Source organism: Rattus rattus, chromosome 2 (assembly GCF_011064425.1).
Source record: "Rattus rattus isolate New Zealand chromosome 2, Rrattus_CSIRO_v1, whole genome shotgun sequence".
In the NCBI taxonomy this organism is placed as follows: domain Eukaryota; kingdom Metazoa; phylum Chordata; class Mammalia; order Rodentia; family Muridae; genus Rattus; species Rattus rattus.
This window is the reverse complement of record NC_046155.1, coordinates 54,132,772-54,204,860: the sequence shown is the minus strand read 5'-3', so window position 1 is coordinate 54,204,860 and position 72,089 is coordinate 54,132,772. Positions and strand designations below refer to the sequence as shown.

At 41.4% G+C, this 72,089-nt stretch overlaps 1 pseudogene; it reads left to right on the top strand.

Moving 5' to 3' along the window:
• Window positions 1–23,188: 23,188 nt before the first annotated feature.
• Window positions 23,189–31,028, top strand: LOC116893086 (annotated as a pseudogene).
• The last annotated feature ends 41,061 nt before the right edge of the window (window positions 31,029–72,089 follow it).

Below are 72,089 nucleotides of genomic sequence, written 5' to 3'. Positions count from 1 at the left end.
CTTATAAAGGTATGCAGAGATGTAAAATATAAAAAAAATATTTAGTACAGTGTTTTTATAACTGTTAGAAATACTGAAAACTGAAGGGTTTTATTTCTCACAAATATCTGTGAAGATCAACGTGAGAGGTGCCCGCCTCCTCGCCCTTGTACGCATTGTAAGGAAACACCACTGGTTTGTTTTGATTTACTGCCCTATTCCTCTCAGTTTGGATTAGTTCTGACATTTTGTCCTTTGTAGTTGCAACACTGAGAGATAATTTTGAGAGTTCTTTTACTGCGAAACTTTTTAAAGTGTCATTTTTCTTTCCAGGAAAATGTCCTCTTTTCATCACAAGCCTTTTCTTGCATATGTCCAGAAGTAGGTCTTCACTATGTCCCTCTCTACAGGATGAGGCCGTTACCTAGCAACCAAATGGCCACTCCCATGGTCAGGTCTTGGATTCTGTTAACACAGATTCAAAGTTCACATGTACTATTTTCATTATTTTTTCCCCTTCACTGTGCTTTTATTGTTTACAACTCTCCGTTTTGATTATGCATTTTTATTACGTTCTGTGGGCTTACCGTTGCAAATCAAGGTGGTAAGACTCCAAAGTGGTTTGCTGGTTGTACATAAGTGAAATAACAGCTTCGGAGCAACCCATCACCACAGACTTAGCAAGATGCTACTGAGTCGTTCTTTGGCTAGAAGGTGTATTTTATTTAAACCATAGTTTCTAGACGGAATACCTGGCAGAAAAGTTTGTCCTTTACTCAGTCATTCATAGTGAACTACAAATGGATCCATGATACTAAGGCATTGATGTTACAGTAGCTGAGACCTGTGCAGGTTACAAATTGACCCAGTGAACGATGCTTGGATTGTATTTCTTCTATCGGCTCTAGGCACCTATGGTATTTCTAGGTATCTGTAAAGAAGGTACGGACAGGAGTTCATCAAATGCCCATCCCTGGCCAGCATGCCTGCTGCTAGCTTTAGGAAAGGTTGTACCATTAGCCTTGAGTCTACGCAGTGAGCACAGCCTGGAACCAGCTGTTAACTAATGAGATGCAGTTTGAGGCAGCAATACTGAGAAGCATTAGTGTCATTAGCAAAAGTAATACGGGCAGATGATGATCTGGGTGATGAGCTGAGGTGGTGAAGGGGACAAACGTCAGACTACACGCTGTCCTTCCTTCACGGTGTCTCCTGCTTTTATACATGAAATCTAACTCTTTGTCACTATTTGGCCCTTACTTTCAATACAGGTCAATCTGATAACAGAAGTCTGGAGACTGCAGGCCATCTCTGTTCCCTCCTTATTCTGCAGCCTATCACAGAGTCTCAGTTTGCTCACCTGCATCTTTTTCTTCCTGTGTCTTTAAAGCTCTCCTCCCTGTCAAGACCGTGGTACAAGCTTCTTGATATCCCCAGAGATGAACTGAGTCTTATCTCCGAAGTAGCCTGAATTAGCAAAGGAAGTTGTGGGCTTGTTGGCTTCGAAGCTCATTTAGACACTGACTTTTTTCTTTTAATAAAACCAGAGTATAGCCATCCATTTTTCCTTTGTGTCTACTTAATTACATGCTTCCTTTTCTGTGACAAAAGGAACCATCCTTTTATAAGATAGCACAGATTCGGGAGTCAGACAGAGCTGAGTTGGAGGCGAGCCTTGGCCCCTGATGATGCTTGGGAACTTTCAGCTAACATTTCCATTTTTCTTGGCAAAAATGGGTACATGAGCTGGGTTAAAATAGCAATGCAATGTATGTCTAGGATCTATCCATGCCTGGGCAAGATCTCTAATATCTGGGCATTGCTAGCCAATAACATGATCAGTGAATTAAAAATGACTGTAATGGTTTTACATACATCAACCTATTGTCTCTACATACCAGTTCAGTTCACACAACCAAGTACAAGACGAGCTCGAGATGTTCTTTCCCTGATGCTCTTTCTAATTTAGATTCCAGTGTGCACCTAGCTGGGTCTCAGTGGTTAATTCATTCTCAGTATCCCGCATAGCTAATTCTCGTCCCAGTTTGCTTACCTTTATGTGAGTATGTGATGCTACTGTTACTGACTTATTTTTGCACATGCTTCATTACCGTAAGTCTACTCAGATCATTTGTAGATAAAGATGGGACTACCAAACAATGAGAGGAACGAGTAAGTAATGTTCCCCCTTGGGTCTCTGTGATGTCTACAGCATCCTGCCCTCCTGCCTGCACTCCCTCTGAACTGATCACTCAATGCTCACTTAGTACAATTTCATTTAGCTTTGTCTGGGAAATAGTTCGTTTTTTTTCTGCATTCATGTTGTGGATATCAGAGAAGTGGCACCATATCGATAATGTTTGAACATCAAATTCTCCACCTCCCCACAGGCAAATAGGACCATGTATGGATGGAATTTAAGGTTGTAGAAAGGATGCTTTATTTTTATCAAGATTTGTTTTTTGTGTTTGTTGTTAATTCTTCCTGGGTGCATTTTGTTTGATTCAGGCTGTGGTCCTAGTTGGGTTTTGACCAATTGTATGAGAGGAGAAATGACCGTGATCTATTCGCAGGCTTGGTCATGAATCCTCCTTTCCAAGACATTGACACCACCGAGTCTCCTCAATGTACCAGTGTGTGCATGGGCTTCATGGCTATCCCCTGAAGCATGGGGGCCTCTCTGGTGCTGTATCCAGAAACCGAGCCTCTTTCCTCAGCAGTCATCCATTGCGCATTAGCTCCTGGGCTACTAGGAAGAAAACCATATTTTTTAAATGAAAAAATTAAAATAAGAGACAGAATTATGACATGGAAGAGAACTGAGCTACCAAGTTACCAACCGGAAGAAAAATCATCACACAGGATAATCTAACTCAGATTAGGAGAATGAGAAAGCAAAGCACGTGAACATCCGAGTGTACAGGGCATGTTTGTTACTGTCGTGTGACTGACCTGGTGCCAAATGAAGCATGAGACTTTCCTGGGGAGAAAGGTGACACTCTGCTTGTGTTAATATTTTCTAAATTGTGCATCAAAGCAATGTGCGAATGTAACGCATTATTTGCAGAATGCTTATAGGTCTAACAATCATGAGACCAGATTCTGGCGGGAGTCGCAGGCTGGCATCTGTATTATCTGCAGCACCGTCATTTGCAAAATCACACTCTAACCCTTGTCATGACTGCCTCTTGAGGTTACAGAAAGTCGCAAATGAAATCATGGATGTGTAAGAACTTAGAAACTGTAAAGTTATGCCAAGGAGAAGAGGCTGTAATTACGAGGAGGCTCTGATCTCCCTTGGGAATACCCTTTGCACATAACAGGGGATGCCATGCTGCTGTCCCCATGTGTTAACTCGTCCCTGGAATGTAAGCCCAGACTTTTGCTCAGCAAAGCGTGAGCTCAAACTTCCTGGATGCTGTGCTGAATGCTTGGCCGGCATTTTCTGCCTGGAGCAGCTGCTGGTAGCCAAAAATAAAAGTGCCTGTGAGTCTCAGCACAGAAAGACTGGAGGGGAGAAGGAAAGCTTTTCACAAGGATGAGTGACTAGGAAGAGGTGAAAGGTCAGAGTTCACTCTGGGAAGACCAGCTCCCTCATAGAATCTGAGGAGCCAGGGTACAGCTGTTAGCAACATACCCAGCTCTTATGGTAAGTGTCAACGGGAACTGGCAGGCCCAGGGTTCCAAGCTGCACCATATGGGGACTCTGGAACTCCCTGGGTAAAGCCATCTTAGCTGTTGCCTTTGTTTCTCATCAAACATCAACTCACAGATAATCTCATGGCACAGGCCATGCAAATTAATGCTGTGTTCCGATCTCTCTCTCTCTCTCTCTCTCTCTCTCTCTCTCTCTCTCTCTCTCAGTGTATGTGTATGTGTGTACATACACATATATATGCATGTGGCTGTGTGTAAATGAAGAAGCTGTCATGCAGTTTCGATAGCACAGTGGAAACATAGCAAGCAATTCACAGAAAAGAACAGAGGACAAGTTCCCCAAGCCAGCTTCCTGTGTGGAAGGTCTTCTCCTTGGAGGCCAGAAGTTATGAACCACATGTACATATTCCGTGTTCTTACTACACAACAGGCACTCTGCTAAGCACATTTGAGTATTAGCTTATTAGTTGTAAAACCTTGTGACAAATGTGTGATCATCATCCCTCTTTTACAGGGAGGAAACTGAGGCACACACACACACACACACACACGCACACACACACACACACACACACACACACACACACACACACACAGCTCTAGGAAACAACGATAAGTGGTAAAGCCAGGATTCAAACCTAGGCATCAGCTTTCGCTATGCAGTTATAAACACTGAAGTCTGCTACATTGCAGGAAAAGGCATGGAATTTAATGCATATGGTGACCTTTGCAGGTCCTCGGGGCCACTTACATCCTGGACTTTGGCGTCATCAGAAGAGAGTTGGCTAATTAAAGATACACACACACACACACACACACACACACACACACACACACACACACACCACTTCTTGAACATTGTATTGTGTAGAGATATATATGACCATGTTGTGATTGTGACTTACAGAAGTACAACGTAAATCGCACTAGCTAACTCTGCTCCTGGAAAGCGCCTCCTTTAATGGGTCTCAACAGCCATTGAAGTAGGTACATCAGAGAGACCCCAGGGCTCATAACATGGGAAACCAGCCCCAAGTGAACTCATTATCCATCACCTGATTGTAAAATAATAAACAAAAAGGAAACCCTTAGGATGTGTGGTTTTCGTTTGGGGTGCTAAGGCTTATTAGCATATTTTCATAAATATTCATATTTTCAGCATACATTCATTGCTTATCACAATGCTTATATGCACCTCATTAATTATCAGTTGCCTTTAGGCATTTACTTGAAGACCGTCAAGTACTGTGTAATCAAGTGGAGCTGAGAAATTACTTTTCTAAGGAGCCTGGAAAAAAGGAAGTGTGAGATTAGCAATCAGAATGTGTTTCCCACTTTTCCTGCTGACTGGCCCCTCACTTTGTAATGCAGCAAGCGTCAGACTGCAGCGGGGTCTCACCGAGCCCACTCCCTAGGCTTGTTACCTCCACCTTCCAAATGTATAATTTTCTACCATCTCCAATTTTACTAACTCACAAGTGTAGCCTGCAGCCCACTTCTGTCTGGTTTAATTGGGGATGCCTTATTGAAAGCGGGCACTCCAGCTCCAGCACTGGTCACCGAGTTATAATTTATGCAGGAGATGCTCTGATAAATTGGCTGCATGCACCAGCGTCCGCCCATCAACTCAGAGTCTCTTTCATTCTCCAAAAATAGCATGACTCTGTGTGTGTGTGTGTGTTTCTGTTTGTGTATGTGTTATAATATGTGTGTGTGTGTGTGTGCGTGCGTGTGTGTGTTTCTGTGTGTGTATGTGTTATAATATGTATGTGTGTGTGTGTGCATCTTTGGGGGGTAGTATGTTTGCTTGTGCAGGTAGGTATATGTAGAAGCCAGAGGCTGACTTTGAACTGTGTTCCTAAGTGGTTTCTCCACCTTGGATTTTGAACCAGTAAGGCCCCAGGAGCTACATGGCTCTGCACTCTACAGATAGGGTTAAGGGTGTGTGCTCTCATGCCTGGATTTTCTACATGGTTACTGGGGATCCAGACTAACTTTACCCTATCCTATACTATGGTTTTAATAATGGCCAGAGGGATGTGTGCCCTGTGAGTGGGACTCCATTTTAACACATGCCTCTGTTGATTCTTACACATGTTAACATTTGAAAGCAAATGATATTACAAATGTAGATGGGTTGGGTGGAGGAAAACTTGGTGATAATGAATTCGGTAAGGACACAAAGCACTATTAGCTGTTATTTATCAAAATAATCCTCATAAATATCAGAATTCTATAGAGGAAAACTTAGAAAATATTCTTCTACAAATAGTATTATTAGGGCCTTGCAAACCATCACAAAAGAGGAGGGATCCCATGAAGACAGATGGGTTTGCATACAATGCTGTGAGCTATTTTAGGAGTGTCCACAGAGAGGTTACCATTGATGGACCTCCTAGCACCATCTACAGTCCTCAGAGTTGGAAGCAGAAAACAGAGGCTGACAGTGTCAGGACCACAGCATCCCACAGGTATGTTTTTTTCTGGGCAAAGATATGTACATTTTGTGTTACTTGCAGACCTTTAAGAGCTACGGGATTTCATGTTTAAAGCCAAAAGCAATATTTCTGTCTTTTCTTGAAAACTCAGAGGGATTTTGTTTCTAAGAGGCAGCAATTGACAGCGAGGGAGTGGTCACCATTTTTGGAACTACCTGAGTTTCTATGTAATCACCAAGGCAGTCTACTTTACTGTTCTTCAGGTCTGTCTGGCCATGGTCATGATAGAGAAGGGGAGAGGATAGGGAATGGGAAGGGAGTAGAAGAGAGGAGGGGCAAGGAGAAGATGACAGGGGAGGAGAGGGGAGAAGAGGAGGGTGATGAAGAGGAGGGGAGGAGTTGAGAGGAGAGGCAAGGGAGAGAGAAGAGTGAAGGGAAAGTGAATGGAGGACAGGGAAGATGGGTAGAGGAAGAGAAGGGAAGAAGAGATAGGAGAATTGAGAAAGGAGGAGAGGAAAAAGAAGGAGGGACAGAGGAGGGGAGGAAAGAACAGGGTTAGCATGAGGAGAAGAGGAGAAGTGAGAAAAACTCCCAAAAGGGAATGTAAGAATTAAGAAAAAGGAAATAAAAGGCAAGTCTGGGCCTACTGTGGGAAATAACTGTAGAGCCCCTGAGATGAGGCCCTGTAGTTCCCAAGCTGTCCTGATGATTTTGTGTCAGAGGGTGTGAGGAACAATGGTACCCCTCTAGTTGGCGAAGCTGCCTCAACAGAGGATCTGAAGGCAGACCACAGAAGAGTTCTGGGGTGCTTGAGGACTCACTTGCCATGGTTTTGGTTGGAAGTCTTCTCCCAGTTAGCCTTCAGATGCTGCCCTGGGAATTCTGCTCAAGTGGGCTGGGGTAGAGTAAGTGTCTTCATATTGAAATTCCTTAAGACATTTGGAAGCAGGTAGACCAAATGGACTACTTGCTCAAAACTTTCTTCTGTGCTTCCTTTCTATGCAATGGAAATAAAGGCAAGCCCAGGCAATTAAGTCATCTCAGGTCCCAATGAAGGGAAGTCAAGGTTATAGACATCAAAACTCCTTGAGAATATTCAGTAGGCACTGTTTTTGGAAAACATGCTTGTCATTTGAAAAGACTTTTGTCCATGACCTTCTCCCTGTTTTTCCAAGATAGTGACTTCTGCAAACAGCTGGTCACCCTATGATGAGCTGCCTTGTCTCTGACATTAAGAGTAGGAGTCTGTCTGAATCGTGGGTAATCTTCCATCACTGCCCAGTTGATACCATTTGGAAGTTCAAAAAAGCTGTCTCTTGCCACACAATAAAATCATGCAAATAGAAACTGATCAGTATAAAGGACACAGGCTTTTTCTGACTTTGATTTAATTTGTTATAAGCAGTTTAAAGTACTGGTGGGCATCTTATTTTTCCAGTCCAAATATTGGTGAGGAACAGAGCTAGGAAGTAAAAAAATTCAGAGATCAATGGGATAACAGGCTCATCTGAACTCTCATCCAGATGTAAAGTTAATCATCTTTCACTTTCTCTTCTGTGAGGTACTGATGTCCTAGTGGTCAGCTTGGAGTCATCTCAAGTTGTGGGCCTGCGTACTGGAGACTTTCCAGGGAGAGCTCTGGTCTGGCTATGTGTGTGAGTTCAGGTGAAGGAGAGAGAACTCAGGCAGGGACGGGGAACTGCTTCCTCTGCCTCTGGTGATGCTACCCCACCACTGTTTCTGTTTCAGCTCCTGCTACAGTACATCAAGGTGAGTTGAGCCAGCATGGGACTGACTAGCCAGTGAGGGGTTCAGGGGAGTCTCTGGTGGCAATTTTGGGAGAAAAGATCTCTTCCCCAAGTGGAGGTATTACAGTTCTTATGACAGAAGGTCTCAGACAATGGAGTAATTCCTGCACACCTTTTATTCTTCTGAATAGGATTCTTAAATACAGTTTTGGGATGGGTCGGGGTATGTCAGCGGGTACTTCATATTGGTTTGGCCTGAGAGCTTGGGAAGACCTCATCTACATATTTGGAGCTGTAGTCCTGATCTGTCTTGAGCCTATCATATCCTTACCTATGGAGGAGGGGCTTGGGGGCATTGTCCTATGTGACTGATCTGTCTCAAAACTCTCTACAGGGGGCTGGGGGATGCTGTAGCTCTATGAGAGGGGCCTGATCTCCTAGAAGACTGGGACACTCCTGCTGTCACTTAGGGTCCCTGGGGCTTTGACCTATCTCTACCAGGAATTAGGATAACTTTCACAGCCCACTGCCCCACATCAAGTCACAGGCTGCTCCATCCACATTCACAGGATATGTCATGAGAGGACTCTTGGTGTCCCTTGAAAGTGTGTAGAAGGTCTTAGAACTAAAAGTTCAGCTTGCGTTCTGCTTCTAAGAAGGCCTCCCTGATCATGCGGGGAATACAGTCTTCCAAGTTGTTTTCTCTTAGAATTTTCATGTGCTAATAGCAACAGTGATAGTGTTATCTTCCCTTCAGCAGTGGTTCTCAGACTTCCTAGGCCCTCAGGTTGTGGTGACTCCAGTCATAAGGTTATTTCATTGCTTCTTTACAAATGAAATTTTACTACTGTTATGAATTGTAAATATCTGATATGAAACTGCGAAGGGGTCATGGCCTACGGGCTGAGAAGCACTGCTGTAAGGCAAGCCACTGGGTAGCAAGCCTGCTGGGAGACATTTTATTTACCTTACATTAATTCTTCTTGTCCGGAATCACCTCTCCCCTCAGACGGTTCCAGTCTCATAGCCTTTTCTGATGTGCATCGTTTCAACCCCCAGGCTCTGCATTTTATCCTCTCTGATTGAAATGTTTTCTCTGGTTTGCCTACATCTTCCTCCTTGTTTTATTTAGCTCTGTGCCTCTTACATTATCTTATAAAACCTCAGTGTCTGGGCTACTCTCTGAGAAGATGTTCTGTTATGCAGCCTCAGTAGTCCTAATCTACTATTGGGGTACTGGTGGGTGAGCACAGCAGTTTGTAGACTTGTCTCTCAGCAGCACCACAGTCACCACAGTTTAGAACTATCGCCATTGGATCATCGCTCTCACTCTCTCACAGCTAAAATGAAACTCTTATTTTCACAGCCCAAATATTGGTGAGGAGCAGAGCAAGTAATGAAATTCTTACTTGAGTAAGTTAATGAAATTCTCTTTCTCCATTATCTTCTTTTTCAGCCCTAGAATTAAATTAATGGCTTTGGAATATGCCAAGTAAGTGATGCATCTGAGCTTTCCCCCAGCACCATTCCCCCATCTTTAAGTCAAGAGCACCATTTCCCCATCTAACAGGGATGCTCTATGATTGGCAGCAATATACATAAGTAAGTAACATACACAAGTTATTTTACTGAGGTCAAGGATTTTAATATTTTATTCACAAATTTATCTCCTTAAACTTTTCCTTAACACCTATAGCTGCATAAAATTTTTGATAAAGTCATTGATTCTAACTCAAAAGTCATTAAATCAATGACTACAGGATATATACTTTTATGAAAGATATATAAATAAATCTTCTCTCTCCCTTATGTAAGTGTTTGCAGGAATATCAAGTTGGGATAGCATTTGTCTGTAGGTAGGGTAAGAGTTTGTATTATTTCTACCTAAAATGGAAAAAAATGAAGCTATTTTGTTCAATTTCTTAATTTTTTCTTTCTGTAGAAGATTGATATGGAATTAATCCCTCACACGTAACAGCTAAAACCAGACCAAACAACAAGAAGACAGACAAGATATATGAATCGCTGTCTTTGCAGGTATCAGATAAAGGCAATGAACAAGGCACATATCAGAAGCATGGTTCCTCCAGTGCCTAACATGCTGTCTGGGGAGCTTTTACACTGCAGAGTTGAAAAGGCCTCCTGGTACAATCTAGCATTCTAGAATGAGTGTACAGGGCTAGGTCCTTGCAGGGGCCAAAGTAGAATGTTTTGAGGCAGAACCCAAGAGATGAGAGAGCTCTTGTGGAAAGAGAACTCTAGACTTGAAGGAAGATTCCTTGAGCACTCATCTAGATTTCTTATGAACATGACTTTAGGCTGGAGAATGAGCCATCTCAGAAGCATCAGACGGACCTGCTGTCCAATCTCAGGCAATAGGGACAGAATTCTGCCTCCCAGCCGTCTGAGAAGAAGCTTCCCAGTGTACAGAGTCATAGATAGGGGACTCAGAAATGTTGTGTCTTGGTAAGGAGGTACAACAGGCCCCGGAGTAAATAAATGCTGCTCTAATTCCCATTAACGAATCTTAAGAGCAGGACTTAAGAGAATTCAACTGTTTCTAAAGATTAACTATGAAGACAAGGACATAGACACTTTATGAGTAAACTCAAAACAGATCATGGACCTTAATATAAGACTTGAAGCCCTGAAACTTCTAGAACAACATGTAGGAACAATCTGTTATGACCCTAGTTTGGGCAAAGATGTCCCAGATATATCACCAATAGAGTGATCAATAAAAACAAAGCATAATTAATTTGGACTTTATTAGAATAAGGAACTTCTATTCTCTGAAAGTCACTGTTGGCATGGAGAAAAATGTTGTAAAAATTTGATGTTTTAAAGAACTTATGTCCACAATGGGTAACGCATCCTCAAATCTTAATGTTAAGGAAAAAATATTGTTAAAATAGACACAAAGTTTCAACAGCTACCTCACCCTAGGAGAGAAGATGAAAACTAGGCACATAGAAAGACTCTCAGTGCAGTTGGACATAAAGAAAATGCTACATGTGTCTGAAATTGTCCTAAATTGAAAATACAATACCAAATGTTGGTTGGCGTGGTTGTAGAAAACTAGAATGCTCACACCCGAAGCAGTAATTTGCTAATCCGCTCTGAGCTCCCCTCCTATAGCTATGCTTCTTACTTCCACTGGTCAAAAGGCTCTGGATTCACAAATGAAAGACAGACAGACAGACAGACAGACAGACAGGCACACACACACACACACACACACACACACACACACACACACACAGCTTTACTCTCATTATCCAAGACTTGATCAGAGAAGTGTTCCCTGAGGCTGTCTCCCTGATGCTTACATGGATGGATGCTTTCCCTCCTGCTCCCTCAAGTCTGATCTTCCTGCTTCCTGTCATGGTGATTCTCAAAACTCCTTCTCTCCTTCTTCCTTGCTGGGGAAATATAAAGTCCTGCCTCTGTCTCCCTGCCCAGGATTGGGCGGCCGGCCACTCTCTTTTACCAATCAAAGCAGGAACCCTCAGCATCTTACAAGCAGACATGACAGTTCCAATGTAACTGTGGGAGCCGATTTAACACAAATAGCATTGGAGCCAATCTGCAACACACACCCAGATTGAAACTGAAGTTGCTTAGCTATTTTGGCAATGGTTTCCTAACTTTCTGAGCTCAGATTCAGTCTCACTGCTTATACCTCTTGACTTTGGTTCCTCTGTGTCAAACAATCCCCGGCCGATTTACCTTTTCTCATGGTGACCAAGACAGTGGCAGAATTAACTATTCATAACTTTTTAGGCATAATCTTAGTAGACAGAAAGTGAATATTAAATTAAGAAAAATATTTTAAATCTCATTGATTTTGTTGGTCACAAGTGATATCTCCAATTAACTAGGCCAGGGGAAATAATGCCAGATTTTCCTGACTTAACATTACCTTGTCTCTAAACCTAGTGGTAGAAAAATGCCACTTAAAGCACAAAATGTAGAGATGAGATTTACAAGGAAAATTGGGTTATGGTTCCACACGTCTCAGAGAGCTACAGACCATAAACCCAAAACCAAACATAATAAAACACACAAATACATTTTCTGACAAAATACCACTAAAATCATAATCTCTAGTTGCACTCTAACTTCCCTTTGAGTACAAAAGGGTATGGAAATGGATGAGCCTGGTGTCAGTGTTGAAGCTCTCCTAGCGATAGCTTAGATAATGCATGTATTTTTAAATGCTATGGTATAGTATGTATTAGACATAAATGCACTTGCTTTATTGAAGAATTCAAACATTTTCATAGGCAAAATAGCCATATTTAATTTTGTAATTCCAAACTACTTTTGATGTTCATGTTTGATAAAATTATTGAATGCAAGAAAGGCAGAATGTATAGAGGTGAGAGAGTGAACACAGGAAAGAAATCAAAACAACTGCTTTGTGATTTTTTTTTTATTGATCGCATTCCATGCTCTGAGCACCCATGTTCTTTGTTGCTGGTAGCCAGTGTAGAAGACATCTTCCATTTGACCATGAACTGTTAGAAAGAAAAATATTCCAGTACTCCTGAATGCATATATGTACATCGGGGACACATGTATGCATACACACAGATGCCCAACACGTAGACACATAGACACACTCACAGCTGAGGATCAGCACAGGAACATCTGAGTCTTCTGCGATGTCATGGTCTCCCTAGATAGAATACAGGTGAAATCGGGCAAGGTAATCCTTAGAATGTTTTCTTTTAAACTCCTCCTTTCCATCCGTTACAACCAGAAATAAGTGAGCTGCTTCTTACTTATTCACTCTCTACCATGTTTGTCTTTCTTAAAGCTCAGCAGCAGGGGGAGCACAGAATGACAAAACCCACTCTTTCCTCCAGCAGGAAGGTCTCAGGGTCACAGGGTCACAGGGTCACAGGGTCACAGGGTCACAGGGTCACAGGGTCACAGGTATGAAAGCCTTTTCTCCCCCACTTAAGACCTTGGTGGAGTTTCTGTTCTCCACTCTTTATTATGCAAGGGGGAAGTTTTAGTACAGTTTCTCAAGAGGAAGGTCCCGTTGGAGAGCTAGAGATGAGGAGGGAATTGGGGCTGTATGAATACAGAAATTTATCTGCACTCTGGGTGCAAGATGTAATAGAAAGTTTATTGGACCCTTTATGCATGATCAATGTCCCCTTTGATAGGAACCTTCATTTCAGTCACAAAGGATAGGGGGATAGAATTGTGATTGTCCAGCCAGTTCTTTGTAATTCAGTAAGCAAGAGTATGCTGGCTGCCAAGAATAAACTAGACCGGTCACGGGAGACTGATGTTACAGGCTCACTGTACTATAGTGGAAGTTAGACCATCAGAAGGGCTCAGAACCTTTTTCCAGACAGAATTTAAACTTGTATGCACTGGCTAGAGTATTTAACATCATTTTTACTTTTCCTTATTAAAAGGGCCATTTGCCTGCTACCCTTACAGAGAAATTAATTCATGAAGCTCCTAGAAAGGTCACCTCCCCCAGTATGGATCCTTGCACACCTGGCTCCAGACAATGGCACTGAGCCATTGAATCGTCTATCAGGAATCTGAATTAAGTCTCAGGGACTATATAGTCAGAAGGCAATATGGACTGAAGTCAGATGGTCATGATATATCAAAGCTGTATAAAGCTCATAAGGTTCCTGGCAGATGCTGAATGTGGACTCTATTTCTAACTTGCCAGTTTTGCCCTCCCAAAGGCACAATTGCCCTTTGTGGGCCTTTTGTGGTATGTGTGTTTTAGGCTACCCAGGCTGCCATAACAAAATACCACAGGCTGCCAGCAATCATCTATTTCATCCCTGTCTGGGGGCTGAATGTTTTGAGCAGTGGTGTGTCTTCCTGGCGTATAGGTAGCTGTGTGTTCACTTCACACCTACAGGGCAGGGACCGGTGGAAATAAGCCTTCTGATGTTCCCTTCTCTTATTAGAAAGGTAATGATTCAATCATGAAGCATCACCCCCAAGACTCAATCTAATCCTCTTCATCACTCAAAGGCTCCATTTCCAGATAGTATTACACTGGGGATGGGACTTCAAGTAGTCTCCAGCACTATATGCTTGCCTGCTGTTCCTACATTAAGCTGCTTGCTGAGTTAATGTGAGTAGGTTTCTGTGCTGTGATTGACAGGCCACCATCCCAGGTCTCCATTGGGTTTTAGAGTATGTAAAGTACTTCAATAAGCACTCATTTTGCTTCTCACAGTTAGTTTATGAGATAGAAGCGTAATTGTTACTACTAGTATTTTTTATTAGAGTATCTAACATGATAGCTATGCTCCAATATTGATAACTAATGGTGTATTGCTGCAAGCAGGTTTCTAGAATGCATTCGTGGTATTGTAAAAATTCTACCTGTTGAACAGGGGTCTGGAGAAAGTAAGTTTGAAGGAAGAGAAGCAAATTGTCATAGATCAGTTGTCACATAAGAAGTCAGTGGTGGGCTTGGGATTCAACCTAGGGTTTATGAGAGCACGTCGTCATATCTATAGCTAACGTTTTCCCCTCCCTCATATTTGGTCACATAGGTTTAGCTAAATCCTAAGAAGGGTGAGAATACAGCTTAGATAGCGTGCTTTTGGTACACGGCTTCTGACAAGGTGTCCCACTGCTAGCTAGTAGCCTCTCTGACTCATCGTCTGCTATCGTAAAGGGTTTCTGCCCTCGTGGCATGATTCAAGATCCTCAATCTCTGTGCCATGTTCTAAGGAACAAGAGGAGAAAATGGGAGGTGGGAAAAGGCCAAAGATACCTTTAAAGATGAGTGCTTCAAGCCACACACATAACTTCCTACTACAACATATTTACCCCAATACATTTACCTGAATTTCAGTTCCTACCACCAATGAAGCCTGCGGTCAGATTCCCCATGGATCATTTAATGAATCGATGCCATTGGCTGTGGTCAGTTGTGCGAGCTCAACAGCACATTTTCTCTATTCTGAATTGCTAGTTTTGTTCTCACGTGTTGAGATTCTATTTATATCAATTTACTGTTTTCAGGAAATAACAGATTTGAGACAACTCTGACTATATACATCAAAATGTTTGACCTTTGTCATTTTGGAAATGCATATTAGTATAAGAATTATTTCAGCTAAATCAGTCTCTATCTTCACTAGCAGAAATAAGATTTCCAGTCCCTCTGTGAATTCCCCAGGCTGATGAATTCCAACGTAGAGTGGCCGATTTCTGTAATATCAGGCTTTCCCATTGCTTGGCTTTCTTCCCTCACAAGTGAAACCTAAAACCTCTAGATTTCTGGACTTCTTGGGTGTTTTTGAAGATGTGTCAGAACTGTAGGTTTCTATCTTAACATCAAGGATGATGAAAACAGTTCTGTCTCTGATGTCACTTCCTTTTGGACAAGCTTAACATCATGTGCTCTAAACGTTCCACTCAGAGTCTCATTATGGAGTTGAAGACACAGAATGGTGTCACTCGTCATCTTAGGGATGGCCACTCTAAGAAATGACCTAGGTGATACCATCAGGAAGGCCTAGAAGTAAAACCATGGAAGGGAACCTTGTAGTTGTCTCTGGAAGAGCTGAGACTGTAATTCAAGACTCATATGTGCTTTGCCACCTGGCTTCTGTCCTTCCAGTAACCTCTCATAACAAATGCTCTCTGGGCTGATAAGGTTTCTCAGTGGTTAGAGCACTTACTTCTCTTTTAGAGGACATAGGTTTGATTCTCAGAATCCATGTGATGGCTTACAAACACCCTAACTCCAATTCCAGAAGGTCCATTTCCCTCTTTTGACTTCCACTGGCTGTAAGCATACATGGTAAAAACTACATACGTGTAGACAAAACATTCTTCATACACATATATTAAATAAGTGAATTAAATAATAATTCAGTGAAATAGAGCTGACCTCACAAGAACCAGTGGGCATCTAAACATCCCAGGACCCTCTAGTGAAACCCAGCGTACTTTGGCCTGCTCACCTAGCCGTAATTTGTGCCTGTGAAGAACCAGGACTATATGCGCATCCTGTGCCATCAAGTTTGGCCCAGGAGATTTCAATCTCCTTGGACAAGGCAGTAATAAAATGATGTGACACGTGGCTAGGCTGGAACTGTATCTCATCTCTTCTCCCTAAGGCCATCACAAAGTTATCAGTCTGCTTTCTTGCTGCTTTCTGAGCTAACAAAGCTCCTGCATATCCAAAGCCCAGGGGTGGATTTGGTCTAATTGATCATCTTGGGGAAGCCCCTCTATTGATTTTTACAACCTTCATAAATAAATAGGGTAAGAATTCTGTGATTGATGTGAATGCAAATGCCAAGGAAAGTCACAGAGGTTTGACACTTATTAAAAAGTGTCGCCAGAAAGTATGAGTGATTATTTTAATATTGGCTCTGCATGGCACATATCTGCCTGCTTCTCCTTAATTTCCCCACAGATGGGCCACTGTGCATGCTATGCCTTTGTGTGGCAAATGAGAAACTGTGTTTGGAATTAAGCTTTAAGGAAAGAATTGCAATCTTTTTAATTATAAGTCACCCAGTATTCCTCTCAAGTTGGAGAGCCTTGCATGCACCATAGAATTAGGGTGACAGTCTTGGCATGGGACTGAGAGGCAAAGCAAGAAACTTGGACATTTGTTCCAATGTTCAGTTTCCAGGGGAAGTACACTTTGCTATTAATTATTTTTAGATGCTAAGCATCCTTAAGACTTTTAGCTACACACAACTTGAGAAATATAGTAGACTCCTCTGATCCAGGCTCCAGACTTTCACTCCAGAGGATGCTCTTAGTGGTCCATGTGGAGGGAGACCCTGAAGTCTGTTGGGCAAATAGTCTACACGTGTAATCCTGCTCGGTTAGGATTAGACTACCAACAGACTTCTCTAATATATGTGCCAAATCCACTGGACACTGGGATTCTGCAATAACTGTTGATGGAGACCGGGCTGTACAGCATGGCCTTGGTGATCTCTGACTGTTCTCCTTGTATCTCACTAGACACCGATCACATCCTCTTCTTTCCTGCCTCACACACTTGCTTCCACAGACCATGCTGCAAAGGTGACCTTTGACCTGTCTTCTACACAGACCTGGAGAGATTGGAAGGTATTTTTAGAGACTAAAGGATAAAACAAAAAGGGATTTGTTTTTCTAGATTTACCAAGTAAGCAGTTGGCCTCCCAATAAAATTTAATATTGAGATGGACCACAAAATATTTTCTAATGTAAGTATTGCTATGCTGCATGAAGTGTTTAGAATGTAGAATTTAAGATTGTGTTGTTTATCTGGAGTTCAATTTAAGTGTGCCCTATATTGTCCTGGCAAACGTGGAGGTGTGTTATTAAGTCCTGGTTGGGCTACCCCCTTGCTGTAGCTTGGCTAATTACATTTGCTTGGTGAAAAAGCTTCCATAGTTTCAGTATCCACACAGCTCTAGAAACTACTTTGTCCCCTTCAAGGACCTCACTTGTCCAAGTTACAGAGAGTCTCATTTTTACTCCAGTCTTCCCAAGCCTAAGCTCAAAAAACTGTTTAATCCAATAGATTCCTTTGGCTGTCTGCTTCCTGGTACAGGGAGCACAGCTGGATATGGGGACCACAGCTGGGTAGTCCCTCACCAGGTGTCTTAGGTCAGAGCAGCCCAACTTGGACCTCCCACTTTGGCACTCTCTGTGACACCTTCTCCACTTGAGGACAGGTCCAGTGGGCAGCCTTGCAGTGTACTAACAAGTGTTACAGGAGGTGAGGATGGAGTATTACCGAGGAAAATGATCTAGGCTGAATTGCTACACGAGTTCCAGAAACTTAAGACATGTGTTTGTGCATATATGAATGTATATATATATGCATGCATATGTGTACATATGTGTACATTATATGTATTCTAATTTTATTCTGGACATTCCCTTCTTAGAAATACATAAAGTGAATTTTAAGAATAAGTTTTTTTTTTTTTTTTAGCAAAACTAACCTCATTTTCTTGTGAGATCATGTGTCATACTGCTGTGAAGGTGTGATCCCTATGGGAGGAGAGGCCACACGTATATTACATGGTTATTGTGATCCAGGGCCAATTTCCAGGTCCTCTGAAGTGTCAAGGACATCAGTGGCAGTGCTCTTCTTCAACCCATGATGCATGAAAGCAGCAGGTTTATGCCTATAGTTAAGTATTTGTATGCACTTCACGCCTTCATAAATCACTTTATGTGACTTTTATATATTTAAATGTGCACAGATATAACTCGCATGATTTATAATTTCATCTTGTATTTGTGAGTTGCTGATCTCTGCATTTTTAATATGTTAAAAAGTAGTTGATTTCTCTAATTTGTCTTTTTTCTGTTTAATCATGAGTTTTCACATGAATCAAAGATCATTTCCATAACTTCTTGAAGCATTTCACTTGCAAAATCTGTCTCTTTGAAGCTTGCTTTAACCTAGGCATGCATTATCTCTCATGAGGCCCATTGATATTCTGATAATAATGCATTATTATATAAAACCTATCCCTGGCCAAGCTGATAGAGGAAATAATGATCATGTGAGATGTCAGTGCTCTAACTTCATGGCCCCTTTTGAGGCATAGGCATGGCCTGAGGCACAGACTTCTGTACTCCTCTCTCCAAGACTGGCAAGAATGCTTCGGGGAATGGGAACCCCTTTCCTGCCATCCTCGGTGCCGCTGCTCAGGAGTCTGGACCCCTGATTCAGGTTTCCCTATGTGTTGACTTCAGACAAATTTAGCCATGCTAATCAATTCTCCTGAGGGAAATAAACAGCACCACCCAGCTACCCCATGGAACAGGAATCTTGAAGGTTCTTAAAAGGTCAAGGAGCTTTCCTGAGACCACTGTTAGACTACAGGGACTGGGCACCTCGATGGAATAGAATAGAATAGGCAAATAAACAGCGCTCCTGTATGCTCTTCCATAGATCAGGTTATGAATTGATCTCATCACCATTTAAGCCTGAAAGGGAGCTTACTTTTTTTTCTTTTATGAATTGTGAATTAAGGACTTGGCATGTGTCAGGCACAGTGGAAGGAGGGTTGGATGAGAGGTTAGAACTTGGGGAGCTACAGGGAGTCCACAGCCTAGTTTGGAGGCTGACGAAAAAGCATTTGATTTGTCTGCAAAATGTGCGGAGAGCATGGTTGGAAGGTTGATGAGTTCATTCTGCCCACAGAGCATAACATTTTGCATCATTTATTCATTTAACAAATCTTTTCTGAGCCTTGGTTCAGTTTCAAGCACTCTGCTTAGTCCTGGGAATACTACAATGAACAAGTCAGATGGTTTCTGGTTTCAGAGGCTAGGATTAGCCAGACAGACACATATCAGCTACACATTTAAACCCTCAAAAGCTGTAAGACATCCAGAGCGCTTTGGCAGTCACTGGGGATTCAAAAGAACTGATGTAAATGGAGCTTCAGAGAAGGCTCTCCCAAGGAAATTACACATTGGCTGAGGTTTAAGATACACAGGGGGGTGAGGAAGTTGGAGAATAGAGAAAAGATGAACACATACATGACATGATATGGCGTGGGGGTGCATTCTGACACAGTCTAGAATTCTACAGTTTTCCAAGTGTTCATTTTATTTTCTGCTCCTTTCCCGACCTCTCTTCTTCCATTGCTAATTGTCACCAGTACTGAGACATCTTCATCCTTCCAGCTTGGCCTCTGTTTATTTGATGAATACTGGGTTATTTCCTATAAAAGAATAAATGGGTAGGTAGCTTGAGAAGAACAAACACTGCGTCTCTCAGGAGCAGAAGTTTAAGGATCTCTCCCCAAGAGACCATCATGAATGTGACTCAGTATCATCACTGCTGCGATTCTGCCTTATAATCTCAAGAAGTTGACTTCCAGAGACCAGGGGTCTGCCCTAGCTCTGTCACCCATGTCAAGAAGTACCAGCATGTGTTAGAAGTGGAAACCATGACCAGAAATTTCTGAGTGCTTTGGAAATGTATATTGTCTGTGCCTTAGAATATTTTGGAGTGGGTACAATTATTATATTTCCCATTTTATACAGTGAGCCTGAGACAGAGCAAGTAGGCCACTTGCCCAGATCAGAGCTGGTAAGAGAGAGGTAGGTTTCAAACTCGTAAAGTCTGAATAGAAAACCTAGACTCTTAAACACTAAGTTCCCTGAGGACACCCCAATAGTTATGATCATAACTTTCAAATTGTTGAAGCAATTTTCAGAAAAGAGGTTCTCAGAGCCAAGCAGCACCCACCCCCAGCCCAACCCTCACTCCCGCTCCCTGACTTCATATACTACTAGGAATCCAAGTTTGGGTTTAGAGCCTTTGTTTGCTGGGCCTGGTGATACAGTCCTGTGATCCCAGCTGCCCTTAAGGTTGAAGCAAAAGAATTGTAAATTAAATGTCTGATTGAGCTATAGGTCTAGTTCTAGACCAGCCTGGGCCACCTCAAAGTTTAGAAAATAAATGAAAGACAGCTGAAGGAAGGAACCACAAACTCAGAATTAGAGAAAATGAAGGCAAAGTTCTGGTTCTGAACAAGAACGGGCCCTTTCACAGTCTGCCATGTATGAAGGATGGACTCAGGGAGTGCTGACCCTTATTGATGAAATATTTGGTATAGTGAGCTTCTAGTGGTTTCTTTTAAAATATGCAAAAACATGATAAAAATATGTTTCATTTTAATCCTAGGTGTTGGGATGTGGGACTGCTTCAGATTGTCCCTCTCTCTCTGTCTCTGCCTCTGCCTCTGTCTCTGTCTCTCTGTCTCTGCCTCTGCCTCTGTCTGTCTCTCTGTCTCTCTCTGTGTCTCTGTCTCTGTCTCTCTGTCTCTCTCTCTTCTTCTCCTACTTTTTCTATTATCTAGTGATAATACATAGTGCTCCCATTCTCTGTCTCTGTCCCTCTCTGTGTCTCTGTCTCTGTCTCTCTCCCTCTCCCTCTCCCTCTCCCTCTCTTCTCCTCTTTCTTTTTCTACTATCTAGTGATAGGGGTGAAATTGGGGAATAAAGGGTGGAAAAGAGATGAACTCACAATGTAACAAAGACCAGCTACAAGAAAAATAATTTTCTACTGACCAACTTACAGAGAGGAGGAGCCATCGCCTTCAGTAATGAACCATTATTGACCCAACAGTCTCCCTAGGGTAGTTCCAATCTATTGCTCACACAGTTGGCTCTGGCTGGCAAAATGGATCATGAAATAAAACCCAAAGCCATGAATCTGGTCAAAAGACTGCTAGGAAGGGAAGGTATTGATAGGGATGAGAGAGGGATGCAAGGGGCCGGGAGCAGGGAGTAATCAGAATGCATCACAGACATGTATGAAATTATCCAATAATAAACTTAATAGAGATTAATGTTAAAATGAATTTAAAATATTATATATGTAGATACATGCTTGAAGGACAGAATGATCATGAACACATATAAGGATCTGGGTTCTATCTCCAGCACTACAAGCAATAAATAAATGCTCTCCTTCCTGCTTACCCAGTGTTTGTTGGTTCAGTAGCCGGGTATAAAGTGTACAGCTGGAGCTCACTGAGTCGTGTTCTACTGAATGCAGAAACAGAAGTGCAGAAGAAGTACGGCACTTTCACTCTCCCAAGTGATGTAGGCCACTCTCTATTGATAGATTTATAAAGTGTAACTGTGAGAGGGCTTAAGCTTCCATTGCTCCTCAATTCAGTTTCACAATGCCCCCTAGAATTTTGTGTTTATCACATGCTGCTGCAGAACGCAGTCACGCCATTACACTTTCTCCTCACATCAGCTTGCAGAGAACTCTTATCACTCTGTGTTTTCACTGTGGTACAGAGGCTTTATCACCTCATTAGCTAGGCGGCTTGAGCAGTCCTTCAGGGATAGCATCGTTTCTAATTATTTTCCTGTCAGGGAATGACAAGGAAGCAAGCACACTGACTGTAGGAAGAGAAGCTTCCAGGAGTTGGCTGGAGCCTCCTGAGTCACCAGAGTGATTTTCTCTTACGTGGGGAGAGGCGTTGACAAATGGATCCCACTCCCTGCCTCAGAGAGCAAACAGCAACAACAGTGGTCCAACTCTCATTCTCTCTCTCTCTCTCTCTCTCTCTCTCTCTCTCTCTCTCTCTCTCTCTCTCTGAGACTTTTAGGTCTAGTGTAGTAAGAAGTGGACAGTGGCCTCAGAAATTGAGCTGGTCCACCCAATAATCATGTTTCAGCATCCAGCAAGTAGAGATGACCTTGGGCAAGAGGAGAAAGTAATGGTCTTCACAGGGAAGCAGTTCACTGCCATACAATCATCTAGAAGTGATTGAAACGACTTTTATGGGCCAGGAGTTCACATGACTTTGAATAGGAGGAAGCCACAGAGACATATTTGTAACTATTCTGCCCCATTTTATGGGCTACAGAAGTAACCTATAAAGAGAAGAAATGTTTTATATGGACATCATACTAGAAATCCTTGCCAATGCAATACGTAAAGAAGAAAAGTGATTGGATAGGAAGAAATAAGACTTCTGTCAACCAGCCATGCTATGTGTATCCACACGGAAGATATTAAAACAAAACAAGAAGAACTTTAGAATCGGCACTTACATGTGAGACTCTTATGGAAGAGAGGAAAAGGATTGAAGAGGCTGAAGGGGATGACAGCTCCACAGGAAGAACAACAGTGTCAACTAACCTGAACACTGGGAACTCCCAGAGACGGAGCCAACACCCAAAGAGTATACAGGGCTGGTCTGGGGCCCCTGGAACACATGTAGCAAAGGGCTCCCCTGTCTGTCTTCAGTGGGAGAGGATGAGACTATGGGCCTAATCCCAAAGAGACTTGATGCGCCCCCAGGGTTGGGGGGATACCCAGGGGACACCCTGTCAGAGGTGAAGGGGAGGGGATATGGGAGGAAGAACTCTTTGAGGACCAAATGGTAGGGGACAATATTTGAGACATAAATAAATCAATTAATTATAGTTCAGACTTAAAGACAAGAGAAAAATCACATCGAAAAGAAAGAATAAAGTTAGGAAAAAAATTTCACCAATGTTTTTCTAAAAAGACTTGCTATAAAGCTATACTAAGCAAATGTAGGGATAAAAGCTCAATTAGTAAAACAGAATGAAGAGTCCAAAGATAAACCAATAAAATGTACTCCATTTTCTAAGTTTTATTTTATTTTTGATTGACAAATATAAATTTTATATATGTATATGAAAAATATGGCATTTGGGTGATACATACATGGGAAATGGAATTTTGCCAACGTTGAAAGTCAACTTACTAGAAAAAGCAGATTCTTTCTAAAAGTTGCTATCCATGAGAACTAAAGTAATCCCTTCTTAGAATTCACCTCTTCCACAAAACTTACCTCAATATGAATCACAGTCCTGATGGTAAAAACGATGAACAGAAGGGTAAGTTTTTATGAGAAAGGGGTAGGCAGACAGCTCTTTCCCATGCTACTAAGTATAAGATGAATAAATGAAAAGTACAAATTGGACTTCATTATACAATGAAAGCTTGTCTCTGTAACAGTTCAAACAGCACTACAGAGTGGGAGATCATGTCTGTGAGTTGCTTATTTGCACATAACTTATACTAAGAGTATTTTGTTAAAAAAGACCCCTTTTTATTGTTATACCCACTTTATCTAAGAGGAACCACACAAGCATACTTCTCATAGGTCATATAGATATTTGATAGAAAGATTTGTCCCAGAGTTCTAAATATAAGTCCTTGACTCTTTTTTTAAAAAAATTTTAGCCCAGTACAGGGGAATATGGGGGGGACAGTAAGGGGGATGTATAGGGGGAATACCCATATGGGGGGGGGGGGGAGGGAATGGGGGCTTATGGACAGGAAACCAGGAAGGGGAATAACATTTGAAATGTAAGTAAAGAAATATAGCTAATAAAAAAAGACCCTTTTACCTACAGAATTTCACGTTAAAATGGGAAAAATATTCAAACAACATACAACCAAAGATGATGTACAGGAAGCAATCAGACACACAAGGAGATGCTTAACAGCAAGACTTCCATGTTAGAGGAATGAAGATTTAAAACCACATTAATGAGTACCTATCAGAATAGATAAAATAGGAATACTGATACTACTGCACTGAAACTCTCTTGAACATGATGCACTGTAGCCTGAGATGCAAAACAGGACAGTTGTTCCAGAAAAGTTTTGAATCTGCTTACAGTATTAAAGGTACAAGCAGATGAGGAAATAGTTCAGTAGCTATGAGCACCCACCAGGCAAGCGAGGGCCCAACGTGAGTTTGTATTTGAATCCCCAGGATCCACATGGAGCTAGGCATGGCCACGCCTTGGGCAGAGGTGGTAGCAGAACCTGGGCTTGCTGCCTAGCCAGTCTAGATAATCGTGTTCCCTAACAATGTGCTTTACAGAATCACTCCACCTGGGCTGGGTCTAGGATTCGGAATGTAGCTCAGTGAGAGTTTTTTTAGTGTTTCTAAGGCTTGACACCTTCCCAACAGTCTTCAAAATACAAAACCAAACATACTCCACGTGTCACCAGGCCATGACCTCTCTATGCTGTTGACAGGACCTCTCTAGTCTTCCTAGCACTCCAAGTCCTCTAGCAGAGGTGACTCTCTCTTCAGTGCTTATTACACAGTTGGAGTAATTCACGTGTGCTTCCAATGGCTTTTCATTTGTTTACAGAAAGAGTAACCTTGACTATTTTACTTTGAACTCAGACCTCCAAGGGGAGCAGAGTCATCCAATTTCAATGGCACACTAGTGTGCCAATATTAAATATATGCCGTCTTCAATGCACAGATCCCGTATATCACTTCTGTCCTCCATTTTTATGTCCAGCTCCCTTAAAGGCTATAGGTAAAACTTTTTTTTTTTTTTTTAGCAAAGAGTTTAGGGGACTGAAATTTGTTTTCTGCTTCCCTCAGTCTAGGCTTCTAGCATCTTCCTGAACACATAGAGATGTTTGACATAGCTAGAAGCAGACCTCCAGTACCTAAATTCCACCCTGGGCTACATATTTAACTTCAGATGTCCTTTTGGATGAATTTCTACAGTGTTACAATTTCATGGGCTTGCCTAATCCTGCCAAGAGAAAGAGGGGATCCAAAGGACAGGATAACTGCAGCAAACCCACTGTGCATTTTCTTCCTAGCTCTTCCTTACTTCCTGCCTCCCTTCTCTCGCTCTTTGCCTTTATTTTGCTTTATAAATGCAGAGATGAGTATCACTGTGATGAAGAGCAGTTTCTGAAAAGCAATCGGTAAGATTTTAAAGCGTCTGGTCCAGTCTCATATCTGGTCCAGTCTCAAGGTTCTTCTCTCTGGGAAGGAGACGCTGTCACAGCTAATACTGCGACAGCACTTGCTCTTTGGTGCCTTGGAGGAAGATTTAGAAAACACAAATGGCAGACAGCCCTGCTGTTCTAAAGGCTGGTAAACATTTCCACAGCAGATTTTACCTAGGACATCTGTATTCCAAATCGAGGATTAACACCAGTTCGTAAGATGCCAAACATGAAGGATATCTTGGGTTTTCAAAGGCCCAGGTGGCTGGGCAGAACAGCTCCATGTTCATGACTTTGGAAAGACAGAATGTCTGCTTACTCAATTTAATAGCCATGGCTGTGCTCTGGACATGAATTGGTTCCATTCCCGGAGAAGGGTTTGGCAGCAATGCCCTGCAATAGGGGGAAATAGGTTTAGTCTGATGGACGACCTTCTTGGCTTCTTACCATAGGAGTGAGACCCGTTTTTTTTCTTTCTTTATCTGATGCTTCAAGTCTCAGTTGGGTACCAAAACACCAAAACCACTGTTTGAAATTTTGAGTTTTTATCGACTATTCATAACCAGAAGGGAAACAGCATAGAGCCAAACAGAACACCGAAGTATTTTCAAGTGTACTCCTCCACATTCTTACCATTGAACAGATATTTCTTACAAATATCATCATCACTATGCCCTATGAAATCCATTCTGCCTTCATTTTGTTGTCCAAATGAAACCCGGACTAACTGTAAAAATGTTCACAGTCATTGTAAAAGTATATCTAATACAAAATAGCAGAGAATAAAGTAAAATCACATAGCTTTCAGGAAATAATTTGCAATGGAGTGCATTGCATTTACAAAGCTATCCGGTGTTAGCTATGGTTGGCAAAGGATGTGTGGAGGGTGTGGTGGGGCCAGAACACTACTGAGCTGTTCTTCTTCAGAAGAAGCACGCGTACATGTTTAGAGAGGAGTGGAAGGGAACAGATTTTGCTACAATGGAGGTTTGAAGATTGGGGTTATGTAAGAGGGCACTAGGAATAGAGCAGACACACAAATCTCGTCAAAAATTTGTTTGCTGCACAAGTAACACCAGTCAAGACAAAAGAACTGATACTATACTGTCTGTGATGTCTACTCTGAGCTTTGTACAAAGTTTTGAGAGCTTCCCTCCCTGAGCTTTCTGATTTTCTTTTCCTAAGTATATTTATTAAAACCACTAGATAAAGCCAATGAAATATTGTCAAGTGTGTTTTTCCATATTTGTGCATGTGCATGTGTGTTGTGACTGAATCAATCACCAGATATAGAAGTTTCTGCTTTGATCTTCAATAGGGAAATGCAAAGTGCTTACAGATTTTTCCAGACTTCTTACCCATAAGACCTGTCACTGGGTTTAAAAACTTCACAAAAGAGAATATAATATATGGGATATTCACAAAAAAGGAACTTACCATGACTATTCTCCAAAAGACCCAACAAGTAGCTGAAAGAGTCAGATGCAGATATTTACACCCAACCAATGAACAGAAGCTGCTGGCCCCTATGATCGAATTAGAGAAAAGCTGGAGGAAGCTGAGGATGGGGACCCTGTAGGAGGACCAGCAGTCTCAATTAACCTGGATCACTGAGATCTCTTAGACACTGGAGCTCCAACCAGGCAGCATACACCAACTGAGATGAGGCCCCCAACACAAATACAGCAGAGAACTCCCAGGTCTGAGTTCAGTCAGAGAAGATGCACCTAACCCTCAAGAGACTGGAGACCCAAGAAGTTTAGATGATTGGTTGGGTGTGTGGAATGGGGACATTCTTGTGCAGATATGGGGAGAGGGGAGTGCAGAGTGGGGAGGGAGGAGGTGTGGGATGTGGAAACTCTTGGGGGATGGACTGGGAGGGAAATAAAATCTGGAGTGTAAAAATAAATAAAATAAAATAAATTTTGAGTTGTTTTGTGTGTTTGTTCATTTGTTTTGCCCAAACTGGGTAGAGAAATTCTCTATCTGTCTTGTTTTTATCCACAGCAATATTACAATATACAGAAAAGATCAGACAAAAGCCAGGAATTATGTATGTGTTGGTTAGAGGTGGTGGGTTGGGGTGGGGACAAATGTTCACTGAAGCTACAATGGAAGTCTTTCTCTTAGTCACGTGGATCAGGGCCCTGTTTACAACTAAGATAGTTCACCCCTAGGATGGCATTCATTTAGGAAGCTAAAGTGTTGAAAGACAGTGTTTGAAAATGGATTCTAACTTCTTGGACCCTTCTGAAATAGAATTCAGAGACCCTTTGCTCCTTGTCAAGCCTCATGCATATTGATTTGCAGTTATTCCCAAATCCAGAGGAACCCACAACGTCCTAGGCTGCTCTCCTGGGGGGAAAATCGTTGATCCATGATAGTTTATTGCAATCCATGGAAGACAGAAGCAAAAATGAGCACAGTTACTTAGAAGATTAGGGAAGTGTTTGTTTTTGTTGATCAGCTTTCTTCTTTCCTTCTCTTTAGGAGACCCTGGCTGCTAACTCACAAGAACCCTAATAAACACATCCATACTGTAGACTGAATCATTTCAAGAGTGTTTAGTCTGTTTGCTGACTGGTTTGATTGCATTGAATTTCCTTCAAAGGTTGGGAGGGGGAACAGTGGCTGATTGCCCAGAATGGATCCTCACTTCTTGCATGAATATTGGATGCTTTGTTTAGGACAAATCTAGTAAAGATTAGTTTTGGAACTCTCTTGAAAGGCTTTTTGCCTGCTACTTGCCCCTTGGATAATAGTGTTTGTCACACCAAATCACCATAATAAGGAACATTGCCAATGCTTCTCCTGAGTGAACAGTTGCTTTGGGGCAAAGCTTGCTAGGGTAAATGGCTAAAGTCCTCCTTGCTTCATGTTATTAATAAGTTACCATGTGAGTACTTATGATAGAGATGGTTTCCATTTTGACCCTCCGTTTTGTGCATTTTGCTACTGACACTTGCCAAACAAAACAACATATTTGCTTGCCAAGCAAGCTGGTTTGTTTCTTTGGGATCCCTTCCACCTCAGTGTTCTTTCTTGGTTACCCTGATATCAGAGCTTTTAAACTCAGGAGCAATAATGCCTTACTGGATTGTCCTAAGTCTAGGGCGTACTGTTTTCTAGAGCCCACTGGTCAGCTGACTGTGTTCCATGCAATGTCTCCTCTACAGAAATAACTAGGTTAGGAAAGAATAAGGAACACAGAATGCCTAGAGACAGGAGGCTTCTGAATAGGAGTCCTGAAGAGTGACTGATCTCAAGATATCAACAAGGAAAGGCAGGCCAAGAATAGGTAAACCATGGGTACACACACAGTCATCCTAAGAGAGGACAGCACAAAGGCCTATACACCACACTATACAGGACACTGTTATCTGCAGTTCCTTCTTTTATATGACTTCTCTTGAATGGAGGCAAATATCTCCTTGAGTGACTTGTTAAAATGTAAGAGATTCTTGAGAGAAAGCAAACTTGAATTCCTTTTCCTTCTACTTTAGTGATTAATAAAGAGTTCTTCTACCTGGGAAATTAATTACCAATGAGAGACCAGCCAGAGCCACAGTCTGGTACATCCCTAACTTCTGCTGAAAATGGATACATTCCAGAACTCCGAGATCGATGCCAAGAGACTGAAGTAAACCCAGAAAGCTGCGTACCCAAGTCTTTCTTTGCTTCTGCTGTTAGATTTGAGCGTGAATTTTGGTTGTGTTAGCTTGTAGTGCTTGCTTAAGCTAACTGATTTCCTGTTTCTGGTTCTGCATTCTTCCATATGTAGCTCCTATAGTGAGATTGATTTGTTCTTGATGAGGAAAATTGAGAAGCAAACTAGGAGTTCAGCACCTGTTCAGCCCGAGCAGCTTTGTGCCTGATTCAAGGACTCTCATGATGACCAAGTACCAAACCAGTAGATTAAGAACACGGCTATGCCTGTGTCTATCTTTCTAAAGGTAAAATACTGGCATGGGAGTTTACCTCTCTCAAGGTTTCTTTCTGCAGAGGATTCTGAGTCTCAGAATTGACAGGCATATTTCCTTGGCTCTCTCTGTCCACAGCTTGAAAAACAACTGGCAGAGGTGAACAGAGTCAAAAGAGTCAAAGGAGACAGGCAGTTGAGCAGACAGGAAGCCTCATGCTGGGATGAAGATGGAGATTTTAAGACCAGATGCCCTTGGATTTCCAGATCCAAGAAACCCGGAGTTTATGCAGTGAACAGTTAGGCAAATGCATCTTTGAAATATCCTCTGATAAAAATGAACCCAGAGGTAGTTATTAACCAGAGAGCTATGAGGATCATTCTAATTATCCTTTTCCACTGAGAAACCATTAGTTTCCCATTTAGGAAGGGTTGATCAGAAGCAAGGAAATACCCTAAGCATGGCAGACTACTACAGTGCTAACGGTGATCAGATGATAGAGATGCTTTTGCAAGACCCGAATACAGCAGGTTGAAGGGCCTGGACTACTTAGACCAGTGCACCAAGAACTCAGCTTCAAACACCTTCTCCTGGGAGGCAAGGTGGCTGAAGAAAGACAACTGCCAAGAAGGCATCTCAGTGGGGCTAGGTCATTGGCAGATTGGCTCATGTTCAAGCCCACGGACACCTGAAGGAGCAGATACCCAGGACTCTGCTGAAGAATATCTTACCAACTGCCCCAGAATCTTCCACCAACATGCCTGACTTGGGGATGAAGCTAGTACAAACACCAGAAGTGGTCAGGTCCTTCAGACAGGAAAGCAGTTGGGGTACTGCAACTTCCTGAGCTAGGCCCCCCTCAACCCTATATACTGGACTCTGGGAAAAGGAAGCAAAGGTTCAAATTGTCAGTATTCCAGCAAGAAGTGAACAAGGGATTGCCAAGAGCCTTCTCCCAAGAGCCGCCTGGGAATGCTGATGTTTCTCCCTTGACCAACTCCTTCAACCTCAGTTTTCCCTACCTCTTTAGCCACAGTCAGCAAGAAGATCTAGTGTAGCTCATAGTCATCCCTTAGGCTGACCTGTGGATGTACTTGCTCTCTTGCAGGATATGGAAGATAACTCCTTGAACTTGGTTCTTCCAGGGGACAACTGTAGAATCCCTGTTGCTACTCTGTCAACAAATGTACAAGATGCCCTGCCCTTCTCACAGCCCTTGGTTGGCTGCTCACTTAGTGCATACCACTCTGTGCCCAACCAACTGTTATAGCACTGAGGTTGAAGGTGCTGAGAGAGCTGTGGGCCACCAGACACAATGCACTGGGACTGGGCTGCAGAACACCAGGAGCAGAATTGCTTTGTTACTGCTGCTTTACACTTCTTTGAGCTACAGCCTCAGCCTCCAGGACTAAGAGAAGCAGTGGAATCCTAGGAGGATGTGGGAAGTAAAGAAGGCTCTTCAGGAGATGAGGACACTTTTGGTAGAATAGCAAGTCCAGAATTTGCCTCCAGCACCCATAACTTGCTCTAGACAAAGCAGCCATGTTAGTTACTTGAGCTGCCCTTACCACTGGAGTTGCAGTCTTAGCTTTAGAACTCCTAGAGTCTGTTCCATCCAGGCCCCAATACTAGGCACCACTAGACCTCTACAAGGCTGGGCTGAGCCACTTTACAAAGCTCTTTAGCTTCTCGACTATGATGCCTATGGAGAAGGCTCTCAAAATGAAGAAGTGGTTGGGTCTAGTATGTTAGTATGTTAGTAGGTTCCATTTCAGAAACCTACTCTGTTGATTATTCCAACAATCTTGGTAGCCTAGACAAGTATTTGTAGCCCCTTCTCAATGACTTGGAGGTATTTGCTGCACATACTGGCCAAAAGACTAGAGGTCTTAGAGCTGTTGATGTGAGAGCAGGGACTAGTCACTGATGAAGGCTTGCTGCATGTATTTGTGGAGCAGTACCTGCTCTTGGAGTACCAGCATCTACTCATCCCTGGTGTATTTAGTGCAATTCTGTCTTCCCTGCCCAGTAGTGGTCAGATTTTAATTGCTCTCTTCCTATCTTTGATACCTTGGATCCAGATCATCATCAAGATCCCCTTCTCATGTCCTAGCACCAAAAAAGTCTCACAAACAGGGAAGGAGGAAGGGAAAAAAACAAGAAAAATGATGTCTGAAAACAGTGCCAATCAGTTTGTTACAGCTTAGCTGTTCTGTAGAAATGCCTTATTGACGCTGTTGTTTGTAGATAAATATGTGTCCAAATGCCAGAAGTCAACATCAACTGTTGACGAACAATCATCTCTATCACCCTCCCTCCTATTTTGAGACAGGATCTCAAGTTTTGCAGTTCCCTGGGTCAGCAAGTTTGGTCAACTAGCTCCAGGGATCCTCCAGTGTCTGTCTCCTTAGTGCCTAAGTATAGGTGCATATGACAATGCCCGTCTTTTTATATGGGTACTGGGGATCCAACCTCAAGTCCTCACACTTAAGCAGTGAACACCTTACTCACTGAGACATTTCCCCTAATATTTATTGTTTCTGTCTTGAATACTCCTTGTTCCTATATGAGGCTAATGGAATCACACTGATAGGAAATGCCATCTGTTTGGGAAAGCTATTGTTATTGCTTACTTAATTTTAAGAACCACAGTTCTCACATTTGCAGACTCATAAGGTTTACACACTTCAGCTGTCCATCTCAACTTGGAAGGGGCTGCAGGATACCTTCAATCAAAGCAATGACCAAGCAAGGATCAGTTACTTCCTAGTGGCTTCCTATCAGAGTGGCTTTCTGTCCTTGGGAAAGGGACAGAACAATTCAAAAAGAGCTCAGAATTTGCCTCAGAGGAGGAGCCTCTCAAAAATGGTGTCTGGTGATATGTCCCAGAACATCTTCTATCAGATATAGACTAATTAAAGTATCAGTCTTATTTTTCATCAAATAAAACAAAACACTTTCCACAATAATCTTACACAGTAAATCATTTTAAGATTTAAGAGTCTAAACCCATGATGCAGCAACTTGGCCCATGTGCAGATGGGCATTTCCTTAGATCCCAGTCAGGCTTCGCCTATGATTGCGTTTAAAGATGAGATGCTAGCTAGTCTTGTAGGGAGGCTGTGTTAATCCACTCCCTTTGTGACTCTCACCCGCCTCCAGCAACTTGACTCAGGGTTGCTTTCATGGAGCATGTAGAGAAGCAAGGGAGTAAAATCAAACAAACAATCGACTAACAAGCACAATTCAGAAAATATTTCATAAACTTCCATTTGCATTAACTTTGTTACTTTTTTAATAGTTGAAATAAGTGATGTGGCCAAACTTAAGAGTCAGTATGCAAGAGCTTTCTCAAAGCCAGGATGCAGTGTGGATCACCAATGCAGCCACTCTTAAGTCACCCTAAATGATTTTGGCTAATGTATGCTGTCTCTACCACCTTGCCAGTTTTGGGATGTTGATGGCCCTCAGCTGTACCTGAGAGTGATCATGCGTCCTCTTGTGTTGAACATGGAGAAGCTGGATCCCTGAAAGAGGCTCAAGTCCTTGCCCTCTGTTCCTACTCTGAAACACCAATCTGATTCTAATTGCTGCCAAGTCCTAAAGTTGCCGGTGACCAATTGGACAGAGACACTGTGTGGCCAAAGTTCAAATCGAGAGCCAGCTCTTTTCTGGTTCTACCTCAGCTCCCTTCTACAATTGTGCTCACCTGAGAAGATGAATATCCACAGAAGCTCAGAGATCAAGGAGAAAGAGTAAGAGTATCTTTTAAGTTCTGGACACTTGTGGTGTTCAACTTTCAGTTTCTAGAGAGGGCTCTGCAAGCTCTGCCACCCATTAGCAATGTTCTTCATGTTAACACGCTATGACACGTCAGATGGCGAATGCACGCCTCTTTGAGTGGGGTGCGTTTATTCTAACCCAAATAAAATATAAAAGCAAAGGTAGACTAAAGCTTTTAGTAGCTTGTAGGCCCACAAGATTAACATACCAAGTTGGTAATCTGGAGCCCAAGTTCAAGTCTCCTGACTTCAACTCTGAGCAGGAAGTGCATGGGATTACTTATTGCAAGAATGGACAGTGTCATTTTTCATCCAACAATGACACGAGGAGATAGCAAAGTCTTCCGAATTATGGAAATGTTTAAAAAAATGACAAGCAATTGTCTCAGAGAAGGACTGAACCAAATTGCATTAGGTCGCATCTGATTCTGAGATTCAGAAATACTGAATCCAATCCTTCATTTAAAGCTAGTGACCAGGAGATGTTAAAAAAATTACCCATACCATGTTGGTCTCAGGGTTTAGGCACAGAACTCGGTCTTCCATTCTCTGTGCCCTTCCTCTGCGTATTTTGTCATAAGGGTTTCTCACTCAGTGGATAATGTTCTGTCTTGAATGCTTTGTAAGTAGACTGATCACAGGACTTGAATCTAAGTGCTACCAGGCAGGAAAAATGTTCCCAGGTTTCGTCTCTGCATTTGCTACTCTTATCTCATTAATGTTGGTCTAGGGGTCAGGAAAACACTTTTAACGTTTGCTAGGAAGTTGTCAAGAATCATTAAACCTTGAATTTTGGACTACTTCAAGTAATTGATTGTTTTCCTTTAGTACTTTCTCCATGTGTTTGGAAAAGACACAAAGAGAACAGTGATGTAGACTGGAAAAAACCTGCCTCATTCCTTCCTCAGATGATGGATTTCCTCTCTCCAGTGATGCCTTTAGAGTCCTCAGATCACTACTACCAAGTGTTCCCATCAAACAATTCAATACGGAAAGAGAATAAATTCATACACATGGAATGCTGGGAAACCACCCAGCAATTCTCCAATTCTTGTGAACTTTTAAAGTCTCTGTTCTAAGGAGAAATGGGGAGCTCACAATCTATGTATGCTAATTGTGGTTTAAAGATATCATACTTCAGACTATAATACATTAGCTATAATTGATGCTACAAGAAGACTTGCAGTGCCTATCTCACGGGAGAGTCTGCCTTAGCAATTCTGCCATCCATTCACTTAGCGTTCAAATACATATTCATGATTAAAGAACCACAAAGCTGGATATCAAAAAGGGCCAGTGCTGATTTTTCAAGTCTATTCCTGGAAACCATGAAAACACTATAGGATGTATCCAATATCTCCTGATGTTTAATATCCCGAAAGACACTGAAATTGCATTCTATGCCTTTACAGAATAGTGTTCTTCAATATGCACATTCTATATAATATCTTTAGGCTATTAAGAGCTCACATTTATTGTGTTTCATGCACAATCTCAAGTCATCCTTGCAAAGTTATAAAAATTGTCATCAACTCCATTTTCAAAGGACAGCTTAGAACTACAGAAAAGATAAGTCAGCTAGCTGCCCAGAGTCATAGAGCAAATAGGGGGCTGTGTGGGGGCTGGGGTAGGAGCTGCCCAAGGTCATACAGCAAATGTAAGGTGGTGCAGGGGCTGGAATAGGTCCTGTGTGGCAGAGCAGGAGTACTGGCTCCTCTCTGTGAGTTCCTTCCTAATCTGAGCAAATATTTGCTGCTTGAGTTACTATGCCCTCCTCCCTAGGAGCTACTGTGCTGGGAGCAAAAGCTGTGACTTGTGCATCACAAGACAGTGTGCTGCTGCTCCATTGCTTCTCAGGCAGGGAAAGGACACAAGAACACTTAGGCTATTTTTGATTATCTCCTTTCTTAAAGAGCAGGGCTCCATCTGTATTAAAACACCACCACCACCAACAACAACAACAACAAAAATCAAAGTAAGAAAACACAGGGACAGAGAGAAGCTAGGGGAACTAAGTCTTAGGATTCTGGAATGAACACAGACAAGATCAGAGGGAAGAGTAGAAGGTCACATCCATCATCTACAGGGGAAGAGCATCCCTGTGGGAAAGCCTTCTGCAGAGAGATTCCCCAGATGCTGTGCCCAGTGCTTCTTGCTTTTGCCTCATGCTTCGTCCATCTGTCTACATTTCTGCCTGCATTCCCTTACATCCGCTCTTCCTAATTCACCCTCAGATGCTCAGTCATCTCTCCTGGCTATGTCAGTAAGGATGAAGGATAGTCTGCTCTCTGGGAACAAGGGCAGAGCTACCTCCCAGCGAAGATGACAGTCTTCTCTAACTCCGTCCAATTAAAACCGGGATGTCTGGGACTCTACCACAGCACACCAAGCTGCTCACTCAGCACTACTCACAGGGCTTCCTGTCCTGCTCTCTTGTGTTACTTTCATTCATCAGTATCAATTACATCTCTATCATGTGCTGATTCCTGGGCCACAAACTGGGGATGATATAGCAGTTAGAATAATATACTGTCAACTCCATGGGGGAGGGAGATAGAGTTAATAACTAATGAAAACTTACGTCACTAAAGTATGTACATCTTCTGAAAAAGTGTGTTGAGGCTGTGAGGGCACTTTGAACCTTATTCTGTAAACTGCAAAGAATTGGATTGAAGGTTTGGTGAGAAGGGATGAATGTTTCACACAAAGGGAAGAACACTGGATGAAATGGGTACCAAGATGCAGGGGTCACAAATAGGTAAAATATGAAGCTACGAACTGGTACACAATCATGGAGGATCTCCTAGAGGATCCATATGATTTTGCTCTGTGAGCACAGGCAGTGGTTAAGTAGAGGGAGAGAGGCTACAGATCACATGTCATCAGATTATAATCTAAAACACAATATTTTAATCCAACGCGTGAAGAGCATATTAAGATAATGAACAAGAGAAACCATAAAAAATAATGCAATAGCTGTCAGACTTGTTTAGGCAAAAGGGAGAGCCCTATATTATTGATAGCAGAGATAGAGGCAAAGAAATTAACGAGGCAGATATTAGGAAATAAGTTCAGTAGTGATTGATGTCACAGTAATAAGAGGGATGAGGACCAGTCTCTGTTTCTGTTTGCAGAGTCGATTCAGTTCCAAACCATCTGATGGGACAAGGAATGGCAGGTTTGGTCATGAAAGTCATTTTCAAACCTTAAGCACTTTTGAGTTTGAAAGGAGGATGTCTCATATGTATTTATGCATGTATGCATGTATGTAGTATATTTTGAAGAGAAAACTGTATCAGAAACATAATCTTGAGAGTCTTTGGACAGAGATAATAACTAAGGCCACAAAGAAGATTTTTAGGGAGAGAATGGGAAGTGAGGGAAGAGACTCCAGGATCTAATCTTAACAATTTGACTCTAAAGGACAGAGTTTAATTACATAACAATTCCAAACGCGGAACCATTAACAAAGGAGACAAAAAGGAAATAAGAAAGCCTTAAGCAACTCAGGAGACCATACAATGCTACAGAAAACCAGAAGAAAAGCTGATGAGAAGAAGGAAGCTGTGAAGGATCCTGTTAATGATCAAATAAATGTGTACTAAAGAAAATGTCTCATCACAGGAGCTGCTTGTGGAGTAGTGGAGATATGTGCTAGGCCAGAGTGGCATGGATCTGGGAGAGCACAGAATAAATTCAGCAAGTATAATACATATTTTTGAGAACTATGCTACAAGGAGCAGTTGGAGACAAGTAGACATGGGGTGGGAGCTGGAGGCCATACAGAGCAGGCTCCACACTTGGTTTGGTGTCACACTCTGACTCTCAGCTGGGTTCCCACAATTCTCAGCCTACATTCTTCTCAGTTGTGTGTGTATGTGTATGTGCATGTTTGTGAGCATATGAATGCATTAATGTCAGGATATGTGTATAAGTAGGCATGAATGTGCCCATGTACATGTATGATATGTATGTTTATATAAAATCATGTGGATATGTGTGTCAGTCTGTGTGTATATGTGTAACTGTGGGTGTCTGCATGTAGAGCTGTGTCTATATGAATGAGTACATCCACATGAATATAAGTATTGTGTATGGGTGTGCATTTGTGTGTGAAAATTTGTTCATGTGGAGATGTACATGTGTGCTTGAACAAGTATGATTTCATAAATTTTATGCTATATGAGTTTTTGTGCAAGAGTGTGTATGTGTGTACGTCTCTGAATTATAGCATTTGTATCTGAACAAGTATTTAATGTGTGCAATGTATGTGTGAGTGTGCATATGTAAACTAAAAGAGAATGTGCATATGTGTACAGTTGTTTGTGAGTATATATGCATAATGAATATGTGTGAATTTGTGTATATGTATAAATATGTCATTATGTGTGCATATGTTGTATGTGACTGTGCTTCTGTAAGGTCAAGTGTATTCACACATGTTTATTTGTATTTGTATAACTGTTTACATAATTTTGTGTATGTTTGATGTGTGTTAGTGTATTTGCACATTTTGTGTAGTTATGGGAAAATTGTACATAATTTTGAGTATGTTTGCATGTGTGTTAGTGTATTTGCACATTTTGTGTAGTTATGGGAAAAATCATGCATTTGTGTTTGTAAATGTTCTTGAATGTGTAAATGTATATGTGTGGATGTGTATTTGCAAGCATAGTTAAGTAGGTATTATGTATGTATGTTTATGTGTGCAAGTGTGTATATATTTGCGTGAGGGTTTATACATTTTTGTGTGTTTAGAATGTGCATTTCTCTTTTTGTAGTGTATACATGTTTATGTGCATATGTGTTTTTGGGTAGTTATTGTCGGCGCCAGCACCGACCTGGTACCGAGAATCGGGCGAAAGCCTACGGGATGAAAGAACACACATACACACACACAGGTTATCGTGTCAGGGAGGAAGAAAGAGAGAGAGAGAGAGAGAGAGAGAGAGAGAGATGAGAGAGAGGAGATGGAGAGCGAAGGAAGAGTGAGTGTGAGGAAGAGTGAGAGTGAGGAGGAATAGTGAGAGAGAGAGACTCCTGTAGCTTTATTCACTTATATACCCAAGTCTCCAGGTAGAAAATAACTGGGAAGCACAGAGGGAAACCCTGGCTCGTGATTACCTGGCTCGTGACTTGGTAACAAAAGACCAACTATGAGACCTGAATTAATTAGGGAGAAATCCCAGAAGACCAGCCTAAATCTCCAGGATAAAGGCTGAGGAAGTAAAAGGCAGAAGTAAATTGACCACCACCAGGTGTGGTCCAGGTGTGTCAGTTCCACATGCATCAGTCGGACTCAGCAGAGGTCATGCAGTGGAGACACCGGGTGTTTACTACTTGGTCTTTTCTTCCTGTGCCGTAAATACATGGGAGAGGCCTCTGTCCAACAATCCCATGACTTTTACTATGGCCATACAGTTACAAAGCGGCCAGGCCCAAATCCAATATGGCACTACATCTCCCCCGTTATTCTTTTATAGTATAAAAGATCATTAGGTGGAAGTAGTGGTCTGAGAGAGATCAGACATGCCTCACAGAGTGCCCAGCTCGGCCATGGCGAGCCACTCTTGCAGTTAGGACTGCACCCCAATGGCTATGAATGAACTTATGCTGTAACACACCATTCTGGGCTATACGTGTGCGTTTATTGGGGGAGAAACTGGGCAGAGGAGCATTTGACCGGCCCGTACGTTTAAACGGGGTGTAGCTACCTCTGTCTTAGGATCGACCTCTCAGAACCCAGCCTCTCTGTGATAGGACCACCTTGTCGCCCTCAAGGCTCCATGTGTAGATTGGTCAAGGGTCAGAGGAAGTTGCCCGTCACTGAGAATAGCTACATCAGGTCATCTTCTCATTCCTCTTACTTGAGCCCAGGGGCGAAAGAGCAGGGGCCAGATGGCATTAATTTAAGAGATTGTGGAAGTTGAGCCTCTCCCGATAAGTAGTGGGCACCTCATCTGGTTCTCCTCAGCTGCTACCACCAAGGGCCGTAGTCAAGCCGCTCCTATAATAAAATTTAGAATTCCCAATTGTTAGCAACTACTCCAGAAAGTTCACTCACTGTGCTTGCCTAACAATAGATTGGGGGAGGGTAACTACAGACACTGCAGACACAATGGCTGCAGCAGTAATGGCTGCTACAATAGCAGCGAAAATGCCAAGGTCTTTCCCAGGACAGTTCAGGATCAGTCATTCTCTGGAACAACCAGCAGGCAATGGAACCATTTTTGAGATCTGCAGAGCGAGGGCAGAGTTCCCCAGTCCACAGCAGCTTCACCCAGGCAGCAGTGCACAGAGGGTCGGAGCGCAGGCCGCGATGGGACAGGACACAATGACTGCAGCAACGCCAGAATTTCTGTGATGACAAAAGATGAGGGGGAATCCTCCGTCTTCCTCTAAGGGCACAGGAATGACTCCAGGAACCCGAACTAGGAGAGCTGAATCTTCATGCTCCCAGGATCAGCATGGCTCACCAGACACTCAGGCAGCTGGCACACTCCTGTAGCATCCTGTAGAAAAAACACAAACATTCCCTCTTCCCCATATAAAATACCTGGACAGGATCATGCCAATATGTGGATCTTTCTATTTCACCTAGGCAGAAGTATGCCTAGTTGTAGGGAGCCATAAACCTTGGCATCCAAATTTTAAAATTGAAATAAAAGGAGCATTATTAGCATTCAGGGATAAGTTATGTGTTATAATGTGTTTAGAATGTGCATTTCTCTTTTTGTAGTGTATACATGTTTATGTGCATATGTGTTTTGGGGTAGTTATGTGCACATATATATGCTTTTATAAACATATGTATGTATATTTATGAATATTTATGTATATATATGCACATGTATATGAAGGTGTGTTACTGTTTTATGTGTGCCTTTTGTTTGTGTATGATTGTGTATGCACGTGAGAGTGTTTTTGTGTGCACACATATATGAATGTATGAGTGTAAGTATATGTGAGTGAGTGTGTATATATGTATAATTATGTATGTGTGTAAATTTGTGTATATACATATGCATATTTATTACTGCTTGTGTACGTATGAGTGCTCATGAATATGTTATGTGTTCATATGTGTTGAAGTATATTTGTATATGTGTCTGTGTGTTACTATGCATAAATGTAGTAGGTTGTATATGTGTGTGGATGTTAATGTATGAGAATGTATGTTTAAATGTGTGTGTAAGTGTATATTCATGTTTAAATGTGTTTGTGAGTATATATGCATATTTAAATGTGTGTGTGTGTATGTATACATGTGCATATGGGCAAATAGGTATCTTTGTATGATGCGTGTGTGTGTGTGTGTGTGTGTCTATGTGTGTTTGTGTTTCGGTGGGTGTCTTAGCTATTCTTCTATTCTGTGACTAAACACCATAACCAAAACAACTTACAGAGGAAAGAGTTAATTTGAGGCCTACGATTTCAGAGGGGTAAATTCCAAGGCCACCATGACACGAAGCATGCCAGAATGCAGGCAAGTACTGGAGCAGTAGATGAGATTGTATATTTTGATCAAAAGAACAAGACACAGAGAGGACTAACTGCAAGTGACACGGATTGAAATTTTCTAAGTCTGTTCCACGTGTCATAGTTCCTCTAAAAGACCACACTTCCTAATCCTTCCCTAATAGTTCTACCATCTAGGATGAAGTATTCAGACCCATGAGCCTATGGGGTCCTTTCTCCTTCATACCAACGTAGTAGTGATGATATTCTTACTCTTTCTCTCACTCATCCCACAGCTCCAGGTGACTACCTGCCTGTCCCTTCACTCAGACTCTCTATTTAAACTTTTCTGAGACACATATGTGTAGAAATACCAACAGGCCTGACAGACAATAGTGTTGTCCTTAACCTTTAGTTAGAAAAATGAGTAGAGTTGGTTCTGGGATTGGAAATTTGGTTTTATTAAATCAAAAAATAATCATAAGTATGGCTTAAATGGAGGAATGGTGGAGGAGATAAGTTGATCCCTTGGTTTTCCTTTCATCGTTGAGTTCAAACACCAGTTTGTAACCCAGCTACAACATGCTTTTATATCATTGACATAAACAAACAGACAATAGCAGTCTGGGCCTGGGTTACTTCATTCAGAATGTTTATTCCTAGCCATATATTCACAAGAAACTTTCATAATTTCCTTTCTCTTATAGCAGAATAATATTTCATTGTGTAAATGTTCCATACTTTCACTATTAATACATCAAGTGATGAGCATCTAGGTTATTTATGTTTTCTGACAATTGTGACTAGAGCAGTGATGGCCATTGATGAGTGAATATCTTTGTAGTAAATGAAGAGTCCATTGGGTAAATGCCTAGGAGTGGTATATCTGCATTATATGGCAGAACTAGCTTTAACTTTTTGAGGAACCACCACACTGACTTCCATAGTAGATGCATCAGTTAGCAACCCTATTAATAGTTAAATTAATGTATCCACTTCTCCACATCCAGGCCAGCATTTGTTTTCATATGTTTTGCAAATGTTAGTCATTATGACTAAGGTAAGATGAAATCTCAAAGTAGTTCAATTTTCATTTCTCAGCAGTTAAAGTACTAATATTAAAAATTGTTAGTATTTCTTCTTTTGAGAACTCTAATTACATGATCTATTTTTTGAATTCTTGTTTTCTGAATATTTAGGATATGCTGCTGCAGTGTTTGTATATTTCAGACACCAGCCTTTGTTAAATGGACAGCCAGCAAAGATTTTTCCCATTCTGTAGGCTGCACCTTTACTTGAATAACCCATGCTTCTTTGCTGTATAGTTGCTTTTTAGTGCTGTCAAGGTCTCATTTTTCAACTGTTGGTCATAATGTCTATATTATCACAGTCCTTTTCTGTGCATGTCAGTTGAAGTATAGTCATTCTGAATGAGTTAATCCAGATCCAGAAAGACAAATTCCCCATAATTTTTCATATATGGATGCTAGATTTGGCTTTTCATATGTGTGTTTATTGAAGGCAGAGTAGAGAAGAAGGTATGGAGAGGGACTAGCCAATACTGAAGAGCTTTGAAAATGCATATGGAAACCTAGTGTTATAGAAGCTTCCTTAAGTATATACCTCTACAGGTGAGCTTAAATGGAGCTACCTTCTGACAGGTGAACACCATAGCTAGTCAGTCAAGAAGTCTACTGCCGGCTATGGGTTAACTCTTTTTGAGGGGTTCAGTAGGCACCTCAAACTACAGACTACTACCACTACTTTTGATTAATGTCTATAATTTGATGGTGAACCCATTGCCAAAGACACCACATACCCAAATTACGTGGTGAAGCCATCTAGTACCAATCTGGAAGCTTCTTCCTTACTGGCTAGCTTTCATGGTTCTGAACGGTGCTGTGTACGATACTAGGAAAGAAAATAACAAATATTCTTGTCCATTTCTGAGCCCTGTTAGCTATAATAGTGACTGTTATGGCAATATAAATCTCATCCACTGCTGTAATGGTGGAAATAATATCATGGAGGTAACCAATTGCTTTCTGCTTAAATTTAAACGCAACGAGGACCCTGCATTCTGCTGCCTACAGGAAACACACCTCAGAGGCAAAGACAGACACTACCTAAGAGTGAAAGGCTGGGAAACAACTTTCCAAGCAAATGGTCGGAAGAAGCAAGCTGGAGTAGCCATTCTAATATCAAATAAAATCAATTTTCAACTAAAAAGTCATCAAAAAAGATAAGGAAGGACACTTTATATTCATCAAAGGAAAAATCCACCAAGATGAACTCTCAATCCTAAATATCTATGCCCCAAATACAAGGGCACCTACATACGTAAAAGAAACCTTACTAAAGCTCAAAACACACATTGCACCTCACACAATAATAGTAGGAGATTTCAACACCCCACTCCCATCAATGGACAGATCATGGAAACAGAAATTAAACAGAGAAGTAGACAGACTAAGAGAAGTCATGATCCAAATGGACTTAACGGATATTTATAGAACGTTCTACCCTAAAGCAAAAGGATATACCTTCTTCTCAGCTCCTCATGGTACTTTCTCCAAAATTGACCATATAATTGGTCAAAAAACGGGCCTCAACAGGTACAGAAAGATAGAAATAATCCCATGCGTGCTATCGGACCACCACGGCCTAAAGCTGGTCTTCAATAACAATAAGGGAAGAATGCCCACATATACGTGGAAATTGAACAATGCTCTACTCAATGATAACCTGGTCAAGGAAGAAATAAAGAAAGAAATTAAAAACTTTTTAGAATTTAATGAAAATGAAGGTACAACATACCCAAACTTATGGGACACGATGAAAGCTGTGCTAAAGAGGAAAACTCATAGCGCTGAGTGCCTGCAGAAAGAAACAGGAAAGAGCATATGTCAGCAGCTTGACAGCACACCTAAAAGCTCTAGAACAAAAAGAAGCAAATACACCCAGGAGGAGTAGAAGGCAGGAAATAATCAAACTCAGAGCTGAAATCAACCAAGTAGAAACAAAAAGGACCATAGAAAGAATCAACAGAACCAAAAGTTGGTTCTTTGAGAAAATCAACAAGATAGATAAACCCCTAGCCAGACTAACGAGAGGACACAGAGAGTGTGTCCAAATTAACAAAATCAGAAATGAAAAGGGAGACATAACTACAGATTCAGAGGAAATTCAAAAAATCATCAGATCTTACTATAAAAGCCTATATTCAACAAAACTTGAAAATCTGCAGGAAATGGATAATTTCCTAGACAGATACCAGGTACCGAAGTTAAATCAGGAACAGATAAACCAGTTAAACAACCCCATAACTCCTAAGGAAATAGAAGCAGTCATTAAAGGTCTCCCAACCAAAAAGAGCCCAGGTCCAGACGGGTTTAGTGCAGAATTCTATCAGACTTTCATAGAAGACCTCATACCAATATTATCCAAACTATTCCACAAAATTGAAACAGATGGAGCACTACCGAATTCCTTCTGTGAAGCCACAATTACTCTTATACCTAAACCACACAAAGACCCAACAAAGAAAGAGAACTTCAGACCAATTTCCCTTATGAACATCGACGCAAAAATACTCAACAAAATTCTGGCAAACCGAATCCAAGAGCACATCAAAACAATCATCCACCATATCAAGTAGGCTTCATCCCAGGCATGCAGGGATGGTTTAATATACGGAAAACCATCAACGTGATCCATTATATATACAAACTGAAAGAACAAAACCACATGATCATTTCATTAGATGCTGAGAAAGCATTTGACAAAATTCAACACCCCTTCATGATAAAAGTCCTGGAAAGAATAGGAATTCAAGGTCCATACCTAAACATAGTAAAAGCCATATACAGCAAACCAGTGGCTAACATTAAACTAAATGGAGAGAAACTTGAAGCAATCCCACTAAAATCAGGGACTAGACAAGGCTGCCCACTCTCTCCCTACTTATTCAATATAGTTCTTGAAGTTCTAGCCAGAGCAATCAGACAACAAAAAAGGAGGTCAAGGGATACAGATCGGAAAAGAAGAAGTCAAAATATCACTATTTGCAGATGATATGATAGTATATTTAAGTGATCCCAAAAGTTCCACCAGAGAACTACTAAAGCTGATAAACAACTTCAGCAAAGTGGCTGGGTATAAAATTAACTCAAATAAATCAGTAGCCTTCCTCTACACAAAAGAGAAACAAACCGAGAAAGAAATTAGGGAAACGACACCCTTCATAATAGACCCAAATAATATAAAGTACCTCGGTGTGACTTTAACCAAGCAAGTAAAAGATCTGTACAATAAGCACTTCAAGACACTGAAGAAAGAAATTGAAGAAGACCTCAGAAGGTGGAAAGATCTCCCATGCTCATGGATTGGCAGGATTAATATAGTAAAAATGGCCATTTTACCAAAAGCGATCTACAGATTCAATGCAATCCCCATCAAAATACCAATCCAATTCTTCAAAGAGTTAGACAGAACAATTTGCAAATTCATCTGGAATAACAAAAAACCCAGGATAGCTAAAACTATCCTCAACAATAAAAGGACTTCAGGGGGAATCACTATCCCTGAACTCAAGCAGTATTACAGAGCAATAGTGATAAAAACTGCATGGTATTGGTACAGAGACAGACAGACAGACCAATGGAACAGAATTGAAGACCCAGAAATGAACCCACACACCTATGGTCACTTGATTTTTGACAAAGGAGCCAAATCCATCCAATGGAAAAAAAAGATAGCATTTTCAGCAAATGGTGCTGGTTCAACTGGAGGTCAACATGTAGAAGAATGCAGATCGATCCATGCTTATCACCCTGTACAAAGCTTAAGTCCAAGTGGATCAAGGACCTCCACATCAAACCAGACACACTCAAACTAATAGAAGAAAAACTAGGGAAGCATCTGGAACACATGGGCACTGGAAAAATTTCCTGAACAAAACACCAATGGCTTATGCTCTAAGATCAAGAATCCACAAATGGGATCTCATAAAACTGCAAAGCTTCTGTAAGGCAAAGGACACTGTGGTTAGGACAAAACGGCAACCAACAGATTGGGAAAAAGATCTTTACCAATCCTACAACAGATAGAGGCCTTATATCCAAAAATATACAAAGAACTCAAAAGTTAGACCAAGAGGGAGACAAATAACCCTATTAAAAAAAAAAATGGGGTTCAGAGCTGAACAAAGAATTCACAGCTGAGGAATGCCGAATGGCTGAGAAACACCTAAAGAAATGTTCAACATCTTTAGTCATTAGGGAAATGCAAATCAAAACAACCCTGAGATTTCACCTCACACCAGTGAGAATGGCTAAGATCAAAAACTCAGGTGACAGTAAATGCTGGCGAGGATGTGGAGAAAGAGGAACACTCCTCCATTGTTGGTGGGATTGCAGACTGGCAAACCATTCTGGAAATCAGTCTGGAGGTTCCTCAGAAAATTGGACATTGAACTGCCTGAGGATCCAGCTATACCTCTCTTGGGCATATACCCAAAAGATGCCCCAACATATAAAAAAGACACGTGCTCCACTATGTTCATTGCAGCCTTATTTATAATAGCCAGAAGCTGGAAAGAACCCAGATGCCCTTCAACAGAGGAATGGATACAGAAAATGTGGTACATCTACACAATGGAATATTACTCAGCTATAAAAAACAACGACTTTATGAAATTAGAGGCAAATGGTTGGAACTGGAAAATATCATCCTGAGTGAGCTAACCTAATCACAGAAAGACATACATGGTATGCACTCATTGATAAGTGGCTATTAGCCCAAATGCCTGAATTACCCTAGATGCCTAGAACAAATGAAACTCAAGACGGATGATCAAAATGTGAATGCTTCACCCTTCTTTAAAAGGGGAACAAGAATACCCTTGGCAGGAAGAGAGAGGCAAAGATTAAAACAGAGACTGAAGGACACCCATTCAGAGCCTGCCCCACATGTGGCCCATATATATACAGCCACCCAATTAGATAAGATGGATGAAGCAAAGAAGTGCAGAAGTGTAGATCGCTCCTGAGAGACACAGCCAGAATACAGCAAATACAGGAGGCTAATGTCAGCAGCAAACCACTGAACTGAGAATAGGACCCCGTTGAAGGAATCAGAGAAAGAACTGGAAGAGCTTGAAGGGCTCGAGACCCCATATGAAAACAATGCCAACCAACCAGAGCTTCCAGGGACTAAGCCACTACCTAAAGACTATACATGGACTGACCCTGGACTCTGACCTCATAGGTAGCAATGAATATCCTAGTAAGAGCACCAGTGGAAGGGGAAGCCCTGGGTCCTGCTAAGACTGAACCCCCAGTGAACTAGACAGTTGGGGGAGGGCGGCAATAGGGGAGGTGGGGAGGAACACCCATAAGGAAGGGGGGGGGAGGGGATGTTTGCTCGAAACCGGGAAAGGAATAACACTAAAATGTATATAAGAAATATTCAAGTTAATAAAAAAAAAAAAAAAAAAAATTTAAAGCCTATTTCAAAAATAAAATAAAATAAAATAAACCACACATCTGGTACAACTGGAAAAAACTGACTAGTTTGATCCTATATCCCTGAGGAGAATATTATAATCGTATTCTTCTAAATAAGCATAGCAATAAGTTCATGACTTTATCAACATAAATCAGTGCATCTCTCACCCCTCATTAAAGGAGCTTCTTTTTACTGTAGCTGATACACAGACTACAACTGCTTAATGTGCAAAAATCAGAGACCGGATATCCAGAGACAAATAGGACAGTTCTGTCATACCTCCTCTCACCAAGGGTTAGGGATCATAAAAGAAGTAATGACAGAAAGGTTGTAAGAGATGGAGGTATGGGATGTATGTAGAAAAGCATTATTTTCTGGGCATGACAGCACCATTGCACACAGTAGCTATGATTTTCATAAGCCAAGACTGCCTCAAATCCCAGCATTGATTGTACAGGGACCCATGACCTTCCAGCCCGGGCTTAGGAAGAATTGCTTCCTGATGGCCGCTTGGGGACTGGGCATCAGTATTTTACAGGTAATGTGGTCCCTGGAGGTTACCTTTGCTCTAGCCTAGGGTCCTACACACATGCACACACAGGTAGTAGTGAGTGAAATTAGTCAATGTAAGAAGAGCACATAAGGTTTTGAGGCAATAATGATGGGAGAAGCAGACATGTTCTTTCATAGCTAACTGGTAGACACCCTGGACCCATAGAGTCAAGCCCTTGAACTTGTGCTGTCCATACTGCACTTATTAGGGAACATTTGCATAGATCATCTCCTTGAGAACCTTTGCGCTTCCAATGACCCCATTTCCATGTTCAGTCAATTGACCCTATTTCCATGTTCAGTCATATGATCCTATTTCCATGTTCAGTCATATGACCCCATTTTCACATCCAGCCACAAATGAGAAGAAACACATTGAAGATGTGTGACTATTCTTGTGTTCAGCTGGATCGAATGGATGAGGCTAAGGACAAAGGGCAATGAACCCACACAACAGAACTTGATTCCAGCTGAGCACAGCCTCTTACTGGTCATGTAAGCCTGTAAAACCCAGCCTGCCTCCCTGAACTGTGGTGTGAACCTGGTAAGTTGGAAATCACGAGACTTTTGCACATCTTTCATCATCTCTCCAGTCTCTACATCACAAAAGCCGCATGGATGGAGGCATTAGCATCCCTGTTTTGCAGTTGAGAAAATGGTTCTCTTTGAAGTAAATACCTGGTACAAATCTCCAGACAGAACCCTCTACTTGTGTGGGGAGCTAGTACCTTAATCCTCCAGAGCCTTCCAGCCCAGCCTCTTCCTAGGACTCTCTAATAACTAACCCTCCTCCTAGGTCAGCCATCTCCTGTATTTTTGACAACAGATAATTAAAGCTTAGTTGATAGGCAAAGGAGAGAGGGGATTTTGTTAGTACATTTGGAAGTTGGCATGGTGTTAGTGGTTTTATGGCTAATAACAAATATGGTCATTACACAGTCCTGGACAAGCAAGTGACCAGTGTGGGATAATATCTTTGCGTGGAAAATCATGTAAACATTGTCCTAGTGTGGGGCAGCACCATGTGACCACTCTTGGAGAAGCCTGGCTCCTCTTCAGTGTGTTTTCTTCCTAAGACCTTGGATTGGAGAGCAGCTCCTGCTGGGGATGCTGCAGGGTCTCCTGGAACAAGGACGCACTCCAGGAGAGTGGCCGGCATGTGGTGTTGGCTTCCCCTCTGGGCTGCTGCTGACCTCCAACAGTTTCTTTCCTTTCTGCTGAGTCCCCGCGTCCTTCATCAGGTCCTTCAAATCTAACTACAGGAAGAAGCGTAGCTTACCTTTCCTTGTACAAATTCCATCCCACAGCTTATGTCAGCCAAAGCCCTGGGGCTGTTTTAAAAGACTTCTCAGTAAGATTAGACTATGTGTCTCATTTGTGTCTGTATTCTCACATTGACAGCAGTGGCTTGTTTTGAAAAAATAAATTGAATTCAACAGGGCTTCCAAACTAATGACTAAGACATTCAGTGTACCTCAATGCCAAATGAAATATTAACCTCTGAAAAGAATGCAAATTTAACTCTAAATAACTTTAAGAGAAGGGCTTCTAATAGCAAATAGTAGAAAAAGAGTACTCTATACTCTAGAACAGCCTTCTGGACATTTGTGAATTAATAGGAATCGAAATCAAAGACAACAGCAGCATTGCAAAGCAACCATCCCTGCCGGCCCCACCCCAGAACATCCCTGTGTGTTATCATCCATAGACCTTCCAGCCTAGGCTGGTGCTGCAGCTCATCTCTGATGCATTCTGTAGTTTGCTTGAAAGCGAATTTCTTCATTCTGTTCACTGCATAATTTTAGTATACACATAATACTTTGATTTTTGTTTAGTTGCTGTATTCTCTCACCTTCTCAATTCTTCTCTGTCTCTGTCTTTCTCTCCCCTTCTGTCCCTCCCCCTCCCAGTTTCCCTTCATTCCTTCTTCTTATAATGAGAGATTTTATTTTAAATTAGTCTATTCTTCTGCAACGATCTTAAAAACCCAATAGCTGAATCTACTAAAGTTGTCATTGCATATAGTGTGCCTATACATTATGTTGTTTTGTTTCTTATGTTGTTTTTCTGATATTTTCCATCACTATTTCATCTGAAATCAAAGGTTCTCGCAAGTGCGATGTACAAAGCAACCTACATTTTGTATTCTATCATATTCTATTATATCGACACAATTCTTCTTGCTAACTTTTTATCATTTTTCAATTTTTGAGATTATAATATAATTACATAATCTCTTCTTTTCCTTTTCTTACTTTAAACTCTTTTATATACTCCACATCTTGTTCTCTTTCAAATTAAATGGCCTCGTTTTCTTTCATTATTGTTATGCATATATGTATATATGTCTATGCATATTTCTAACTACATGAATGTAACCTGGCCGATCTGTATAATGTTACTAGCATGAATTGACATATCACTGTGAGTGAGGAAAAGCTCATGAGACCTCAACCCTATATGAAGAACTACAGACAACTAAAGATTTCTGAAAATGGAAGAACTAATCTTACCCAGGGAAGAGCACATAGCTGGCTGTCCTTTCATTTTAAAGATGCATTTTTATTATTATGCATGTGTATGTTTATGTGTGTTTATGGCATGTGTGTTGGTGCTTATGGAAGTGAGAAGGGAACATTAGGTCCTGGAGGTAAGAATCACAGTCATTGTGAGCCACCTGATGAGGGTGCTGGGAAATGAACTTGTGTTCTCTGGAATCAGCACAAGGCAATCACTCCTGATCACTGGGCATCTCTACAGCTGCTGATACATATTCTTGTTATCCAGATACAGTTCTTCTTTGTTCTTAGTGAAGAACTATCTGTAGGCTATTCTACATTTCTCAAGTGTAGAATTGATAAGCAATACCCAATCCTCAACTGTAGAACTGTCTAGTGTGGGATATGTCATCCCACACTTCTTAACTAGAACTGATAGACCCTTCCACAATCCTCAATTGTAGAACTATCTGATAAACCATCCGGCATTCATCAACCATAGCGCTATCTGGTAGACCATCCAACATTCATCAACTGTAGAATTATCTGGTAGACCATCCTACATTTCTCTACTGTAGAATTGATAGGCTATCCAACATTCTTCAACTATACTTTTATTTTTCCTGCACAACCTTTTAAAATATTACCCATAAATTTACGGTCACAGTCTTCAACCTAAGAACCAAGGAAAGATGTTGTAGAGAATTAAGAAACAATTGTCTGAAATCCTTTGTGCTGTAGAACTAGGAACTGTTTATTAAATCTAATGTTTTGAATAAAACCTATTAGGAGCCATAGCTCTCAAATCTCAAACCTCATCTTGTTCTCTTTAAAGGGGATTTCCTGTTTCTGTCAGACACACTTGAAGTTTATTCTCCAGCCAAGAGAAACATGACAGATGGAAAATTTCCCAGGTGCCAGCACAAATGTGCCAACTTTGATCAATTCTATAAGGAATTCCTCCTGAAAGTTATGCCTAGTCTTTCCCAGTCCTTTGTCCTAGCTAAGCAAGGGGCCATGTGTTCTCTCTCAGACCAGGAAATTTGAAATCTAGAAGGAAGGCTTTGGCCCTCCTCGACAAGGAACCCCACTATATTCAGAATTGGGATCCTATTTAACACCATGACTCAAAGAGCACAACCTCAAGGAATCCTGTCCCTAATCTTGTCTAGCTCAGCTATAATTAAGACTTCAACCTAAGTCACTTCCAACAGGCTTCCTTGATTTGCCCACCTAAGACTCTGTAGGTGCTTGTTATTATTTTATCTTTTTGCAGTGTCCACTTTTCCCATTTCTAGTACTTCTTTAATATTTTTATCACTGGTAGCTCACCCCTCCTGAAAAAGAACAATGATGTCTCAACATTGGGTTTTTCTGCATCACTTGCTGTTCAATCCTCAGTACTGGGTCAATTAGCTTCTTCTGTGTCACAAACAACCTCTAAATCTTTGAGGCTTGAAACAATACACTTCTTATTTATTTGCCCAGGGTTCTGTGGGTCAGCATGTTTGGAGAGGCTCTGCTGGGACAATTATCTCTGCTCAGTGTGGTATCAACTGAGTTCACTCATGCATTTGTAGTTAGCAAATACTTACTGGCTCTACTTGCACATCCACTTCATCAGGGGTCATGTGGGTAATTGTGTGCTCATGTGTTATAGGTTATGTTTCATTTGGTAGTATCGCTTACACTCAGGAGGCTGCAAGATTCCCATGGACAACAAGGAAGGTTAATAATGCTTTACAAGACCCCAATGGTGTCCATCTTGCTAATATTCTCATCAGCAAACCAGGTTAAGAAAATAAGGTCACATGATCAAGCCCAAATTAAAGCCCAAATACTTTCTCGATTAAACTTTGAAGTCACATCACAAAAGAGATGCAGATCAGGAAGCACATGGAAATAAATCGCATTTTTATACCTAGTGTGCAACCTGGCACCAGTGCACTGTCGTCAGTTTATTAAATGTTTGAATGAATGAATGAATGAAAAGATGCATGGGTAGCATTTCAGGTCCTTTACACTGAGAGTCATGGTTTTTCCAGTTCCTAATTTCTGCCCTATCACAGTAAGAATCCCACAAGGGTTAATTTTGAGGGTTTACCATCTGGGAGTGTGCTTGTGCTGTGACAGCTGTACTATTCTCATGACAGGAATGCACTCCATCCCAACCACTGAATATTCTGCCCATGGTCATGGACAGTCATGTAAGATCACATTTACCACATCAGAGGCATACGTCCACTTAACTGGCAAACAGTTGGCAGTGAAATAAAAAAATATTTACTATTGGACTTGATTGTTCATGTATGAATCATGTTAAAACTGTTTATCCATATATCCATGTCTCATTATCTGTCATCTATCTGTCTGTCACACACCTATCTACCTGTAATAGACGTCCAAAGGAGAAGAATCTCCATGTTGTTATAGCCACTCTATGATGTCAACCATATTTTTCCCATTTGACAGGTAAAGACTCAAGATAGGTCAAGTCTGGTTTGAAAACATGTATTACATGATGCCCTACATGATGGCACTTGGTCAGGTCCAGTTTGAAAACATGTATTATATGGCGCCCTACATGATGGCTCACTTAGATATGCAATGGTAGAAGACTTCTTGGTTCCCACCTCGACTACATCTATAAGTAACTAAAATCCAAACTGCTGGGTATTTCTGTGAGATCTTTTTCTTAATGAAATCATTAGAGGTGGGAAGATCCATCTTTATTCTTTGCTGCATCTTCTGGTAGTGGCCTATCTAAGAGATTTACAAGAAGGAATCTTTTGCTCCTTGCCTACTTGACCTTACTTTCATGGGTAAGTTCATTCTTCACTGGCAATGGAGCCTCCATTTTTGGGATTCCAGTGTATACTAAAGACTAGCTGAGACATCCAGTCTCATGGACGGAAGAACTACTGGATTCTTGGACTTTCCATGATAGACAGCCACTGTTGGACTAGGTCCATCACAGCCTGTGAGACACTATAAAAATTCCCTTTATACATATTCATCCTATCAGTTTTGTTCCTCTAGAAAACCCTGACTAATACACTTGGCATTTCAAAATGTTCTACTCTCCCTATTCAAATATTCTAATCTCATTTAAGTGTGTGTGTGTGTGTGTGTGTGTGTTGTATGTGTGTGTGTCCTTTCTACCCATATTTACCACTTATTTAATTCCACAGCTTAGTTTTCATTCGGAAGGTTAAAGACCATTTTTTCTTGTGTGATTAAGAGACAGCCTAGGATGGGGTCTAAGTTTGCATCCACACAGGCTAACAATACTGGACTTCTAGCATCAGTTTTTGATAGATCACAAGCCACACTTCCCAAGCACAGCCCTCTTTCCCTGTGGCTCTATCCCAAAAGTTATAGACAGAAGGGGACAAATGGTATTCTTTCTCCTAATCCAAAGAAGCTAGAAAGCTAAACCAAGAATTTATTGTTCCTCATCCACAATCTCATCTTCTTTTAGAGTGGGGAATGAGAATAGAGAAGAAAAAAATCACAAATGTTACTCATTCCAACATTTTGAACCCACAGTCTGTTCAGGAAGACTCACTTTGAAAGATCTGTGTGTCTCATCCCCAGCACCCCGAGGACAACCCAGCTGACTGAATATCCATAGCTGACCCAAATCCTCCCGTACTCCAGATCCTGGCTTTGAAGCTTTCCTGAACTGCACAACCCCACTTGCTGTTTTAAAGATTGCTTGGTTCATCTCCTGTCAGCTTCAGTACAGAATGAAGACAAGACCTCCTTCCTTAGCTTCTTGACATTTTTCTTTTCTGGCTTCATCCATTGGGTATGTTGATTGTTCATTGAATTAAGGAAATCCATCTCTCTCTGGTCCTTAAATAAATTGATCAGTCAATCCAGCATTTATTGAGAGGATAATGTGGAACAAGAAATGGGTGCCCACTCTCAGTGTTTCCATGTAATATATTGAGGGCATCAGGTAATCATGCCCACCCCATCTCACTCACTAATTGTCCAGTGTATGAAAGACTGTCATATAAACACAACTAAGGTTTAAATATGTGTGGAGGCATCAAACGAAGATAGGAATTTGATAGCCATTACCCTCATTATAAATAAACACACATGTGCCCAGGCATGCAAGCACAAACACACACAAATGCCCATTCAATTCTTTAACTTTTGGAAATTTCTTAGCAGCTGTTTTTATCTTTGAGCATAAATTCTTATTCTATTTCCCACATCAAGCTTTATTCCACTATAATTAATTTTATACATGAGACTGTTTTCTAGAAAGCCCCCAATATAGTTCTCTGCATCAAAATGATACCCACAACTTTCCACTGTCTATAAGAAGTACCTATAACATTAGCCTTTTGGTTATTATGACTAAATCATTAACTTATTTATTAGTCAAAACAAGAAAAACATTTAAAACACAATTTAAAGTAACTAAAAACTTTTAAATGTGTGGTAAATATACTTTTACTGCGTCAGTTAAACTATGAACCTTTCAATGAATATCACTTGAGAATTTAGCCTCATTTCTACTTCTGCTTACTTCATTTAAATGCTAACAACTGACAGACCATAATCAACATCTGTTAGAAAATATCGCCAAATTCTATGTGAAGAAAATCAAGTCAGTGATTTATCATATAAACTATTCCTAATGATTTGTGTATTGATAGCTGAGATTTGGTTGCCTTTCGTTCCTATTGAAAACACCTTAAAAACTACGTGTCTTGCAAAAGGATTGATTTCCAAGTCAGTAATCATCCACTAGCTTGAGATCAATAGTGAGAATGCAAACATGTACATTTGTTTAGAACCCTGTAGCATTCTCGACACTAGAACAATGCTTCTAGGTAAGAATTAGGTAGGCAACATGTGCTTTTCTTTTGTGAGGTAGGAGAAACAGCCATCCCACCAGTATCTCAGAGACGTAAGATTGATTCCAATTCATGTGCTTGCTTATTCAACCCACTCCTAAAACAACTTGAGTCTTTATTCTGGTCCACAGCCTAAATATTCCCATGATGCCATTCAGGCCTCACCAAACAACAGAATTTGAAGATCATTCTCCATTGACCCTCCTGAACCTATTAAACAGAGTCTAGACTACAACAATGCTTTGCACTTTGGGAAGGCTTCTTCTATGCCAACTGGACACTGCGTCACTAAGTGTTTTGATCTCTCCATATCTTCAATCTAAGATTTTTAGACAAAACCGAGATTTAGCAATGATTATGCCTTTGAGCTATTTTTTTTACATATTAGAGTATAATAGTCAATGAACAATATAATTTATCCAAGGCAACATAGCTAGTTAGTAGAACTGAACCTCGAACTCAAGTCTGCAGCTTATAGAATTGGGTAGAATCACCAAGCCGATGCTTTCTAGGTCCTACAGTGTCAGAATTGAAAGGAACCTTATGCAAAGTTTGTTTGGGTCTGAAATGCATGGAAGAACTCCCTACTGAACCCTGCTCCTGCAGTGCTCCTGCAGTGCTCTAGCAGCAAGGATCTGCTTGCTGCAGGAATGCCTCTCCTGCTGTCATGTTGTTCAAATTCCTTTTGTAAAAATTTTGAACAGCTCTGCATTGGTACTGTTTTTCTGCACGGAGCAGATTCCAGTCTGCTCATCTTAGTCATCTATTTCTGATCTGCCTTCTGAATGATTCAAAATAAATCTAATTATTTTATGAGACAACCTTCAATTATTGGAAAACTTTGCTCGCAACTGCACCTGCTGTTTTTCAGCCTTCTTGTGTATGTGGAAACCCAGGGAGCCACAGGACTCTGTGGGCCAGCTCGTGAAAATCCTTGGCTGTCTCACAAAGGATTGCCTGTATCACTGAGAGAGACACTAGCTAACCTTCATGTTAGAACACCTGCATCCATCATCCAATATAAGACCCGTCTCCTGTCAAGCCCTTTTAGTCCCTACACAACCGAGATGAGCTTATCTTACTCCTCATTTTTGTGCTCATTTAGACAAATTAATTTTCTATCTTTGAGACATGGAAGAAATTGATATGTCATTCAAAGTGCACGAACACAGAGAGCGCTCTCTTGTATCAAGGCCTGTTTTGTTTTGTTTTTTTTATTAACTTGAGTATTTCTTATTTACATTTCGAGTGTTATTCCCTTTCCCGGTTTCCAGGCAAACATCCCCCTAATCCCTCTCCCTCCCCTTCTTTATGGGTGTTCCCCTCCCCATCCTCCCCCCATTTCCGCCCTCCCCCTAACAATCTAGTTCACTGGGGGTTCAGTCTTAGCAGGACCCAGGGCTTCCCCTTCCACTGGTGATCTTACTAGGATATTCATTGCTACCTATGAATACCAGGGTCAGTCCATGTGTAGTCTTTAGGTAGTGGCTTAGTCCCTGGAAGCTCTGGTTGCTTGGCATTGTTGTTCATATGGGGTCTCGAGCCCCTTCAAGCAAGGCCTGGTTTTACTCGTTGCACCACATTCTATGGTTAGTGCATAGGTACTTTTGAGGTTCTTCAGATGGCGTTTCCACAGAGCTTAAAGCGTTCTGCTAGTCCTTACCTGGGCTCCGGGTTCCACATAGCATCCTCCTTACCTGCTCACTCAGGAGTATATTAGCCAAAAACAGACTGCTAGAGCGCAGTCAGACGAAAGACGCACGGTGAACGAGTCCCAGATTGGCTTCGCGAAGCTCAGAATCTAAAATTGAAAGTCCAATCAGTGCCAGGAACAAACAATTAATTAATTATTCACTTTACATCTTGATTATTGTCCTCCCCTCCCAGTTCCTCACATAGTCCTTCCACTCATCCCTTCTCCCCTTCTCCTCTGAGAGGGTGGGGACCCCCTGGATATTCTCCAAACCTGGTACGTCAAGTCTCTGCAAGGCAAGACGCATCCTCTCCCACTGAGGTCAGACAAGGCAGGCCAGTTGGGGAACCATATTCCACAGACAGGCAATAGCTTTAGGAATATCCCTCACTGCAGTTGTTAGGGGACCCACATGAAGACTGAGCTTCACATGTGCTGGATACGTGCAGAGAGCCCAGGTCCAGCCAGTGTATACTGGTTAGTTGGTAGTGGTGCATTTGCACAATGGAATACTATTCAGCTATTAAAAACAAGGACATCATGAATTTCGCATGGAAATGAATGGAACTATAAAATATCATCCTGAGTGAGGTAACCTGGATGCAAAAGTACATACATGGTATGTATTCACTTATAAGTGTATATTAACCACAAAGTACAGTATACCTATGCACATGCCCACAGACCCAAAAGTGCTAAAGAAGAGGGAAGTTCCAAGTGAGGATGTTTGAATCTTTTTTTAAATTAGATATATTTCTTTACTTACATTTCAAATGGTATTCCCTTTCCTGATTTCCTGTCCATAAGCCTCCATCCCCACCCCATCCGCCATACGGATGTTTTGTTCCCGTATCCACCCCCTCACTCTCCCTCCCACCCCCGGGGACATTCCCCTGCACTGGGGTTCCAACCTTGGCAGAATCAAGGGCTTCCTCTTCCACTGGTGCCCCAAGAAGTCTATTCTCTGCTACATATGCAGTTGGAGCCCTGGGTCAATCCATGTATAGTAGTTTAGTCACTGGAAGCTCTGGTTGGTTAACATTGTTGTTCATATGGGGTTGCAAGTTCCTTGAGCTCTTTCAATCCTTCCTCTAATTCCTCCAAAGGGGGTCCTGTTCTCAGTTCAGTGGTTTGCTGCCAGCATTGACCTCTATATTGGATGTCCTCTGGATGTGTCTCTCAGGAAAGATCTATATCCAGTCCCTTTTCACATGCATTTTTTAGCTTCATCAATCTTATCTATTTTGATACATACATATATATGGGCCACATGTGGAGCAGGCTCCGGTTGGCCGTTCCTTCAGTCACTGCTCTAAAATTTGCTTCCATATTCCCTCCTATGGATATTTTTGTTCCCCTTTTAAGGAGTGGGAGAATCCACATTTTGGTCATCCTTCTTCTTGAGCTTCCTGTGGTCTGTGGATTGCATCTTGGGAAATTTGAACTTTTGAGCTAATATCCACTTACCAAAAAGTGCTTACCAAATGTGTTTTTCTGTGATTGGGTTACCTCACTCAGGATGATATTTTCTGGTTCATTTCACTTGCCTATGAATTTCATGAAGTCATTGTTTTTGATAGCTGAGTAATATTCCATTGTGTAGATGTACCACATTTTTGAACCAATTCTTCTGTTGAAGGACATCTGGGTTCTTTCCAGCTTCTGGCTATTATAAATAAGGCTGCTATGAACATAGTGGAGCATGTGTCTTTGTTGTATGTTGGAGCATCTTTTGGGTATATGCCCAGGAGAGGTATAGCTGGGTCCTCATGCAGTACAATGTCCAATTTTCTGAGGAACCTCCATACTGATTTCCAGAGTGGTTGTATCAGCTTGCAATCCCACCAACAATGGAGGAGTGTTCCTCTTTCTCCACATCCTCACCAACATCTGCTGTCACCTGAGATTTTTTATCTTAGCCATTCTGACTGGTGTGAGGTGGAATCTCAGGGTTGTTTTGATCTGCATTTCCCTGATGACTAAGGGTGTTGAACATTTCTTTAGGTGATTTACAGCCATTCGATATTCCTCAGCTGAGAATGCTTTGTTTAGCTCTGTAACCAATTTTTAATAGGGTTATTTGGCTCTCTGGAGTCTGACTTCTTGAGTTCTTTGTACATTTTGGATATTAGCCCTCTATCAGTTGTAGGGTTGGTAAAGATCTTTTCCCAATCTGTTGGTTGCTGTTTTGTCCTAATGACAGTATCTTTTGCCTTACAGAAGCTTTGTAGTTTTATGAGGTCTCATTTGTCAATTCCTGATCTTAGAGCATAAGCCATTCACCAATGTGTGAATTTTGTTCAGGAAATTTTCCCCAGTGCCCATGTGTTCAAGACTCTTCCCCACTTTTTCTTCTATTAGTTTGAGTGCATCTGGTTTGATGTGGAGGTCCTTGATCCACTTGGACTTAAGCTTTGTACATGTTGACAAGAATGTATCAATTTGTATTCTTCTACATGCTGACCTCCAGTTGAACCAGCACCATTTGCTGAAAATGCTGTCTTTCTTGCATTGGATCCTTTGTCAAAGATCAAGTGACCATATGTGTGTGGGTTCATTTCTGGGTCTTCAATTCTGTTCCACTGATCTATCTGACTGTCTCTGTACCAATACCATACAGTTTTTATGACTATTGCTCTGTAATACTGCTTGAAGTCAGGGATGGTGATTCCCCCAGAATTTCTTTTATTGTTGAGGATAGTTTTTGCTATTGAATCTTACTAGCCAGACAGAATTGAGAATCTCACTAGCTGGACAGAATTGAGATAGGTGGAGGTCGGAGTTCCTGGGCTTGGGGAGAACAAAAAGGAGGAGAGAGTGTTGGAAGAGGAGAAAATTCCATAGGTTAGGTGAGTCATAAAAAATATGGGCATGAGTCATAAAAATATGGGCACGAGGGCTGGCCTATTGGAGTTAAGAGCTGCCCAGATGGAACAAGGCAAGTTCTAACTCAGGGTTATTGATGATGAAGTAAATTCTAATAGTTTATAAGGCAGATACCTTAGTGCTGATTAAGGCTTTGTATAATAATAAAAATTGTGTGTCTTTTATCTAGTAACTGGACCATCAAATGCAGAGAAAGAAAAAAAACCCTGACTGAGATTAAATATTTTCTACAGTATATAGGCTTGTATGGAAATGCCATAATGAAAACTCCCTTTCCTATCGCTGCAAGCTAGGAAAAGTAACTCTACCTTAGAAGAATAAGTCACTGGGCCTAGGAGGGAAGTAAGAACTACACTATCCAGTGAGGTGTTGGAGAAATACATTTCTATGTGAAGAGTCCCTATATGCCATTTTATTCTGTGGCAAAAAAGGACTTCATCTGAACTCATAAGTGAGACATACATGCCCGCTCCACTTACATGTCTACTCCACACACATGTCCACTCCACTTACATGTTTACACACGAGTTCACTCCACACACATGTCCACTCCACACTTATGTGTACTCCACAGTTATGTCCACTCTACACACCTGTCCACTCCACTTACATGTCCATTCCACACACATGTCCACTCCATTTACATGTCCACTCCACACATGTGTTCATTATCCACTTCACACACATGTGTACTCCACACACCTGTCCATTCCATATACATGTCCATTCCACACCCATATCCTCTCCAGTCCTTCCATCTGCACTGGAGGTTCTAGGCAAGGGAATTAGACAAGAAAGATTAATTGCACAGTTTGGGATGAAAGAGGAGCTACCTGTATTTGTAGACCACACAGACTTATATCCTGGAAAGGAAGGAAAAGCAGGGCAGGATAAGCAACAGCTTCAAACGCAGCAGCTTCCGAGCACACCAGTCACTGTACATGTTAGAGACGGAAACCACATTCGATTATGCAACCCATTCATTCTATTTGCAGTATAAGAACGATAAATAAATATTTAATAAGAAATTTAACAACATAAGTGGTAGATTTGTACAATAACAAGTAAACAATTATTGAAATAAATTAAAGAAAATCTTTGTAAGTCAGAAGACATCCTCTGCTTGTGGACAATATCAAAAGTGTAAAACTTTCAAGATGACCATATTTCACAAATTAATTTGCAAATTCAGCATAATCCCTAAAAAATTCCAGAAGGCTTTCTAAAGAAATTGACAGGCCGGACCTAAAATTTGCATTGAGGTGTAGGGATTCATAATGACAAAACAATCTATAAAGAGAAAAAGATCTGGAAGATTTATATGACACACTTTTTTATAATAATTTCTGATTTCCACAAGTAAATTCAAAGAGATGCTGAGTCTACCTGGGAAGGTATACTGAAGACAGAGAGTCTCTCCACACTACAGAAGGGCAAGCTGATGGCTGGGAAGGGCAACAGGAAGGTACTCAGACTTGAGGTTCCAGAAAGCCAAATGCACAATCTAGACAATGCATTCATACCTCAAACAAACAGCACCCTTGACACTCTGTGTTTCTGAGAAACAGCATGGGGTATTACAAGGCGATATATGGGATAATAGATGGGATCATTAAATCACCCCTGAAGAGCTGAGCCTTTGTACTCAGGTGGAGATCAGTTACCAGAGGCTGTCAGGGACAGGTATAAGTAGTCTGAGAGGGTGGCAGCACCTAGCCAAAGTGTGCAATGCTTAAATTGTAAGTTGAGGATCAGTTTACTCCTGAGTGCTCTAGAACCAGGTCTTTAGCTCATATTTAATAGTAACATCTCATTGAGAAGGTAGGTGTGGCTTTAATTGACTCACCTGAGTGCTGTCCCTGAGCAATAAAGCTGATTGGAAGGACAGAGCAGAGGAACACAGCAGTTGAGACAAAGGTAGTTTTCTGGGTATTTGGGATTCTAACCATTGGGACATTTTTGTTATTCTGATTTTTTTAAATGATAAAAGGTGGGGTTTATATGGTAAAGTGTAGCCTAGAATCCACAATGAGTGGAATTTCTGTGTCAACAGTTGCATAGAAATTGCCTCCTGTGTTCTGAGGAAGTGTACACAGTCTACCTCATCAAAGGGCTTCATTCTGCCAGTTTCAAGACTTTGGTTTGGTGAATGGCATATGTTGATGTGCAGACTTATGTATGGGTACACGTGTCTGTGCATGTATGTGTGGGACCTAGAGGTTGCCATGTGTGTCTTCCTCTGACACTTGCCACGTTACTTTTTCATTTTGTAAAATTATTTTTTAAGATTGTAATTATATAAATATCTTCTATCCTTTCCTCCCTCCAAACATTTTCGCATTCCCCTCCTTGCACACTTTCAAGTTCGTGGCCTCTTTTGTCATTAATTGTTGTTACAGATATGATATAGAGATATAGATTTCCTGAATTCATAAATATAGCCTGCTCTGTATGTGGAATGTTACTTGTATGTGTGGGTTAAGGGCTGACCATTTGTTAGTGGATAGCCAATTGTTGGCTCTTCCCTGGGGGAAAACATTTTCTTCTGCTCTCTGTATTCCTTAGTTGCCTATAGTTCTTTGTGTAGGGTGGAGCTTTCTGACTTTTTCCTGGTCCACATTAGCATGCCTCATTTCTGAGGCATGACATTTACATGAAACTGGAGCTCAGTATTTCAGAACACGGACTCAGCCCAGATCAACTTGTCTCCCCTCTCAGCACTGGGCCCCAGAGACTTGACCCGACACATCTGGCTTTGCACTGTTATCTGGGTGCTGAGGAGCTGAACATCCATGACTGTATGGCAATTATTTCACCTGCTGAGCTATCTCCCCAGCACCCCAGTTTTGAGGAATTTATCCTTCGAGTAAAGCAAGGCCGATTGCTCTCCTGAGGTTTCCTGTCCTTATGCTGCCGACTGATGTCTTGGTCTGCATCAGACAGGGGTAATCTTGTTGCTCATTTGTTCTTGTTCTGAACAGCAATTACCTCTGTCCATAATTTTCCTTTTCCCTGAGTCAGTGTATCGTGAAGATGTTCAGCAAGTCCTATTATTCATGGGAGACAGGTTTGCTATCGTGCCTTCTGTTTCCTAATTAAATATGCCACTTCTAATTTCAGAGCTTGAACAGAGAACGTGGACAGAGAAATTGTGATGCCTTTGCTTTTATGAAGACTGTAGTAGTCCCTTAAGACGACCCGTACACAATTTCTGAAATTGGTAATTGATTTTTTTCCTTCACTGTTAAGAAGACTGAAGTAGAGATCAGTCAAGTTATTCAGGAAAGAACTCGGGGTGTGGGGGGGATAGCTGCCTACCTATCTACAATTAACCGTGCAATTTCTCACCAAGCTTTAGCATCTTTACATCATCCACAGTAATATGCCAGGTGATAGAATTTTAAGAGTGTAGGATTGGACATTTCCAAAATCTTCATTAAACTGATTTTAGTTTGGTTTGAAGATCTCCCTACCTGCGCTTCACAATTCTGATCTGTGATCTGATTTGTGAGAGTAAAAAGGCGGGTTCTTCATCACTACTGATGCCTGAAAACATCATGAGTCTATATTACCAGCAGGACAGCATGAAATAAGGGGAGGGAGCTGGTGAAGATTCTGTAGTAATTAAAGGAGCAGAAAAATGGGAATGAGGAGGGTTGTGGCATCAGAATGACAGGTAGGAATCTAGCTTGGCCCTCAGCCATGCCAGAAGGAAGTCTACATACAGTTATAGTTCACGACTCTGTATCTTTCACTTTTCCCCTCCCTGGGCTTAGGTGAGAGCTTTGCTCCTGAGATGTTCTCTCAGCCTTCCTTGTTCTTCATCCTTCCGCAGTTTAAGAGAGGGTCTACTATGTTGCCCAGGTTGTCCTGAAATTACAACCCTCCTGCCTCAACTTCCCTACTAGGGATCTTACTCTGTAGGGATCCTACAGAGACTACTGGACCTAAAATATTCTGCTTTTTACTGGTCTTAGCTAAGAAATTCTTAAGGGGAGTCATTTCAGATTTCCACGTCTTCTTTGTGCCTATTTATACCCACAGAACAAATACACACTCCTTATATGGAGACTCTGAGCCATTCAGTTGCAGGTATCGTGGATTGAGGTGGGTTTGTTTGTTTTTGTTTGTTTGTTGTTGTTGTTTTTCTACCTAGCCTAAATTCTCCAGAGGGGTCACTTCACTGAAATTAAAAACAAAAGAAGTTGGTATGATGCTAATGGGAGTCAGAAATTAGTTGACACAGGTTTATTTAGTGAGAATAAATTACTCTCTGGGATTTTGATTGCACATTGTTTGTAAGAGTCTTTAGCAGTGAGATAAATCAGGGCAAGCAGGCTAAACCAAAGATGGAAAAATAAAAAAGAAATGGAAGTTAGGTGGCGCTTCAATGCAAAGGGGACAGAGCACTGGTTGCCCAGCTGTGGTGCTCTAGAAAGAGATGTCAAATTGATAATCTCTTCTCATCAAAACAGTCCAGGCTGAGTTAATGGAGGGTCAGTAGTCCTGATTCAATAGATGACACCAAGAACGTGGGAGGAAATTCAGCCAGAACACGGATAGATATGTCTTGGTTCAAATTGGCCAAGGATGTTTCCAAAGAAGATGTTTTTACCTTCTAGGGGATGGTACACAGGTTTATAAGGGGAATCAGCAAAGCTGCCTGCTTTTGATAAAAACAATGCTTCTCAGAAGAAGTATCAAGTCATGGTCAAAACGTCAGGGCTTTGCATTAAGCGCATACTAAAACATTGGGAAGAGGCTGTCTGTGACCTGACTCCAATGACATCTTTAGTCAGGGACATGACTACAGTGACATCCTCAGTCAGTCAGGGACAAGGCTCTAGAGACATACTCTGCCTTCTAGGTCTTTTACACATCAAACCCACTCTACTTTCATCACGAGTATCTTAAAAATTATATTCCATGTGGATGCACACTTTCATTGTTGACTGTCTATTTGGCCGAATGGTTTGCATATTATTTGCATCTGTTAGAGTTGAGTTGGTTTTTTTGACAACATAATGTTTTTAATACTTCCATTAAAATAACTCCTTCTGGCACTGATGAGTAGGCTCAGTAGTTAAAAGAATACACTGCTTTTTTTTAATAGAACAGAAGTTCAATTCCCAGCACCCATGTTGGGTGGTTTACAGTGACCTGTAACTTTAGATCCCTATGGCCTCTATCAATGACAGCACTCACTTGCATATACCCTGACACGGACACATAACCACAAACACAGGTTTAAAGATAAAATCTATCTATCTATCTATCTATCTATCTATCTATCTATCTATCTATCTATCTACCTACTTACCTATCTATCATCTATCTATCATTTAAATTATTTTGTTTATTTGCATTCCAGTCTTTGCCTCCTTAGCCCCCCTTCCATAGTTCCTCATCCCATTCCTCCTTTCCTCCCTCTTGCCTCTGAGAGGGTGCTATCTCCCACCAGGCCTCCTTTCCTGGGGCTTAGGGCTTTCCAAGATTAAGCACATCTTCTCCCACTGAGGCCAGACCAGGGAGACCTCTGCTCTGTATGTGCCAGGGGCCTCTGACCAGCCTGTGTATGCTCTTGGTTGGTGGCTCTGTCTCTGAGAGCTTCCTGGGTCTGGGTTAGTCGAGGCTGCTGGCCTTCCTACAGGGTTACTCTCCCCTTCAGCTTCTTCAATCCTTCTGATTCAACCACAGGGGTTCACAACTTCAGTCCAATGGTTGTGTATAAGTATCTGCCTCTGTCTCAGTCAGCTGCTGGTAGGGCCTCTCAGAGGACAGCCATGTTAAGCTCCTGTCTGTAAGCCCATCATAGCGTAGTAGTGTCAGGCTTTGGTACCCCCCTCCCCAACCCTGAGATGGATCCCAAGTTGGACCAGTCATTGGACCTTCTTTCCTTCAGTCTCTCTTTTTGTTGCTGCAGTTCTTTTAGACAGGAACAATTCTGGGTCAGGAATTTTGACTGTGGGTCAGTAACCCAGTCCCTCCACTTGAGGCCCTGTCTATCTACTGTAGGTGGACTCTTCAACTTCCCTTTCCCTAATTATGGGCATTTGACTAAGGTCACCCTGAATGAGTCCTGAGAGTGCCTCACCTCCCAGGTCTCTGGTATTTCTAGAGGGTCCCCCCTCCCATTGCCCCATGCTGCCTATTTCCATCATTCTCTTGGCCCCCTGGGCTTCGAATATCTAATCCTGTTCTCCTGTTCCCCTCCACCTCTCTCCAGTCCATGTCCCTTCTGCCCTTCACCTCCCATGATTATTTCCTTCCTCCTTCTAGGTGGGATTAAAGCATCCTCAATGGGGCCTTTCTGCTTGTTACACTTCTTACGTTCTCTGGGTTCTATCCTAGGTAGTCTGTACTTTTTGGCCAAGATCCACTTATCAGTGAGTATATACAATGCCTGTCCTTTTGGGTCTGAATTACCTCACTCACGATGATATTTTCTAGTTTTATCCACTTGCCTGAAAAATTCATGATGACCCATTTTTTAATAGCTGAATAGTATTCCACTGTGTAAATGAACCACATTTTCTGTATCCATTCTTCAGTTGAGGGATATCTGGGCTTTTTCTAGCTTCTGGCTATAAGGCTGCAATGAACATGGTGGAGCGCTTTTCTTTGTGGTATGGTGGGTATATGCTTAAGAATGGTATAGCTGGGTCTTCAGGTAGAACTACTTCCATTTTTCTGAGGAACAAGCAGATTGATTTCTAGAGTGGTTATACCACTTGGAAATCCTACCAGCAGGAGAGCCAAAAGAATTCTTAACAATAAAAGAACTTCTGGGGGAATCACCATCTTTGACTTCAAACTGTGCTACAAAGCCATATAGTATTGATGCAGGAACAGACAGGTCAGTCAATTGAATAGAATAGAAGACCCAGAAGTAAAGACATATACCTATGGACACTTGATTTTGACAAAGAAGTAAAAAACATACAGTGGGGGAAAGAAAGAAACCATCTTCAATACATGGCGCTGGTCTAACTGGTGGTGTATATGTAGGAGAATGAAAATAGATCCATATTTATCACCTTGCACATAAAACTCAAGTCCAAGTGGATCAAGAACTTCAACATAAAACCAGATACACTGATACTTCTGATAGAAGAGAAAGTGGGAAAGAGTCTCAAACTCATTGGCATGGGAGGAATTCCCTAAACAGAACTCCAATGGTTCAGACTCTAAGATCAACAATTAAGAAATGGGACCTCATGAAACTGAAAAACTTCTGTAAGGCAAAGACACTGTCAATAGGAAAAATTGACAACCTACAGATTGGTAATAAGATAAATCTTAAAAAACTAATTTCTAAAAACATTTAGAAAACTTGGGGAGTTACTTGGGAGTGACATATAATAAAAATGATAAATAAAGTACATCATATTGCTTTATAATGGTTTTACAATATATATATTTCACTTTATGCTATACTTATGGTTATAGTTAGTAAGATGTCCATTCTTATTGCATGTAGATATTTTTGAAAATTATAGAATTATAGAATAAAATAATATTTGTCATCAGATGTCCATTTAAGCAGGCTTAGTGTACTAATCTGGTTGGAAAAAGACTGAGAATTAGTTTTAAATTTTGCACAGCAAGTCTGCTCTTTTTTATTAGATTTGTTATTAATTAAATTCATTCTTTAATGTTGCTTTCCGATCTTACCATTCAGACTTAGATCACATGATCTTATAACCAGGGTTGCAGGTGACCATTTGTCTGTACAATTTCCTAAACAGAACTCCAATGGCTCAGACTCTAAGATCTAGAATTGATAAATGGGACCTCATGAGACTGGAAAGCTTCTGTAAGGCAAAGGGTATAGCCAATAGGACAAATTGGCAACCTGCAGATTAGAAAAATATCTTCACTAAACCCATATCTGATAGATGGCTATTACCCAAAATATACAAAGAACTCAAGAAGCTAAGCACCAAAAACAAAACAAAACAAAACAAAAACAAAAACAAAAACCCAACAACCCAATTAAAAGAAATGGAGTATAGAACTAAACAGAGAATTCACAACAGAGGAATCTCAAATGGATGAGAAGCACTTAAAGAAGTGTTCCAAGTCCTTAGTGATCAGGGAAATGCAAATTAAAACAACCCTGAAATTCCACCTTACACCAATCAGAATAGCTAAGATCAAAACCTCAGGTGACAGCACATATTGGCAAGGATGTGGAGAAAGAGGAACACTCTTGCATTGCTGGAGGGATTGCAAGCTGGTACAACCACTCTGGAAATCAATCTGGAGATTCCTCAGAAAATTGGAAATAGCTCTACCTGAAGATCCAGCTATACCACTCCTAGGCATATACCCAAAAGATGCCCCACCATGCCACAGAGGAACATGCTCCTCTATGTTTGAAACAGCCTTATTCGTGATAGCCAGGAGCTAAAAACAACCCAGATGTTCCATGACAGAGAATGGATCCAGAAAAATGTGGTTCATTTACACAATGGAATACTACTCAGCTATCAAGAACAAGGACATCCTGAATTTTGCAGGCAAATGGATGGAACTAGAAAATATCATCCTGAGTGAGGTAACTCAGACCCGAAAGGACATCTATGGTGTCCTTTTTTTTAGCCAAAAAAGTAACAATACCCAGGATATAATCCACAGAACTCAAAAAGGTTAACAAGCAGAAGGGGCCAGGTGAGGATGCCTCAATCCTACTTGTTAGGGAGAAGAAAGCAATTGTGGAATGGGGGAGGGAGGGAGGGACCTTCGTGGGAAAGGGGACAGGGAGAGGAAGAGGCAGACATTATCAGGTATTATGTAAGGGGAACAGGACTGAGGCCTGAGGGCCAGCAGAAAGAATGGAAATAGGCAATCTTGGGAAGGTAGGAGGTAGAGGGACCCTCTAGAATGTACCAGAGGCTGGGGGGAGGTGAAATGGCCTACAGTGGAGAGAAGGAACCGGTAGAGCCCACCTTCAGCAGAAAAAGAGGGCATCAAATGAGGGATGGGGTTGCCATCCCACAGTCAAAAACTCTGACCCATAATTGTTCCTGTCTGAAAGAACTGCAGGGACAAAAATGGAGAAGAGCCTGAGGAAAAGGAGGTCCAGTGACAGGCCCAAATTGGGATCCAGCTCAAGGGGAGGCCCCGAGGCCTGACACTATTACTGAGGCTATGGAGGGCTCACAAAAAGGAACCTATTATGACTGCCCTCTGAAAGACCCAACAAGCAGCTGACTCAGATGCAGATACTTACACCCAGCCAATGGACAGAAGCTGCTGACCCCTGTGGTTGAAGAAGGGAAAAGCTAGAAGAAGCTGAGGAGGAAGTCGATCCTGTAGGAGGACCAGCAATCTCAACTAACCTGCATGTATCCCCGAGATCTCTCAGACACTGGGTCACCGACCAGGTAGTATACACCAGCTGGTATGAGGCCCCCAACACATACACAGCAGAGGACTTCCAGGTTTGGGTTCAGTCACAGAAGATGCACCTAACCCTTAAAAGACTGGAGGCCCTAGGATGTCAGGAAATCTGGTGGGGTGTGGGGTGGAGGGGTGGGAACATCCTCGTGGAGACTGGGGTGGGGGTGGCGGGAGGGAGGTATGGGATGTGGAATGGTCAGATGGTGGACCAGGAGGGGGATAAAGTCTAGACTGTAAAAAAAAACTAAAATAAAATAAAAAATGAAAAAAATCATATACTCCTATTTGTCTATTTTTATTTTGTGGTTACTTAAAGGACCAACACTGAAACACTGACAGGAGCCTGTAGATGTCAGAGTCTTTGGTCCCTGAAGAATTACAAAGTCCTTTTTACCACAGGAAAGAAAAAAGGCCAATCTAGCCTGCCACCAGATTCAAGACCTTTCAAATAGAGCATTACTGCATAATTGACTGGCAGGCATCTCTAGAGCCCAAGTACATTCCTTAGTCCACCTTCAAGTTAGCTGTTGCTATGGTGAACAGTTCCCAGGAGTTAGTTCTTCACTTCGTGACAACTGTGTTTTGCCTCAAGCACAAAATTCTCTCTCAACCAAACTCTCTCTCTCTCTCTCTCTCTCTCTCTCTCTCTCTCTCTCTCTCCTCTCTCCCTTCCTCCCTCACTCTCTTCTTTCCCTTGCTCCTCTCTTTCCTCATAAACAGTTGTCCTGACTTGGTACTGGCTTCATTGACTCAGGGAAAACTGGGAGATTACAAAGCTAATATTCATGTGCCCCTCTTGCTTCTTTGTGCAGTTGAACTGCCTTGCACCTCTATTTGCATCCAGTAAGTAGTTTTAAAATGATACCAACTTTGTTCTGATAAGAACAATACATGTGTATTATCAAAGTTCAGAATCTAGAAATCACAGAGAAGAATACAGAAGCGATTGTCCCCCTCAAGCTAGTGACATCTTTAATTATTATGTTCATCTCTACATTTCCAGGTATTTGAAGCATCCTCTGTCTCTAAGATGCTGAATATTTATAGGCCGATGTCATAAAATTTATATATAATGTTAAAATCACTGAATCATATGATACCTTGCCATTCATAGTTTTCTAGCATATTTTAAATTTTAGTCTTTTTCCCAGACTAAATTATAATCATTTTCTTATTTCAAAACAATCATATTTGGGTTTTGACAGAAATGCCTTAAAACTAACTGATTTTCTTGGTAAAATTTACATACTAATATTTACTCTTCTTACTAAGGAACCCAAGGTAAATTTCCACGTATCAGGCATCCTTCCATTCCCCTCGAAAAGCTTATAGTCTTTCTTGCTCAGGTTCCAAAAATTCTTCATTTTCTCAGATATTTTGTGTTTTCATTTGGAATTTCTTCTAATATGTTTTTTAATTGGTTAGAGCAATAATAGTTATGTGTGGATGTTTGCTTCCTGCTAATGGGTTTACTGCGGCTCACTTGTCTTGAATCTTCCAGCTAGAGGTAGAGGGATGAGGTTCCTAACCCATCTTCTCGCTCCATAAACCTTGCTTCTTGGTCTGTGCCCCTTATTATCTCGCTGGTCCCAAAAGTTGTGGTGACGGAATCAATTGGGCTGGTCAGATGCCAGGAAAGCCAAGCAAATTGAATTTATTATTGGATACAGCAGTAATATCCATAGCATATTTGACTTTTCGTGTTACACTTATTAGATATTTCGTTATCAGGGTTATGTGAGCTTCAAAATCAAATTCGGAAACTTTCAGTGTTTTCACGGAATCGCTGGAATAGCATAGGCGTTTCCCACTGCAGGTAGGGCTCATGAGTAAAGTTCATCCGACACTACAGACATTGGTTTATGTCTTATGACTTGTCTAAGGAATCTTTCTATCTGATACAGGCAGAGAGACCACAAACAATTCCATCCAAGTGTAGCCTGGTGAACACACATCTTTATTGCGTCATGTACAGAAGCAACAGCCAGGGGGCGTTACTTATAGGAGCATGGGCAGTCTACAGGAAGTCATGGTGCCAAGGGCTCGCCTCCACCCAGCAACTGCTAAGTGCTTAGGTAACGTGTGTGTGTGCGCGCGTGTGTGCATGCGTGCGTGTGTACATGTTCATGCACACGCGCCTTAGGATCCTCCTTGGTCTCCTTAGTCCTTCTTTCCCTTAAAAGACCCAGTCTCTGTGACTCTTGTGGAGTGAACAGTTAGTCAGCTGTTCTCACTCAACACAGCAGTGTCCCATCCAACACTGGATGAACTGGAAAAGGGAAATCCTTGGTTATTGTCAACATCAGACTACTTCCGGGTCAACTTTGATTATTTATAACTTCCAAGAAATTGCAATTTCATCGAGTGCTTCAATGTACTTTCAAAATACCTTTAGCCATGCTGACCTTTTAAGGGCTCTCTCTCTTTTTAATCTTATTCTTAGTAAGAGGTGACTCCATTTAAATCCATACTCATATGTTCTTTGTACCCCTCAAGATGTCTGACTATTGTATAGAAACATCTCTTTGGTTTATTAATGTTTCTTGTTTCTTTCTAATTGATTTATTTCCCTTTTGCTTATTTATTTTTTAAATTTATCTGTATGTGTACATGTCCATATAGTTAAGAGTAGGGTGCATATTGTGGTGTATATATGGAGCTATATGTATGTATATATATGTACGTCTGAGGATTATGTATGTAGGGCTGTATGTATATACATGTACATCTAAGGATGTATGTACGGCTATGTGTATGTATACATACATCTGAGGATGTACATAGGGTTTTACATATGTATATGTACATTTGAGAATGTATGTATGTAGGGATTACACACACATATATGTGTATATATATATATATATTATGTACAAGTGCGGATGTATGTATATATCAGAGGAGGACCCTGTGGGCTCTGCTGCATCAATCTTCACCTTCTCTCCTTGATCTTGACCACTTTGGCCCTAGGCTGACTGGTCAGCAAACCCTGGTGATCTTCCTGTCTTCACCCTTTACTCCATGACATTACAAGTGTTTACAGCTTTTAATATACACGCACAGCCATATAGTAACCCTCTCAACCACAGAGCCACCTCTCCAGCCCTTGTTTGTTTTGTATGTGTCTACTTTTTTAAATATGAAAAGCCCCGGAGAATGAACCCATGTTTTATATTTGTGTGCGTGGCACCCATAGCAACTAAGACCTTAAGCCTGTTAGGTAATTGATAAATGCGTGCATATTGGTTTCTGTTTGGAGTATAGTGAAATGGAAACAACAGGGCCAAGGCTTCTCTAAGTGATGATGTGATTAGCATTCGATGAAAACATGACTTACTGCCCTATCCCTGAGGAATGGCATCTTCTCTCCACACTAATGGCGAGAGGGAGAACTAGGATGGCTTAGTGCTGACCATTTGTAGAGCGCACCGGGAC